Below are 72,089 nucleotides of genomic sequence, written 5' to 3'. Positions count from 1 at the left end.
AACTATTTTGTACTTCTAGGTTTTTTTAACTTTGTCATCTAGATTTATTTATTTTATAGCATTACAGCTCAAATATCATTATTTTTTTACTTTTCTGCAACCACTACATAAGTATTTAGTTTTTTAACATTTAATAACAGGACTGTCACAATCTCAGGCCACTTAGACTACTCAGAATTACTCACCTTAGTTTAAAAGTTGTGAAAATCTCAGGCTAACTCAGCAGGTTGGCCATTCTACCTGGAAACATAAAATAATCTGGAAAAACTTGATGATTGAAAATTTAGGCAAAAAGACAGGAATTTTTTAGAAGTTCTAGTATAACATCCTTTACTTTGTCTTTCTGGATAAGTGCGTACTTAAGGCGTGATGCGTACCAAAAAAAGTGCGTACTTAAGCGGTAGTATACTGTAATTTAAACAACAAGTTAATTAATACAAATACAATTTTTAGTAAGTTTTTAAATAGGAAGCAATCATGCTTCCTAGATAATCAGAATTTTAACCATAAACTAGTTTGTGCCTAACATGTATGTAGTTTAATCCTCTTTGTGCAATCCTTTTCGGTATTTAAAATAACGATTTTATATATAAAAAATAACTGTAACTTTAGGGGACAGGTCAAATATTCACGGAGAGACACTTTTTTTACACAAAGACACTTTTGCATGAAGGGTCATTTTTGCACAAGAGTAAAAAAAGATAAAATAAAAACATTATAAAAAAGCAGGAAAAAAAAACAACCGAGGGGTAACAGTGATAGTAAGAGTAATAATTAAAAAATTCTAATAAAAATTATTGTTAAAGAAAAATAAATATTTGAAAATTCTACAAAAAATAAGTTACCAACCGAGGGTTAGGGGTTACAGTGATAGAAAAAATAAAAATTAAAAAGTTTTAATTAATAAAAAGAAAATTAATAATTTAAATTAATTAAAAACAAAAATTTGACCCGTTCAAATGTGTCTTTGTGCAAAAGTCCCTTTGTACGTATTTGACTTCTACCCATAGTTTTAGTTTATAATTTTTAGATATTAACAAAAGTTTGACTAACGCAAATACTTCAATATGAAGTTAGTTTTGTTTTTTTTGTCAGTTTTTCTTAAAAATTTACTAAAAACTTAAAACAAAAGGGAAATTAATTTTTAATTTTACAAAAAAGCTATTGAATTAAAAAAATTTAAACTTTAATATTAGAATTATATAATATAAATGATCTGGTTATAGTAGTATAATTTGTAATACTATTTTGAAAAACTACTGCATATTGCGCAACAAGATAAGTGCTGAATTTTTAAATTAACTTCCTGTGTCAGCAGGTGAATATTCTTGTGACGTAATAATCAAATTTGAGTAAAAAATATAGATAGTTTCAATCACTTACTTTAAACAATTAAACACTTGTTCATTTGGAAAGATTAGTTTAATTTTTTTATTTTTTTGTACGGGTTGTAAAACTCGCTTTTTACTTTAAACTTACTAGTGTAAATAAGTTGCTGTTATAAAGAAAAAGTATTAAATAAATAGTTTTGTTTTAAAGCAAAACATAATTAATTTAGGTTTAGTAGTTTGAAATTAATCTTTAAGTTTTATTGTTATTAGTATAGTAAATATAATATTCAGAAGAATTATGTTTTTTAAACACTTTTACAAAGTATTTTGTTGTTAAAAGTAACAAATTTTTTATTTTATTTGTTTTACCTTATGTCGTTTAATTAAATTTCTTTTTTTTTTCAATTTTAAAATTCTAGTATACTAAATGTTTAATCTTAAGACTATGTTTGAAATAGATAAATGACATTTTTTATTTATAAGAGCAAGGTATCAAAAATTAGTAGCTTCCTGTAACGATAAAAAAAACAACTATTATAATTAATGTAGTAGTTTTTTTATTAATTTGTTAATTTGTATATTTGTTTTATTAAATTATTTGATGCTCATTGTTCTTCTTTGATTTTTTTTTGTTTTTCTGATCGTAGGTGCACTTACACTAAGGAAATAATAATCAGGTGTGAAAACATATCAATACTTTATTATTTAAAAATATTTTATGAAAAGTTTTGAAGTTGAGCAATTAGATGCTTGTGAAATGTATATATTTTTTATTGTTAAATGCTGAGCTATTTATAAAGCGAAAATACATACTTTTTAGTTATTTAATTATAAAAAATAAGATGTATTCTTATTTGAAAAACTTTTTATCGTGTTCTCAGTCATTTAATGTAAATTATTTATTTAAGAATATAAAACTTCCTTATTAAGATGTAATAGTACTTTTTATACTAGATAGTTTCAACTTCTTTATATTGTGTGTATTTCAGTTGTATTTTTTTAAATTTGTCAGAGTGCTTCTTTACGACTTTAGTTTTACAGAGCTAAATATATGTTAAATAAAACACAAATAATTTCGATTTTGTTAGCAAGTGTTTCAGTGCTACTTTCTAATTCAGAAAAACATGTTAAAATAACATCAACTGTAACTAGTTTTCATTTTCTTTATTATGCATACAAAATAATTTGTATTTTATAGTATGTGAATTCTGTTTAGTTTATTTAAATAAACTTACAGTCTAATAAAAGGTTTTTAGAAACTTAAAGGTAAAAATGGCTAAAGTTGTTTTTACAAACTTAGAAGACAGTTCAAGTTTTAATTTAATAAAATAAAAATAAAATGATTTGCATTGATGGTTCTTATCATAAGATAAGGTAAAACCAAAATTTCGAGTGATACATAAATTTCTATTTTCTTAGTTTCCTGCTATTGTTTAATTTATTTTAATGATAGTTTTTTATGTTTTTATTATAAAAGACACGATAAATTTTATATGGCTATATTGTGAGCTTATGCCAGAGATTATTTTAAGGAAAAATTAAAATCAAATACAAAAAGTTTTGATTATTGAATATTAAAATTCCAATCAAATAAAATTAATGAAAAAGCACTACAATATTATTTAACAAAACTAAAACTTTGTAATGTTAATTGTTACCAAACTATGGCAAAGGTTTGCAATTATAATTTATATGAGTACTTTAAATTTTATTTAAAGTCTTATTAAAATCTAAAAAAAGTAAAAAAAACTCAATAAGTTAAAAGATAAATTTACAGGTTTTAATTATATAATCTATTTATTTTAAGGTTAAGACACCAATATTTCATAGATTTTTGTATCGAAATACGCTGTAAATCAATTTACAAATATTTAATCAAAATATTTTGTGCTTTTAAATTTTTTTTCATCATCAATCACACAAACTGATACTTATTTTTAATTTTCTTCATGTTCAACAACAGTTTTATGTTTTGTGTTTAGTAAAAGTTAACTAAGTTAACAATTAGTATAGTTTTTTAACTTTTGCACACAGATGTTGACTTTAAAAAAATACTATTTTACTTTGTAAAGTGAACCATTGTTTTTTACTTCATATTACTAACATAAATTCGATCTAAAGTTTAACAAGTTGTGATAGTGTTTCGGCAACATTTTTATCAGCATGTGAGTATTATTGTGACGTAACAAGAAAAATGTAGAAAAATTTATTTGATAACTTAAAAATATTTTTTAAACAACAAATGACTGAGTGACAACAGATCACATGGTGATTGAACTAAATAATTTTTGTACGAGTTGTGACGCTCGCATCATAGTTTGTTTGAATTTCATCAAAAAAATTTATGATGTTTTTCTATTACAAGATATCTATTTATAAAAACTTTAAAGTTCCTAAACAATCTGTTGTTTGTCTTATACAACTACTTTAATTTTTTGTCATAAAATAACAAAAAAAAGACATTTTTTTTCGCATTATGAAACCTGCGTTATTAAAAAAAAATATAGGTTTACAACCTAAAATATAATTTTTAAACAGTTTTTGTTTACTTTGTGTACTTTTATAAAGTACGTCGTTTTTATTATCTTACATTACAAATAAATGAAAGCCAGCAGTTTGTGTGAACTTTTTATCAATTTTTACCAGCATTAAGAACCACAATCATTTTTACCACAAGTTGTGAAAATATTTCATCATTTTTGTTATCAGAATGTGAAAACTTTTGTGACGTAACAAGAAAAAAAACTATAATAAGTTCGTTTATTATCTATAAAGTACTAGTTTGAAAAAATTTAAAATTTTTATTTTAGAGAAACATAGTCTGTTTTTGTACGAGTTGTAGTGCTCGCAATGAAATTTTACATGAATATGAATATTGTAACCTATCTATAATCAGAAAAGGAAAGTATATCTTTTACTGAATGCAAATATAACTTTCCTCCAATGTTCAAAAATCTGACATTAAATTGACCCATCGGCACAACAATACATTCAACTACAAGATGTTTATTTATTTGTAATGTGAGATAAAACAAACGATCGATTTTATTGAAGTACACTTATTAAACAGAAAGCTATTTAAATGTTATTGTTTGTATTTAAAAAATTAAAGAACCTAAAATAATAGTTGTCTTTTTTGTCATTAAAAATTTGTTTCATACTGTTAAATGACTGTTGAAATTATTAAATGTTATTTGTTTATAATAGAGTTTGTTTTGTTAGATGATTATTACTATTCGTAGATTTTTTTAAAACTAGGGCGCTATTTGCATCCATTTGCAGAATAAACAGCCTTTCTTAAAAATGACTCTTTCATATTTAACTAAACTAACTATTTTGTGCACTAAAAGTGTTTTAACTTTTTAGATATAAAAACACAGGAAGTAACTAATAAAACTGTAAAAATTGTGTATTTTTATAAAACACATTGCTATTTTTTACCTCACATTACAAAAATACATTCGTGCTAAAATTAATAAAGTTGTGAAAGTATCTTATCAGTGTTTATATCAGCATGTGATTATTTTTGTGACGTAACAAAAAAGTATAGTTAAATTAATTTAATCTTCAAGGTATTTGTTTCAAGCAAATTACGAAGCAATCGAGAAACAACGTAGACCAGTTATGATTTTGTACGAGTTTTAACACTCGATATATATGCTAAATAAACTTAATAAATCTTTTTTATACTCATAACGATAATATCATGTTGAAATTAAGGTTAAACACTAATAATGTAAAAAATTCTTCATTAAACGTACACCCTTCCTCCATTAGATGCACTTGTTTTTCAGAACCTCTTAAACCAATAACCTCTTAAAGGACCAAGCATTCGCAGAAGGACCGAAACATTCTCTTTTATAATTAAATATCAATTTCAGCAATATGTTCAACAGCGTATAAAATAATTTTTTAATTAAAAAATAACGACTAAAACCCTGTGTTAATGGAGGCAGATATTTTTGAAGATTTTGAAAATCTCAGAAGATCTCAGAATCAGAGCTCAAAGCTCAACTCTTTTTTTCTTCTCTCACAATTAAACTCTCTCGTTTTTCGCACAGATGGGCTACGCCAACCCGGATCAGGTGGCGTCCGGGCTGCACCAGCGCTTGTACGCCAGGAGCTTCGTTGTTGCCGACGACAAGTCACGTGTCTGCTTCGTCACGGTTGACTGCGGAATGGCCAGCCAGATAGTCAAGCTGGAGGTTGTGAAGAAATTGAAGGAAAGATATGGAAATTTGTGAGTTTTTTGTGTCTTCTAAAAACTTTATAAACTTATTTTTGATTAATCAAAGTAAGCTTGAATAACGTTATAAAGACTTTTAAGTTTTTTTGTTTGTTATTTTCATTATAAATTGTATACTTGATGTGCCCTTATTTATGTTTTTAGTTATAAAAAATAAAATTAAATTAATTCAAATATTTTTTAAGTTATTTAAGAAGCTTAAGGAAAGATACGCAGATTTGTAAGTTTTATCCTGTTTGATTTCATGATAAGTACTTATCAAACTTTTGATCTTTAAGTAATTTTTGATGTTGTAAACTATTGTTTTTGAGGTAAACAAAACATCTGTGAATTTTATGATAGTTGTTTGTAGTTTTGCTTTTTATTTTTTGGAATAAGTTGTAGTGGTTTTGCAATCAAATCTTTTTGAGCCCTATTTTGTTTTTGTTAAAAAAAAAAGTTTAAATATATAATGAGCTGAAAGATCGGTAGTTTTTAGTTAACAGGCATTTGTTTTTTATGTTTAGTTGTAATTTTAATTTTTGTAATAAAAACTGTATTTATACTCGATGTGTTCTTTTTTTAGTATTGTTGTTTTGTAATTAAAATTAAAGTACTTAAGATAATTTGAAAAATATGTATAAGTAAATCAAAATTTGATTCAAAAGTTTATTAAATAAAAATCGAAAGTGTAGTTGTGAAGATATTATTATGGTTTTTAAAAAGTGTAGAAACACCACTCCAACACTTATTTATGATTTTAAATATAAAAATTAAAATTAGATGAGTTCCAACAATTTTTCAAGTATTTTAAAACTTATAAAACTTTGAACATCCCAAGTTTATATTTCAAACCTAATTATATTTGAAAATTAAAAAAATAATAATAAATTTAGTATCAAGTGATGGACATGATGATAATTATTTTATAAATCAGAAAAGCCACGGAAGCTTAAATTCAATTCTTAATATTCAATTAAATATTTTTTCAGATACACAGAGAAGAACGTGGTGATATCGGGAACGCACAGCCACTCTGGTCCGGCCGGTTTCTTTCAAACCGTCCTGCCCATGGTCACTTCGCTGGGCTTCATCAGGGAAACCACCGATTCCTTCGTCAACGGAATATTCGCCAGCATACAGCAGGGTAGTGTTTTTATTAATTAATGTGCTTTTTAAATGGTATAAATGGTAATTAATTATATTTTATATATTATAGTTTTGTGTAAAGTTTGGTTGAAATGTTTTTCCAATGCATACAGCAAGGTATTGTTTTTTTGTTAATTTTATTTAATGTGTTTTTTAAATAGTATAAACAGTAATTTTAGATTTTTTTTTGTTAATCTGGGAATATTTGCAAGCATATAACATGTAACATATTGCGAGCATACAGCAAGGTAGTGTTTTTGTTTATTTTAAATAATGTGCTTTTTAAATAGTATAAAGCTAGTTTGAGATTTTTTTTTTGTTAATCTTGGAATATTTGCCAGCATACAGCAAGGCAATTACAAGTTTTGTCTTAAGTTTGATTGGTTGTTTTTCTAATGCATTTAACACTGAAACAAAAGGTAATTTTTAATATGTTTGTTAATCTGGGAATATTTGCAAGCATATAACATGTAACATGTTGCGAGCATACAGCAAGGTAAATTGTATTTGTTTATTTTAATTAATGTGTTTTTTAAATGGTATAAACAGTAATTTTAGATTTTTTTTGTTAATCTGGGAATGTTTGCAAGCATATAACATGTATATTAATTTCTAAGCGGAATCGAAAAAATCATTACTACTTTTAGGAGTAACAGATTAGTTCTCTTTATTTTTCAAATGTACATCAAGGTACTTACTTTAGCTGTGTATGTTGTTTTTAATGTGTTTTTAATATCTTATACAGAATAAAAAAACAAGTACACAACAAGGTTAAATACGTTTTTAAGAATATATATTGTGAAACCTACGTAAAATATAATTCATTGCTAACACTATTTTAGAAGTTATTGATAAATTTGTAACATTTTTTTCATTAAAATTATGGATCGTTTAATACTTACAATAAATGTTTTACTTATAGTATAACTACTAAAAAAAGTAATACTTTTATCAACACAGCACATTCAACAATGCAACCCGGTAAGATTTCATTCAATCAAAAAAACTATACATTGTGGAAAAAATATATTTTATAAATAAATACCTTTTCTCAAATAGACACACTTCTTTCCCCATGTTTTAAAATAAAAAGATAATTCTTCAAAAAAGACAAATTAACATAATATTGATACTTCAATCAACTTGCAGCGCACTCAAGCATGAAACCGGGCAAGATATCGTTCAGTGTTGAGAAAGTGAATGAAGGCAACATCAACCGAAGCCCGTATGCTTATGATCACGACCCATTGAATGAGAGAAACACGTAAATATTATGATACTATTATTATTGTTGTTATTTATATTATTGTTATTATAATAATTAAAATTTATAACTTTTATTATTACTATTATGATCACGACCCATTGAATGAGAGAAACACGTAAATATTATAGTTATTGTTGTTGTAATTATTATATGTATTGTTGTTATTATAATCGCTATTATTTATAACTTTTATTATTACTATTATGATCATTATTATTTATAACTTTTATTATTACTATTACGATCATTATTATTTATAACTTTTATTATTACTATTATGATCACGACCCATTGACCGAAAGAAACATGTTTGTAAATATTATGATATTGTTTTTATTATATATATTGTTATGGACATTGTTATTACTATTAGTATTATTATTTGTATTGTTGTTGTTATAATCAGTATTGTTTTTACTTATAATTTTTTAAATACTACTATAGTTACGATCACGACCCATTAAACGAAAGAAACACTTTAATTGTCTGTTAACTAGCTAATGAATTTTATCTAGAAGTATATTTTAAGTTTCGAATTAATTTGGATACCAAAAGCAATATAGTTTATTTTTAAAAATGTTAGCTAGAAATACTTGCATAACATAATATTATCACGATGCATTATATGAAAGATACACGCTTTTGTTTTTAGTTAACGAATGTAAAATAAATATATACATATTTTTAAATTAAATAATTTAAAACTTTGGTACATTATATAAATTTTATAAAAAAAAAAAGCTTGAAGCACTTAGATTTCTATGATTAGGCTTTTTTTAATAAACATAAAGTATTTTATTTAGTAGTGTTATTGATAAGAAAACATGTGCATAAGTTAAAGATTGTTTCATTAATTTGTGTAAAAGATTAACTATAATAATTACACATAATCATGACTCACTTTTTATTTGAAATTTCAAACTTAGTTTTGTGTTTAAGAAAAGAAAATAGTTTAATCATATTATATATTAAAGCAACAATTTTCAGGTACACTCACAACACTGGGCAGGAATTGTCGCTTTTGAAGTTTACTTCTACCTCAGGTTTTATAATTATGAAAAAATAAACCTTAACCTTTTTTCAACGGGTATGAAAACATTTTTTTATGTATTTGTTAGAATTGTCTTCAAAATACAAAAATAAGTAAAAGTAGTTTTTACTCTAGTAAGTTAATAACCAACAAGTCGTATGAAAACATGCTTTAAAAAAAAAGCAAGTTATAACCACAGACTAAATAAATATTTTATTTTTAAGTCAACCAATCAACTTAAATTATTCACGCAGGCGAGCCAATAGGAATGTTCAACTGGTACCCGGTGCACGGAACTTCGATGAACGAAACTAACACGCTCATCAGCAGCGACAACAAGGGAAGGGCGAACGCTTTGTTCGAAAAATCGATGAGGAAGCAGTTCGAAAACGTCACTGGCCAAGTTGGTTGTTAACAATTTATTAAAGAAACTGTTTTGTTTTTGAAAAAAGAATTTAGAATGTTAAAGTCAAACATTAAAGTTTGTTGATTTTATGGTGTTTTAAGTTTGTTAAGTTATTAAAGAGTAAGATTTTAAATTAATAAAGTTAAGTAAAGTGCGTTTTTAAGTTTTTGTTGCTAGTATAGTTTTAACGCTTTAGTAATTGGAACCTAAAATATTTATTAATCAATATAAAAATAATTTAGATCATATTTATTCATATATATAAACTCATCTGAAAGTTCTTGTTGTATATGTTAACACATAATCTTAAATTTTTAAAATTTATTACTTAAGTTTTTATTAATTATCTGACAACGCTACTATTTACAGGAACTTATGTTTTAATATTTTGAATTTATCAAAAAATATACGCATAATTTTACTCTTTTTTATTCATACATATGAATTCATCTGAAAGTTCTTAATGTTACTGTTAGTAAATAACCTTAAGGTTTTAAAATTTATTACTGAAGTTTTGATTACTTATCTAATAATATTATTTACAGGAATCATTCGTAGGAGCTTTTGCATCAGCAAATTTAGGAGACGTTTCACCAAACACTAAAGGCGCTAAGTGCATTGATACAGGTAATAAATATATTATTGACTAAATTCTTTTATCTTTTTTTATTTAATTTATTAACCTATACTCATTTTTCAAATAGGTAAAATAAGAAACACATGAGGTAAATAGGTAATAAAGTAAAATACAAAAAGTAAAAATATGTATGTAATAAAATACTTGAATTAATTTCCTTTTTTCAACAGTTGTAAACTTTTATTTTCTTACCATCATTGAATATATTTAGTTAAAAATTTTCATCACTTTTAAAGTGTTTAGATAAAAAAAATTAGTATTTGGATACTGATTAATACATCTTCATGCAGAATTATCAATTTAGCTACCAAATATTAGTATATTTTTGTTGAACAATTGTTTTTAATTCACCGTTTGCTTTATTTTTTATTTAGTATAAGAACATTTAGCAAAGTTGATTTATGCAGAACTCTGAATAAAGAACGCTTGTAGATTTATAAGTATAAAGTTTGGTTTAAAATGTTTTAAAAATAGTAATTTAACATGGTTTTATTCTAATTTAATTGTTTAAATGCTATTTTCCATGACTGTCACATATCTTTTTAAGGTATATTTAAGCACTGACGAGGTCTTTGACCGAAACTTAGTTTGTAAAATAAATTTTTGAAAGAATAAATTCATAGTTTTAACCATATTAATATAGATAATGCAACCATAGGTAAAAATTGCTTAATGTAAGAAAAAAACAAGCATTATTGTGAAAAAGAAGTATGGTTATATATATATTTATATAGGAAAAAAACCGTGTTAATCTAACGAATTTATCATAAAAGTTTCACTGACAAAACAGTGTTTTAGTCTTCCATACTGATTAATAAACTTTCACATTAACACACTTTCACACGCAGGCAAAGATTATGTGTATGCGGCTTAAACATTAATATATATTTTTTTATTTTGTGAAGTTTTATTAACCACTTACTTAACTTCTAATAGAACATAAATTAATTTTTGTTGATATTTGAATAAAAAATATTTGCAGAATTAAGTACAGCATTTGGTTTCTAGGGTGAAAATATTTTACTTTCAAACTTTGTAATTATTGCAGGCAAGGATTGCGTGTATGCGACTTCCACATGCGGGAATCCCCCCAGAGTGCAAAAGTGCATAGCGTTTGGACCAGGGAGGGACATGTTTGAATCCACGGACATCATCGCCCACAAGCAGCTGGATGCAGCGTTGAAGGCTTTCAATAAGTTTGTATTATTTGAGTATCAATTAGTTTTTTTGTTCGTATAAGTTCTTTAAATGAGTTTGTTTTGTTTTATTGCGATTTACGGTTTTGTTTCTTCTTCATATTATAATGTGTATTAGTGTATTATCGTCGTATATAAAAATTCAAAATTTAGAAATACTATATTCAACATATAATTGTATCAGCTGTCTATTATTAAATAAGTTATTACTGTAGATACATATTGTGAATATGTGTATTGATAAAAAGTACTTTCTTAAATTTGTTACTGTCGAGTTAAGTTGTTTTAAATTTCAGTTTATGAGTAGTGAACTACTGTTGGTTAGTTTATTTTTTTAATATTACTTCTTTTTTTTCTTCTTTGTTTTGTTGGTATTTCATCAATCAATCGCTTCAACAAACTTTTTTGCGCAAACTTTAATATTTTTTCAGCGCCATAACGCAAGTAAATGTTACAATTTGTTTCGTGCTCTTTAAACTCTTTAGAAAAACAATGAATTACTCTTGTTATAAAATTTTAATAAACCAATAGCAATAAAGTATTAGTTCTATATTCTCTTATACTAACATTCAGCGCGAAAACTCAAGTAAATGGTTCGATTGGTTTCGTGCACCAATACGTAGACATGTCGAAACAACCAGTACAATTGGAAGATGGTGCCAATATAACCACTTGCAAACCTGGTATGGGATACAGGTATTTGTTGTTATGTAAAATAAGAGGATTTTTTATAAAGTTTTTTTTAACAGCTGTTTTTGTTTTTGAGTTCTTAGTTAGAAATTAACTTTTTATATTCATGTACTGTACACAAGTTTTTATTGCACATCAGATGTTACACATTATTATATAAAGTTCTTACACTTTATAAGTGTCCATTTTACCAGTTTTGCGGCGGGAACGACCGACGGACCGGGGGCTTTCGACTTCACGCAAGCGATGACGCGCGGAAAGATCACGTGGGACCTGGTGCGTGATGACGTCATAGTGCCGGTCGTGTGCAAGGAGAAACCGCCCCAGTCGTATTACGACTGCCACCACCCCAAACCCGTGCTACTTCCTACCGGATGTTTGTTTAAATAACAAACATTGTCTTTTTATTAATTTATCTGATTACATATAAATAAATAAGCAATATTTAAGTAAAATAATTTTATGAAATTTTGTTAAAAGTTGTTACAAACTCTATGTATCCTCCGTGTGTATTTGTTTATTACTGATAGTTTTTATGTAGTTTTATTTAGATTTAATTTAAGTACTATAATGTATGAGAACTATTAAATTTAAAACTAAAGTCGCTGTGGAAACTATAAAAATAGTTTGAATTTTTGCAAATTATTTTGTAATGCTCAGAAATAACAATTAATTATTAATATTTTTTACTAAAACAAACAGATATGGACAAAATATTAACTAAAAATAAGGTTTTAAACCATATTTATTAATTTTTAATTAACAAATGCTAACAGACATGGACAAACCGTACGCATGGCACCCCCACATAATAGACGTGCAAATACTGAAGCTTGGTCAGGTGTTCATGGTAGCCATACCTGGCGAGTTCACCACCATGTCGGGTAGGAGAATGAAGGAGGCTGTTAAGAAGGTCGCAGTCCAGAACGGTGTCAAGAACCCGCAGGTTTGTCTGAACGTGATGTGCTGGGGTGTATGTATTGTTTTTTTTTTCTATGGTCTTTTGTACTTTTTAAAACTCTTAAAACATTGTTAAGAGTCCACAGGCATTGTAATAGTATAATAAATAGTGTATTTTGCATATGTAATTACGTTAATAAAGTTTTACTTATTGTTTTTTAGGTTTGTTGTTTGAAGAAAGAAGATATGTTTAAAGGGTGTTAAGAATCCGTTTGTTGTGTTTTTGTGTTTGAGCTATTTTGGCAAAATATTTTATTTTAAAAACAATAACATTTTTTTCGGGAATTTGTTTGTTTGAATTTTTTGATTTAGTTTTGATGTTTTTCTGTGTATTTTAATTTTAAACTGATGTTTAAGTGAAAAAAATTGTTTTACTTTTTTTTGAACTTAACACATTTTTACATGTTTTTTTATTCAGTTTTAACTCTTCTTGTATCATTTATATCTGTTATTTATGTTCATATTATTTAAATTAGTTTTGATACTATTGAAAATTAAGCAGAAGTGCAAGTAAACTTAAATCATACTATTTCTAAAAATATGCAGTAACCCATCTTTAACAGAATAACTTGAGTTGTAAGTTTCAAAATCACTCTTTATTATTTACAAAACAATAGAGATTAGTTGTTACAAACAACTTGTTATTGTCTGTATAGAATGACCGAGTACAGTATGTCGTACAGAACAATAAGGAAGTATTGAAATAACACTATTTTTTACTACAAGTTTTTATTTAAAAAATATGCTTTATATGCAGTATACTTAAAGCTTGTTAGCAAACAAAACTTTCTTGCAGATAGTTTAGGTTAATGTTTTGGTAAAAAAAAATTATGTATTGTGAAAGATTTTAAATTAAAAACTAATAATTTAACAAAATGTGTTTTATACAAGTATACAAAAAAATTTACTTGTATTTTTTCAATTAGTAGCTTTTTTTACCTGTATTCTTCAAACTCTCTAAACAAACTTTTGTAATAACAATCTAATGTTATTAAAATGAATTATAATTAATACCACTTGATAGACAATTTGATTTTTTAGGTTTATACTAAAATACTGACATATAACAAGTAAGCTTATTTCTTTTAACTATAATTTTTTGCGTAGTCTTATATTGTTTGTTAATCTTTAGACATTAACGAATCAAATCTATCAAGAAAAACATGTTTTTATTTTGTATATATATATAATTGTAGTATTTTTGAAAGTTCGCACAGAAACTTCCTCAAAATACTTTATTAGAATTGTGTTCTATTCGTTTTTATAGATCCTTGAAACAGTGTTCTAACAAATTCAACTAAATTTTGAGTTTTAACAAAATAAAAGTTTATTCTATTGTGAACAACATTCAATAGCATGAAAAGCATTGACTTTAACTAATACTGTATAATTATCCTTGCTAGGCAGTACTAAAAGGATTATTAAATGTATACTATATAAACAATTAACAATAGTTAACAACGTAGTACTCATTGGATTATCAAATGTGTATACCAAATATACAATTAATGTTGTTCATGAAGCTATGCAAATTTTTAATTTAAATTAAATCCATTTCAAATTTTATTCATCACTTCTAGGTAGTACTCAGTGGATTATCAAACGTGTACACTCACTACATAACAACGCCGAGAAGTATGGGGCGCATTTTTATCATTTATTGACAATAAAATTTATAATAATATTCAGGTGGTCCTCTCAGGCCTCAGTAACGTGTACACCCACTACATAACAACGCCCGAGGAGTATGGGGCGCAGAGGTACGAGGGGGGAAGTACCATATTCGGGCCCCACACGTTCACCGCCTACCTGCAGAAATTCACGCAACTCACAAGCAGCTTGTTGAAGGGTGTGAAGGGTTGGTTTTGTAAATGTTTATTTAATTGGTTTAATTAAAAATCGTTTTAAACAATTAATCATACCAACACGTTTAATCATATTTATCAAGCTTAACTGTATTAATACATTTTTTAAAGTTTAGTTTAGTTTTTATTTAGCCAATTGTTTCAAGGTAGGTGATTGCAATTGCATTTTCTATAAAGTTATAATCTAAACATTAAAGCACAACACGTTTGAATACCTATAAAAGTTTTTATTACGCTAACATTGTTACTTCTCCATTATAAAAAAGATTAAGATGTATTTCAAAAATGTGTATGTAAAGCTGAGTTAAAAAATTAAAAACAGCTTTTGAGAAGTACTTTACAAAATTTACTAATTCGTTGTAGGCATCTCATATGAGTTGAAATGAGTCGAGCTTAGTTTTGAAAAGTATTATGATAGTTTTAAACGAAAATCATTTAATTTTATTTTTAAAATACTTTTATTCAGTGGTAAATTTACAGTAAGCATATCTTAAATCAGTCGTAATGATCTGTGTTTCAAAAAACTATGTTACTTTTAAACTGAACAACATTATAACATAGTACTAACAATACATACTTTTTTATATTTAATATTTTACTGAAACGTTTTAATTCAGTCGAAAGTGGTCCGCCACTTGACAGTATATTGTCTGAGCAAATACAAAAAAAATGTAAATTGTAAGTATACCTTATATGAATTGTAATTAGTTTAGCTGAGCAACGTCTCACATTTTAATTCATTTACTTGTATTTAATTTTAACTCTTCAGTCGAAAGCGGTCCGCAACCTGACAACATTTTGTCCGAGCAAATCCAGCTGATCCCACCACCGCTAGCTGACGCTGTTCCCGACGGTAAGAAGTTTGGTGACGTCATAACCGATGTCAACACGTCATACAAGCCGGGCGAGACGGTCACGGTGAAGTTCTACGGGGCCAACCCCAGGCATAACTTGAAGGTTGGTTTTAGTTTGAGTGATTTGAGAGTTAGAGTCTTAATTTTGACTGTATTCTAATTTAATTTCATTTTCTTAAAGCATTGCTTAACATTTGGTTGGGCTTTGAATAAAGAAAATGTTTTGAAAAATGTTATGTAACCTAAAATGTTTAAATTACATATTTTTCTGAAGTAAGTTGTACTTAATTTTGATATTATTCATAGGAGAAACTAAACGTAAACAAAAAAGATACAAAAAAGTAACTCACCTAATATAAAAATGTAAAGTTTGTATGTAAAAATTAGTTTTATATTAGAAAAGTTAGGCGAAATATTAGAATGTAAGAAAAAAATAAGCAGGTTTATATACAAGAAAGTAGTTTAGTTGTTTAATCTATAGCAAGGTATTATTTTTTTCTATAACATTTAATCTCAAAATTACTCATCTAATACACTGAGCTTTTAATAATACAAACTAAAAAAAATCCCAACTTTAAACAAGATATGAATTACCATTTTATATGATAAAAGTTGGACGGAACATACCTGAAAGTTCAGTACCTCCTCAACAACCAGACGTGGGTCGACGTTTACCATGACAACGACTGGACCACCAAGTTCAAGTGGGAGGAGAGGGTTGAGTTCGGAGGGGAAAGCACCGGAGTTAAGAAGAACAAGCTGATGAGTTTGTTCGAGTACGTTGCCATGACGACGGGGCGCAAGTTTGACGTCATGGGGGCGGTGGAGGGCAACATGGATCTGGGGGAGCACGGGAAACCCGATGAGGTGTTCTACAAACATCTGAACAATTCCAAAACATACCTTGAATCTAACAAGTGAGTTTTGTTGTTATATTTGTAAAATTTTGTTTATATGTTGATTTGAATTTTTGAGGATAATATTTTTAATTTAAGATGTTAATTGTGATGATTGTCAATAAATTTTATAAGCATCTTGACAATTCCAAAACATACCTCGAATCTAACAAGTGAGTTTCGTTGGTATTGTGTTTGTAAAATTTTGATTGTATATTGATTTGAATTTTTGATGAATAATATTTTAAATTTAAGATGTTAATTGTGATGATTGTCAATAAATTTTATAAGAATTTTAACAATTGTAAAACCTTGAGTCGAATTAGTGAGTTTTGTCGGTAGTTAAGTTTAAATTTTTTTCACTAACATTTTGATTAACAAAAAACTCTTAAGATATTTTTCTAAGCTAGTTTTATTAAGAATTCTAAAAAATACTATGAATCAAATAAGTGTGTTTTGTTTGAAAAAAATTCAATTTTTAAAGGTGATACTTTCAGTTGTTAAAAAAAACTCTTAAAGTATTTTTAATTCTGAATTATTTTTAAATTTGCCTTAATAAGAATATAATAAGTGAGCTTTGTTGGTGGAGAAAAGTTGTTAAAAAAAGTCTTTATTTAAAATTTAGTTTTGAGTTAACATAGTTATCTCATCATATTGATAAGGTACTTTCAATCAAAACCGTGGTCAGTAATTAGAACAATTACTCATAAAGTAACTGGAATAAAATCACCAAAAATAATTGACATGCCTAAAAGACGGTGTGAGAAGCTTGAATATTATGACATTGTAAATTTTCAATAGATGTAATAAGTGAACTATAGGTTTATTTAAAACAAAACTGTTGCAATAGATCCTTCCTACTAGAGTGTTGCAATTTATTTCCGCATTTGAATTGAATTGATAAAACTTTATTTCAAAAATACTTATATGTGATATATTAGATTACCAATAAATTTTTTGATATCAAATAAGTCTGTTTTTAAAAAACACAAAATGATACAAAAATCCTAAAATATAAAAACATTTTGCAATGCATGATAAGCTTTAGTATTTTTACAGCTGAAATTAAAGTAAATATTTAATTATTCCTTAAAACTTTTAATCTTTCAGAAATTTTTCAGATAATGTTTCTACTTTATTATGAATATGATAAAATTACATTTTTTCAGGCACAGCCTTAAATCTGAACCCGGATCGACATCGGAGAGTCACGTGACGATAGAATGGGGGATTCCCTCAGACGAGAAGGCGGGAAAGTACCGGATCGTGTACCAGGGTGACAAACTTGATCCCGAGTGGAAGAATGTCACCTCGTTCACTGGCATCAGTAGGGTTTTCGAAGTTACTAAACAATAAATAATAGTAACTGGTAATTGATTATTCTGCTTATAATATAACGACTAAAAATATTTTTAAGTTTTTACAAATGTTAATTATTGTTTAAAAAAAAAATAAAATTAAAAAACTTATACTAAAAACGGAATATTTCTATGAAAATACTAATTATAATTAATAAGATATCTAATTATAGTTTTAAAAATATATATTGCTTGTAGTATGTATGACTTTTTAAGCTTACTTTTTAAAACATCTTGTGCTTATAATTTTTCTTATGATATATAATAAATAGTTAATAATTAAAATTATGTTTAATAGTTCAAAGATTATTTAGCTTTTAATGTGTGTTACTAAACTGTTGTTAAAGTTTTTGGTTATTTCAAACTACGAATATTGTAATTATTTACTTATACTCTTAACATTTCAGCAATAGTTGTGCAGTTTTTTTGTTGAAATTTATTTGTTCAAATTTTTACTAAAATTTATTAACTGTAAAAAAATATGCAAGACCGACATCAGATTTTGTTCTAGTAAATAAAATTTTGCTCTACAGAGTGCAATACTAACGCTAAAAGAGCTAATATTTTTTTTGCAAAGTGTTTTTGTGCAATCATAATCAAATTTGTTTACATTAGTGATATTTTTGTTTGCCTTATTAATATTTTATTTGTTTATATTGACACGTTTAATAAACCTCTGATTAGTTTTGTGTTGATTTATTTAATAGTTTTTTTAACTTTTAAAATTTACTGATTTTGAATAAAGAATAATCCTTTTTTTAATTTTTATAAAACCCAACTTACCAAACTACGTTCTAAAACTATAGTAACTTTTCACAAACATTTAAAATAAAATTGCTTTTACTAACTTTGTATTATGAATTAAACGTTTATTGTTAGTCTAGTTTACATAAACAAATAGATTGAATTATTTTTTAAAGAAGCCTGTATATCTTTTAGAGCGTTTTTTAGCCAACCGAAACAAATTAGTTTGTAATTTGATCCATTTTAAGAATTTTTTAAAAATCTTTAGATTATTCTTATTCCATAGAGCTGTATAAATTATTTACTTCGGTTATTAAACTTTATTCATGACTTTATTTAACTTAATATATTCTCAATAAGTATTAGATGATATATCAACGTATTTAAGTTTCTTATTAGTTTTTGTTAAATATTAATATTCAATCTGCAAAAAAAAAGTTTATGCACAAAAATTATGCACTAATGCTTTTGATATATAGTAGTTTTTAGACATGTACGTTTTACGAAACAATAATTTAAAACACTTATAAACAAATAAGCCCCGATAATTTTATTTAAGTAATTTTAAATAACTCTTATTTCATCTAAATATCACATAAAAGCTAAACTGTATTTTAATTTTATGAGACTTAAGCAAAGTCAAAATAAGCTTTTAATGTAATAGCTGAAAGCTGTCTAGTTTAAATAACAATTTTTTAGCACTAGTAACGAATATAACTGTTTTATTACATTTAAAAAGCTATCAGCAGAATATACTTGAGTATCTAAAATTTAAAACGAGCAACTATAAACACTAACGAAGTTTTATATCAAACTTCGCTACTAAAACTGTATATTAGTTTTGAATAGATTAAAACATTCTAGTTGGTTTTTCTGGCTATTTTTCACCTCTACAGGATTGTATAAATGAAACATTTTTCATTGCATTGTATTTTGGCAAGCTTCCACTATTTTTTCCATACAAACTTATTCAAGGTTGTAACTACAGTGAAATTTTCTTCACTTTTTATTGTCACGCATATTGCTCAAAATAATAAATAGGGTGGTGCTAATTATTTTGAATAGACCGGTCACAACCTTTGTGTGGTGTACGACTCGATAACCGAAAGGTTCTTAGAACAAATGTTTTGAGCGCTTTATTTTATCGTTCAATAAAATTAGTATTTTTAGTTGGTTGAACTTGTGATGAGAATAATTTGAAATTCAAACGTTATTTTAATTTTTTGACTTTCATTCCGAAAGTTATACTTGCTATAAAACTTGTTTTGAACAAAAAAAGTCATTAAAAGCTTTGTCAAAATTGAATCAAAATAATGTCCTAGTTTTTATTAAAACCTAAATAGATAAAAATTAAATGTTTATCTATTTAGTTAATAAATGTTAATTTATTAAATGCTAAGATTACTACCCAAATATGATAATCAAAAACGTTATTATCAAACCTTTTATGCCTTTACGTACAAAAAACTTTTATGCGAGAATTTAATGTTTTAGGAATAAGAAAATAATAATTTTTTTAACAACTTATGATACCTTCCTAAGATAATTTAAACATGATTTACTACAAAAATTAATAAGTTTTAAAATTTTACTTACTTAAATCTTTTAAAAACTAGCTAGTTGGTAGTATTGTATAATTATTTTACACTTTATGTAAAAATATCACTGAAATTAAAGTAAGTCTTATATAAAACAAACTTAACTATTTTCCATTAAAAGTTGTAGGTAATGAGCTGTTTATATAGAAAAAAAACTAAGTATCCTTTATATTTAGTTTAGCTAAAAAGTTTGTATTATTTTTTTTTTTTTTTTTAAAAAATAACCGTTAAAAAAAACTTGTTTATAAAATTTTAATAGTGTTAAGTTTATAATATAAACTTTGATATAATCTAATATAAAATATTATTTTAAAAAAATACTTAATTCAGCACCGTTTTTATTGTCAGATGTTTTTATTGTCAGCTAAATTTATTAAGGCTAGTTATTATACAAAGAGTTCTTTAATTCTTATCATTAAGAGAAGTAAAAAATAAAAAAACGTAAAGTTTTAAGACTAATTTGACACAGATTTTTTTTTAACAGTGAGTAAAAACTCAAGTTATTTTATTACTACTAATTAGCTGTTAAACAGAACTACTTCAAATTCAAATAAATTATACTGTAAAAACTTCACTATGTTGACTTTTTAGTAATTTATTGTGTTAAGGATTTCAATAGAATTTTATACTATTTGTGTCAAGTCTTATACTTTACACCTTTTTAAGTAAATAAAAGTGGTTAAACAAAAAGTTTTACCCGTTTTTTATCATTGACGTCTTTAAAACTATCCAATTTAGATCAATAAATAACGTTTAAAATTTTCAATCATTTTTTATCCTTAGATTAGAATGATTAAAAATGCAAATCATTATTTTTAACCAATGTCAAACTAGTACTTGGTTAAAATATTAACAAGCTGTTATATAATGTTATACGAACATTTTAAAATAAATTAAAAGTCTAAAGGATATGGCTGTTATACTTTTTTTTAGTTTTTTAATTACTCCTTACACTACCTTAAAATAACTACCTGGGTAAAAGCAAGCAACTCAAAACATTTCAATTATTATTAAGTGTTTATAATTATCAACATGTTTAATCAACTTTAATATGTTTTGATACAATAGCATAAACAATGATAAATTAAATAGATAAAACTTTTTTCTTCTAAATAAAACTGAATTGATTTACTAAAAATATATAACAGAATGCATTTCATTTTGTTTAAATTTATTTAAGTACTTTCAAATAGGACTCGTCAGAAATTGTTTCCTACTGGATTGCAATGAATACAAATTGAAATAAAATTGTACTGCAGTTTAAAGTTTTAAGATATAAAATGACGTAATAAAATGTTTAAAATTAAATAAGTTCTAATGCTAAACAAATTTGGTATACTAATAAAACTCGGTAGAATTAAAACAATCTAAATAAAGAAGCGATAAAAATTTTAAATTAAAACTATGCTTAAAAATAAAGTTTAAGAAGAAACTAATTACTTTAAAATTACTAATATAAGGATTTAAAAAGTCTAGTTTGGTAAATGAACTTTTTCTGCTTACATAAACTGGGCCTTAAAGATTGAATACATAAGGATAAGGCTTCCAGAATATGCAATTAAAAAGAGTTCTCCGCTCTCACTAAGACTGAAAAATTGTTCTTTTTATAATTTTTAACACACTCAGGATTGTCCAACAAATGTTGCCCAATCGCCGAGAAGTATTTTTTAGTTAGTTTCTCAGAACGGCCATCAAACCACTTTTTCAAGACTTTCGGAACATGTTGATCGATTCTTACATGGAACCTTTGAGATGTTTTTCCCACGTAGTCACTACCACTTTTTCCCACGTAGTAAATTTATAGATGATGTTACTTTTTTCATGGGTAGGAGAAACATCTTTGTAAATTCCATTTAGAGGTCGATCAGTATACAAAACTGTTTTTAAATGAACAGAGCTGAAAACTTGGCTTATTTCCTCTGAAATTTTCTTAGAAAACCTCTCAGAAATATTTCCAAGGTAAGGAAGTTTTAAGTATACTGGACACTTCTGAGGGCCAATCATTTTTAAAGCTGTTGAACTTCTAGCTCTTGTTATAACTTTCGAAACTAAGTTACCTGGATAACCAAGCGAAAGGAAAGTGTAATTTTATTTCAATTTGTATTCATTGCAATCCAGTAGGAAACAATTTCTGACGAGTCCTATTTGAAAGTACTTAAATAAATTTAAACAAAATGAAATGCATTCTGTTATATATTTTTAGTAAGTTATGCACCGGAAAAAAGCTGTTCAAATATTTAAAAGTCCGGTATTCAAAGGAGCATCTTAATGAATTGATTTAATACAACTGTTCTATCAAGATATTTTTTCTATAAAAAAATTAAAATAAAAAAAACAATGTATTGAGTTCCTTCTAATAATTTATTAAAATTAAATGCTATTTACTTTCAAAGTAGAAATTAAATTAGTTGAATCAATTAATATTGAATTTAACACATCTTGTATAGAAATTTAATAAATATCAGCTTAATATGTTATTCTAACTTGCATTTAGTACTTCTTAATATCAGCAACAACAATCAAGTAGTTATAAATTTTACAGTATCACTAGAATACATACTAAAATTTAAGTACAAAAAAGTCCTAAGAAAAAAACAACAACAATAACATAAAACGAAACAACTGGTTGTTGTATAAGTTTAATCTATCTAAACTTTAAGGTTTTAATTCCAAAAATAGATAGTTTTACTTCTTTTTATACAATTTTTGAATAAAAATACGAAAATTTCACTTACAGTGTTTTTTAGTAGTTATAGTTTATTGAACGACAAAAAAAACACTCAAAGTGTTTGGTCCTAGGACCTAGGACCTAGTGCAAAAGGAACCTTTCAGTTATCGAGTAGCACATCAAGGATACCTTTTAACGTCTTGTCCAGGACTTGTAGTAATCTGAAATTAATGAGCTTATTTGCTGTTATTTAAGTTTAAAAGTATCTTTTTTAGTTTTTAAATATTTATTTTTGGACAATCGAATTAAAAATAAGCCCTTAGTTTATTCTATCATTTCATCTGCTGTACACATTTTTTTTTAAACAGCATAATAACAACATTATTTACCTATTTTTGATATATACACAGCCATTAATAATACTAAAACAATAGATAAAAATATTTATTGAAAATAAATCTAAAAAGATGTGTATTCTAAAATTGCACAGTTTTTTTCTTAAATTAGTTGTATCGTTTATCAATCTCATATACAAAAACAATTTATTGAATACAATTATTATTATTGTCTTTTCAGCTTAAAGCGAAAAATTACCTAAAAAAATGACAAGTTATCTCTATCTTTAAAAATACTTGACTATCTGTAATAGCCACAAAACTTTAGTGAGTTAAATAAATGTAGTTTTTTTTTTTTTATGGTATAAGGTTTTTATGTAATGTTAAGTTGATGTGCTTTATTCTTTAAGAAATTTATGAACTGTTAGCTCTTTTAACTTTGTTAAGTAATTTTACTTTAAAGAGACTTAATTAATTTAGAAATGTGCCAGCAGTATGTGATATTACTTTATAGAGAAGTAGTATCAGTAGATTAATTTTATTTGTTAGTTTAAATTTAACCATACTTACATACAACAAATTTTACATAATTTTTAAATAAATATGATTTTTACTACGAATAATGATAAAAAAGATAAAGAAAGTGTGTTTATATTTTGATTTGATACTGTTTTGCTTTAACAAACCTTCTTTTCTAATTCTCTAGTTCAGCTATCTAGCTAATTTCAGTTTATCTGCAACTTGAGTAAAATGGATGAGAACAAATCACCTGGGAACAGTTCATTAAGAAAGAGCAGCCGCAAATGTAAAAGTTATTCAGCTACTTATCAGTGCGAGTTTCCCGCTAAATGCAAATTCAAGCAAGGGGACGAAGTGTTTGTGGGTTCGGGAGAAACGACCAAAATGGGCTTGATCACCGCCTACCAGGACTGCCAACCGCCCAAGTACACTGTAAGCCTGTGCTCGGAAGATGACACGGAAGATAGCAGAGCGTACAATGAACGGCTTATAGCCAAGGTCGGTGACTTCAAGCTTGGAGAAGATGTTTTTGCTGAGTATAAGAAACGTATCAGCTGCGGGACGATTTCGGGCATCCGTAAGTACGAAGACGGGTTACGCTATTTGGTCAGCTTCTACCCGTACCCCAGTTCAGACAAGAGGCATTTTGACGAATGCGATCTCAAAAAGGTGACAAACAGCAAAGAAGAACTGCTTGATGCTTGGATAAACAACATTGACATGGAAGTTACTGGATTTTACCAGCTCAGATATGGTATGGCTACTATTAACGATTGGCCAGTTAAGAATCCTAACAAGTTAGCACTTCTTTTGCAGTTGATAAGTAATGATGGACAATTATAAGGATGTTTTTTATGATTACGTTTTATGATTTTTTTAGTTTGCGTTAGTTTATTGTATACCATATTTATTTATATGTAAAATAAAGGGATATAAAAATATCTCTATCTTTAACGGATATAAATAGGTATAGCAACTTAATTTAGTTATAAAATAAACAACAAAAACTATGTACAATTTATTACTTTCCCAAACGAACGATTCAAAATGGTGCGCGACGCTTAAGTTTTCTACACATTAATCTTATACGAACTTCAATATCGATAAAAGTGAAAAATACAATATTTATGAACGTAGAAATCCTATCAAAATTGTTTCATATCGTACCACAGCTTACGTCTTCGGCCTCGAAGTCTCACGTAAGCTGTTTTATATCGTTCTCTAGTTAACCTCTGCGGCCGCGCAGTCCCAAGCCAACTATTTTGTATCGTACTGCCATTCACGTCTCCGGCCTCGAAGTCTCACGTGAAAAGCTGCAACTACTTCCACGAAGGAAGAGTCGCCCCGTTGAAGCGGCCTAGGTCCGCTCCGTAGGGTAGTTGAGGTATAATAACCTACTTTGTAGATGTGCTTCATCGTTTATATACATTTTTACTTTCTCTTTTGCAGGTGGCTTGACATGTTGACAGTTGCAGGTGTCTTGACTTGTTGACAGTTGCAGGTGGCTTGACATGTTGACAATTGCAGGTGTCTCGTTGCATGTTGGAAGCTGCAAGTGTTTCGGCATGTTGGAATGTGCATGTTGGAATCTGCAGGTGTCTCAGCACGGTTCTAATAGCCAGCTTACATACTCACCTGTTTTTGCACACGGCAATTAATGAATACAAAATTGTATTTATTTTGCCTTTGTCAATCAAAAAATATCGAGTAGAATTTAAAATATAAATTAGAGAACTGTTGTTATTATTTATTTGAAACTTGTCTTATGAAAGAAATTTTTAATTAAAAAAATTTTAAAATTTATTCTAATGCATGCATCGACATATGGACAGTTGAAGTGAAATAAGTATAATTTCACATAAATGTCCAACATCGACTCTATTCTGAAAAAAAATTTCTTTTTTAAGTTTGCAAAAAAAAAGAAATAAAAATTTACACGTTGTAATAGAGTTTTGTTGCCATTGACAATTAAATAATAAAAACACCAAAATAACTTCAAACTCCAAAAACTTTATTTTTGTCTGCAATATTTACAAGCAATCACTAAAGAAACCAAAAACGAGAATCATCGATACAATTATCAAGAACTAAAAACGCAAAGGCATTGACGCAAAAAATAACATACATTTGTTTAAACAAACCACATAGTATTTTTTATCTTATTGTAAACAACTTGTTATTTAAGTGTTGATACAATAGGCTTATGAACTTGACATTGTTAAATTAGTTTTTATTTTGAAACATTTACTCTTAAAATACTTAACTTATGCAGTAAAAATTAAAAACTAACAACTTAATTTGTAAATTCAATATATATACTTAAGTCATATAAAATGTCTTAAGCAAAATAAAGAGTAAATATTTTTACAAGGATATTTCTATAGTTGAGAGAACTTTGTATCATATGCAAATTTTAACTATATACAACAAACGGTTTTTTTTTTAGATTTTTATGTTTAAACAATATTTACACAAATATACACATATAAAGATATATAGTTTTTATAGTTATTTATAAAGTTTAAACTTTGCTTTGTTTTACTGTAGATGTTAATGTTTGACTTTGGTTGATTTGCAGACTATTAATAAATGACTTGGTCGATTTCATTTTATAAGTGCTTTTACTTCTGTTCAAGATACATAGCTGTCATAGATTATTTAATGAAGTGTTTGAACAACAATCGCTTTTCTTCAGATACATATATTTTTTGTTGCCAAATCGAGTTTTTACCTTCCGGGTGGAATAAGTACGCATACATAAGCACTCTTTTTAACTGTTTTATTTCTTGTACTGGAGCACTTAAATCAAGAGTGATTTTCTTTGCTGCAAATTAAATGCCTTTATGTCTGTGCGGCTGATAAAAAGCGATTATATTTTTACGACAAAAACAAGTGCAATGGGAGTTAAAAGTGCTTTCTTTGCGGCTTACATGCGCTCATTGACGGCTTATATGCGATTAGCGACTTTTTAATAATAAAAGCTTTGCGTTAAAATTTTGTACACATTTAGCACGAAAAATAAAAATATAGATGACAAAAAAAAACTGCACATACATAAGGAAATTAAGCAATTCTTTATTTTTTTTGCTAGCAATTAAACCACTCGAGAAATAAACACTATCATTTTAATAAAACTCAGTAGACTTTTACCACACGCTTTTACCTTTAATTTTACACTCACTGTCACAAAAACCGGTGATTTACACTACCATCCTTACTAAAATCAAATAAGCGATCATCGCAAACTATAATTAAGTTCAGTTTTACACGTAGAAAAGCATTGAAGAAATTATTCCGAGTTGTAAGTCTAAAAAATAAATAAATTCTTTAAAAATAACTTAGTAAAATAAATTATTTTCTGATCGGTTTTAATTAAATCGTTACTTATGTTTGCCTTGTCTTCGAAAGGCTAGTTTTAAGAGCTGTTAGAGGACGCCATTATTGTATACCATATTTATTTATATGTAAAATAAAGGGATATAAAAATATCTCTATCTTTAACGGATATAAATAGGTATAGCAACTTAATTTAGTTATAAAATAAACAACAAAAACTATGTACAATTTATTACTTTCCCAAACGAACGATTCAAAATGGTGCGCGACGCTTAAGTTTTCTACACATTAATCTTATACGAACTTCAATATCGATAAAAGTGAAAAATACAATATTTATGAACGTAGAAATCCTATCAAAATTGTTTCATATCGTACCACAGCTTACGTCTTCGGCCTCGAAGTCTCACGTAAGCTGTTTTATATCGTTCTCTAGTTAACCTCTGCGGCCGCGCAGTCCCAAGCCAACTATTTTGTATCGTACTGCCATTCACGTCTCCGGCCTCGAAGTCTCACGTGAAAAGCTGCAACTACTTCCACGAAGGAAGAGTCGCCCCGTTGAAGTGGCCTAGGTCCGCTCCGTAGGGTAGTTGAGGTATAATAACCTACTTTGTAGATGTGCTTCATCGTTTATATACGTTTTTACTTTCTCTTTTGCAGGTGGCTTGACATGTTGACAGTTGCAGGTGTCTTGACTTGTTGACAGTTGCAGGTGGCTTGACATGTTGACAATTGCAGGTGTCTCGTTGCATGTTGGAAGCTGCAAGTGTTTCGGCATGTTGGAATGTGCATGTTGGAATCTGCAGGTGTCTCAGCACGGTTCTAATAGCCAGCTTACATACTCACCTGTTTTTGCACACGGCAATTAATGAATACAAAATTGTATTTATTTTGCCTTTGTCAATCAAAAAATATCGAGTAGAATTTAAAATATAAATTAGAGAACTGTTGTTATTATTTATTTGAAACTTGTCTTTTGAAAGAAATTTTTATTTAAAAAAATTTTAAAATTTATTCTAATGCATGCATCGACATATGGACAGTTGAAGTGAAATAAGTATAATTTCACATAAATGTCCAACAAGTTTACTTTCTTATAAGTTTTTTAATTAAGCAAAACTTCGTTAGATATTTAAAAGACGCAGAAAAAATAACTGACTTGTCTGAACTTTGGTCTAACTTTATGTAAATCTAAATTAGCATCAATAGATATTTATTTTAAAAGACAGATTAAGACTTATAAACCAAACGTAAAGTTTAACAGTACATGAAGCACTATTCAATTTATCTTAAATGTATTTTCTTGTGCTTAAAAATATTAAAACACAATTTATAACTACAATTATAAATTTTAAATATAAATGGTTTTTTACTCAAAAATAACTAACAGTGGTTGATTCTTTTATTATGTAAAAAGTAAATATTTGTTATTGATTATATTATATATTAAGTTAAATAGCAAATATTAGAATTTACTATGGCTAAATATTTAATATAATTTGCGCGAAGCATCTCAATTTTATTAATTACCGAAATAAAATTAAGTATTATATGAAAAATATTTTGCACTATAGTTTAAACAAAACGTTTAAAACATTATTTTTTTATGTAAAAGCTGTAGATTATATAAATTTCTGTTACTATTTTATTTAAAATAGTTTTTCTGTTAGCTATATTTTAATCATCCTTTTTTTTAGAAATATTAAACTATTAAAGCAGTATTCTACTTGATGAACATACTTTATCTTCTACTAAAAAAGCATTTGACATTATAATAAGTTCAAAGACTTAATGTAAATTTTTATAAAGAAAAAGCATTTATTATTGACTCATTTTTTTAATGATATTGCTAGTCAGATTTTTCTCTCGTAAGAATGGAGTTCAACTACTAAAAAATGCATTTTCGTATTTCATAGTGATTCGAAGTATTATGATGCCATCTAGTAAGAGTTGAAACTTTTTGATTACTATTATTGAAAAAAAAAGAAACTTTACTATTACTTTATCAGTATTAAGCAGTTAATATACACTTGTTGTGTGAATAAGTGAGAAAATTCATTACTATAGCAACCCTCAAGTGGTAGAAGTACATTTTATACATGTAAAGTTTAAATTCTTTCAAGAGTTTTTTTAACAAAAATGTTAATTTTTTCTGCAAGATTTTAAGTTTATATATTTTAGTGAATTTTTATGTCTATTCTAGATATTTAAAATTATTCTAACAAAAAGACTTGACAATAAAAGCATTTATAACAAACTTTGTTACTTTAACTGAATTTAAATAAAAAATTTATGTATATAATTTTAGTAAATAAAAAGAATTAAATTTCTTACAAAATAATCTTCTTTATTTTTTATATACTTTTCTTAAGTGAATCTGTGAAAGGTAATTAGTATTTATTTTGGTAAATTTTATCACAATTTTAAATAAAAAGCTCTAAACTTATTTAAAATCTAGATAGTTAAATGCTTTATAGTGTTTTGTTTATTTTTCTTGTCTTTGAATGTTTATAAATATCAATTATTTAGAAGGTTTTTTTTTGATTTAATGATTTTTATACTTTTTATGTTTTAAATTAATTGTTACTACAGGGTGGCCACTAGACCTGAAATCCTAGAAAAAGTTAAGAATTTGAAGAAAAAAAAACTTAAAAAACCTGGAATATTGAATAAAAACCAATAAAAATTTATACTTTCCAACAATTTTCACATGTTAACTAGTAAAATTTTTATTTGACACCAAAAATCTATCATATAGATAAAAAGTTTTTGGTATACTCAAAGTTTTTTAATCAAAAAACACATTTAAAGTAGTTTTACAGTATATTTTTAATGTTGTTATACTACTTGATGAAGGTTTTTACTTTAAATTAATTTTTAAACTAAAAAAACAAAAAATGTGTACTTTCCAAAACGTGGAAGAACTTTAGAAAACTTGGAAGAAAACTTCTATAAAGCAAGTTGCCACCCTATTACTACTAATTTGCTGAATTCTTATTGTTTAAAAAGTTAAAAAAGTTAGGTTGTATATTTAGATAATGGTTTTTGATATTAATGTTTTATACTAGTTTAGTTTTATATTAGTTTATAATCTTTTCATATTTAATTCTATAAGTATAAATGTGTTTCAGTAGTTTTAGAAAATATGCTATGTATTTAATGTTAACAAAGAAGTTATGGAGTTGAACTAAAATTTGTTTATAAAAATTGTCAAGTAGTATAAAAACGTATTTACAGCTATTTATTGTTGGTTCTCTTTCTTTTCTGTTGTGAACTATTTCAAGTTTTTATGTATTTAGAATTTGTTAGCTAGTAAAAACTTGCATGAGAGTTTGAGCTTCAGGGTCTTCTTGGTGTGTTTTATAATATTGAAGTTTTAATTATTACATTTTAGGCAGAACAAGAAATTGGAAGTTGTTTTTTTGATACTTTAGTATGAATAGATATCAAAAATTTTAAAAATAAGTTTTGTATGTTATCTAATAGAAGTTTGGAAAATGTTTATTGTAACAGAGTGATTTTGATGCTTTTTACTTTAATTAAGTTTTCAAGTTTTAGTTGTAGTACATCTTTTAATATTGAGTTGAAAATATTAGTTATACTGTTCTTTTTGTAAGAATCACAAATTTAAGCTACTGAATGAAATAAGTGTAGATATATATACCTTTCCCTTTGTTAATTTTTGTCAACTGAAAATGAAAATTTGTTTTTTTTAATAATGAACTAGTAATTAGTTATTTTATTATAACTTTCATACTAAAAAAAGTATAAGTTGTAAATGGAATAGTTAAAAAAGTTGTGGCTGTTTTTGTATGATTTTTCTGTAAGATTATAAGTATTAAGTGTTTAGTAAGTTCATCTCTGATTTTTGATAATTTTAAGCCGTATAGGATACTACATTTTTTCACAAAAATCGTTAATGGCCTTAACTTATTTCTGTATTTGGAAATATATTTTATAATATAGTTGGACAACATTTCTATTTATCCAAATTTACCTAAACAAAATTTTTTTAGTTGTGTAACTTTTTTTATAAAAAACTTAATAAATGCAAGTTTGTAAATAGTCTCCTTATACTAAAAACTAAATTAAGAGCATTTTTAAAAGTTAAATTTTTATATAAAAAAGCTTTATACAATTTGATTTGGAAAAGTTATTTTCAAGCTAAAAATTATTACAAGCTGGAAACTTTTGTTGTACGTTGCCCACCTTATGCTAAAAGCTATTTATTATCAAAGAATCCTAGCAATACCTAGAAATGTAATCATTTTCGTAAAAAATAGTATAATACAAACCTATAGATATAATTTTTCATGATAAGTTTCTCAAAACTAAACAAAATTAAATAGCTAATTGATCTCCTCATACATACTTCAATTTTAGGAAATGTCTTTTGATAAACTGCAAACAACTTGTAGAAAGCAGGTTCTAATTTTCTCTTTTCTTATAAATGAAAGTTAATAACTTTTTAGTATATTTCTAAATAAATAGATTTTACTTAGAATTTAAACATCTCTTTTCTACAACTTATTCCTGGTATTATTATAGATTAGACTAGGGGTGGGTAAGGTAAAATTCATGGGCTGGATCTGGCCTCCTGCAAAGTGAAAATGACTGCCCCCAAATCTTTTTCAAATAAAATACAACCTACAGACAAAAATGACCAGCCCGCTAAGTATTTTCAAAATTTATATAAACTCGGCCAGCCAGTAGAAATATTACAAAATTTGAACAAAACCTTTTTTTCATAATTTTCACAAAACAAAACCGTAAGACTTTGACCTAAAAGCGTTATTTTAAATGGCTTTTTATTTTTGTTTAGTGATAAAAACAACATTTTGTTCTAGTATTTTGTTCTGTTTCAAGTCAGTTGGAATTTTCCTTACTCAAATTATCCAAAATCAATTTGTTTACTTAACTGATGATCTTACCTACCATAATAAATTTCATAAACAATGGATGTGAAAAAATTGCTGTCTTACTCTTCTTAGATAAGTAGTGAGTTGATTTTATAAATATTAAGAAAAAATAATTGACAATTATTTCAAGTTGAACTGCTCAACTTTAAATTTTATTAAAATATTCAAAGCTGAGACAACAGTTTGCAATCTTTTATGCTAAAGATTTTTTTAAGGAATTGTTGTTAAATTATATGGTTATGTATAGTGATGACCATTTGATAAATATTTCAAAGTAATATCTCATTAACTTCAGTTATGAAAATTATACTTGATAATAGTTCAACAAGTACTTAAGAATTTTTTTTTGTTATAAATGTTAGCTTTAGTAATTTTTAGTAACTAAATTATTTATTAAGAGACTAACTGGTATTAATTTTGTCCAGAGTTATAATAAATATGGAATTATGAATACTTAATAAACATTAGTATTAAATTTCATACTTGAGAAACTTAGTAAATAATAAATGGATACATAACTCTGAAATACCCAATCCATTAGCATCCAGCCAGATACACTTCTTTTTTGAAATTAGTTTCTAGTTGGATCTTAAATTGGTACTTAGCGGGATCCAGATAATACTTTCAAGTTAGGATTGGGACCTAAATAAGGATCCAGCTAGATTTGTTATATCACTAACTCAAAATGCTCCAGGCTGCCAAGAACTAATTTTTCTGGATCCGGCCTGTTGATTGTTTACAGTGCCAACCCCTAGATTAGACTGAGAAAGTTTCAAAATCTATGAATAACATTCTTTTTTGCTTTTTATTTAGTTGTTAACTCCCTTTAAGAACCTATTGTACTCTTTAACTTTGTTTTTTTAGATCTCAAAAGTTAACTTAAATTTTAACAACAATAAAAACAACTGATAAGATAGTTTTTAATGTAAAAAATAAGACTCACTTTGAAAATATCCCACAGCCTAATAAAAATACTTTGCTTTGTTAACTTCTAACCACTTGGTTTTTAAATTCAAAAATTCATGCTAGTTTAAATTAAATAAAGTTAAAGTTTTAATTGAGCTAAAAAGTTCACAAAAAGTTTTGAAACATTCTAATTATAGCAACTTTTTTTACAAAAATAACTTTGGCTTTTATATGAAAGCTTTAAATACAAACTACTAGCCAGTTTTTATAGAATTTAAAAATATCATTTGACTTTTGAGATATTTTTTTGTAAAAAGTTTTTGATACAAATGTATGGACGGCAAATTTTTTGGGGTCAATTTTCTTGGAAATTTAAAAATTCACTAAATTCTATCTCCTCCTTCATTTTTCAAGCAATCTTCTTTAAATTTTTAGAAATGTTCCTTATATTAAAAGAAAAAATGTTACTTATGAATTTTAATAATTTAAAAAAATATAAATTTTATCAAAAAAATTAAAAAAAAAAGTGTTTTATTTTCAAAAAATTATTATTTTGACAATTTTTTTTTAAGTTCCTAAGTAAAGTTTTTTTGTTATTGTATAAAGATTGCTTGAAAAATATAGGAGGAGATAGATTTTAAATAAAAGTCTTTTTTTTTGCTGTTTTAGTTTTTCCTTCTTATTGGGAACCTATTATGTTGCCCAACATTAACTGGTCATATCTCAAAAAATATTGCTGCATGAGTTTGGTGCACCTCAAAATAAATGTTGTGCACACTTTGGTGCATGAGTGCAATGCACCCAGTGAAGACCACTGCATTAAACAGAAGTGCTACAAACCCAATCAAACTCCTGGTATTTTAAAGTTATAGAAAATCTTTGGGATACTTGGGATAACTCTGAATTTTTTGATTTTTTATTAAACTCAGGCTGACTCATGATAGTTTTGATTTTTTACAAAAGTCTCAGGATAGTTTTAAAACTTTTTCTAAACCTAGAGGCAAACTTTATTCTATATCCAGGATGAGATTAAGTTGATCAAGTCTCAGTATTTTGTTATTTTAAATACACAGTTTTGTTTAAAAACATGATTTTTTGATTTTGAAATGCTTATTTAAAGTTTTTAGCCTTGTGGCTAGTTCTTCATTATTCTTAGAAATTAAGTTGTAGTTTTTATAAATCTGAAATTAATATTTATCATGATTTCAGTTTATTTTTGCAAGTGAGTACTTTATGTGGTAAGATTAAAGAAAGTTAACTAAAATGGTAACTAATATAATGATAACAAAAAATCAAACTATTTTCTACTATTTATAAACATGGTTTCATGAAATTATCCAGAATTTTTATATTTTAATCTCAGTTGATTTTAAATTTCTAATGATAAATCTTCGAAAGCAGTGTTACTCATAAATTTAGTGAACATATAATGTAGAAGCATACACTACACTTACAACCCTTCATTTATTTATTAAGAAGAAAAACGAATATGAGGTATAAGTAGTAACTACTTAAAAGCAAAATTAAATTTAAGGATTTTTAAAAAACTCAAGGTTACTCAGGTTTATTTAGTTGTTTGAATTTGGAAATTTTGTTAAGTATATATTTTTGATTCATTTTATATTTCCTTTTAAAAGTTTAACTAAATATTTTAAAATATTATTTTTCAATTAAAGGTCTCTTACATAAAATTTTGATATGTTAATATATACAAAATATAGCTACAACAGGCTATGTTAATACAACTATGAAAAAACAAAGTGTTGTTATATTTTTTGCCTTTCTTTTGTACTTAAAACCAAATTTAATTACAAAACTTGTCATTAAAAAGACATTCTACAGAATCAAACTTAAGCTGTCTTGAATTAAAATTATTAAATAAGTTTTTGTTTTGTTTTTAAGTTGTTAATGTGTTTTTTCAGATATTTTTTTAAATTCAATAAAAGCTTGTGAATGAAGTAGCCTGATTGAATGTTTCTTCTGTGCTCCATGGTTTGTTGTTATTTTAACAAACTTTCCTTGTTATTTCAAGCCAGCTTACTGAAGAAAGAATTTACTACTAAAAGCAAATGGCCCAAGTAGCAGATTAGTGTCTTTTGAAAGTAAAATAAAGTTTTGCTGTGCTTGAATATTTTGTAGTTGTTAAAACCAATAGTGTTGTAATTGAAAGTAAGTTGTAGCTGATTGAAAATAAAAAACTTTGGTTTTTATCGAGTTCTTGTTACTAAAAAGTTGCTAGGTTTAATTTATTAAGATAATGAAAATAAAGTATCTTAGATGTTTTGTAAAATTAGTTTTGAAGATGTATAGTATATTTCGTATTATTTTTTGTCAGAGTTTCAATTCTAAATTATACTAATATCTTAACTTTTCGTGAGTATATAAACAAATACAAGTTCTGTTCGAATTGGTCAATTCAAGTATTTAAATCAAAGTACTGTAGACACAGGCCGAAAAAAAATAACAACTTGAAAAGTTTGAATAAACTGAGTGTTTCTTATTTAGATATATGTATTGAAATTTAAATAAAAAAAGATTAAAGACGATGTTCTATAAACTAAGTTTAGTTTAAAATTTAAAATCTAATTGACCCAAAATTCAAATGTTTTTATTTATGAGTGAGTACTTTATGAAGTTATAATATAGTTTGGTAAAAAGTGATCAATACAAAATCTACGTTTAGTACAGTATTTTGGTTTTGGAAAAATATAAAATTCGAAAACAAATTATGTAGCAGAGTTTTTTCCAAAAAAAAATATTTGTGTTCTGTTTAAATCAGTACATTTTATTTACATTGCGCTTTTTTCCCAACAAATACTAATTAATAGTTTTCAGAACATATAAGAACTTTTGGTTACTAACTGATAAATTTTTTGAACTTTAAAATATTTTCCAAATAGATTAAAATAAGAAATAAGTATTTTTTATTATATCAATATATAAGTAAATTGAAATTTGTTGCTTTTCTTAGTTAAAGCGAGTTTATAAAAATCATTTTATGATTTAAAGTAAGATAAAATGCCAATATGTTTTAATTGTACATTGAATCTATTGTGTATATTTATTATCAGCATTAAACGTATAAATAAAGTTTTGATGCTTAAAGTAAGAAAATCTACTGTTCACAGTGTTTTTTACATTTTTGATAATTGTTCTATTTTGATAGCTTTATGTTTGATTTAGTTATAGTGTCGGATAAAAGTTATGTTAAAGACTTGTAATCTTTGTAAAGTATCTCGTGTATTAGTTTTTGATCATATCGTATTTGTTTTACTTATCTTTCGGGTCTTATACTTTCACTTGTTTTAATCTGCAAAAACAAAAACAGTTTTAACTTTATTTGGTTTATTTAAAATCTTACTTAAGTAACATTATGCTTGATTTATTCACGCTTTATCGAAATTTAATTTGTTATAATTAAAATAATTAAATTTTCTGTAAACGAAGGCGTGTGTACAAAAATAGATATTGTATTCTTCATGCTGTATTTTTATTAAATTTAAATATTTTTTTCTTTGCTTTCTAGTTGTGTTTGGCGTTTTAGGTGGGTCTTTGAATGGACTAGGTAAGCAAATGTTTTAAAAACTTACTTTTAAGATTGTATGCTTGAATAAAAGGTTTCAAACTTATACAGAAAAATAAAAAATTATACTGAAATAAAAAATTTAAATTAAGACGTTTTAGTCTGCTGTTCGCAACGTTTTTCAAGCTTTTGGTTTTCTATAAAATATTTCTGTTTTTGTAGCTGAATGTTTGACTTAATTATTGTTTTTATGTTGACCAAAATTTATCAAAAAAAGTTGTAGTCTTTATATAGTTTTTCATCTTTTAGTTTTTACTTATACTTATTTTTTAGTTTATTACCTTTATCTTTGACTCTCACTTGTTTAATCTGCTGACATAAAAAATATTATAGTATTTACTTGTTTTTTGACAAATCTGTTATGTTTTAATTCCTCGACGCTTTATCGAAATTTAATTTGTTATTATTAAAATAATTAAACTTTCTGTAAACAAAGGCGTGTGAACAAAAATAGATACTGTATTCTTGATACTGTATTCTTATGTGATTAAAATATTTGTTTTCTTTGCTTTCTAGTTGTGTTTGGCGTTTTAGGTGGGTCTTTAAATGGTTTAGGCAAGCAAGTGTTTTTAAAACCTACCTTAAAGTTTTTTAGTTTAGATAAGAAATTTCAAAAGACATATAAAACTTAATAGTTGTTAAAGCAATTTTAATTATAGTTTTGTAGAACATTTTATATGTTTACTAATCTGTTATGTGAAAACAAAATTGTGCCTTTAAAAATTTTTAAACTAATAAAACCAGTAGTAAACATTGTTGCTGAAAATTATTGGAAAATAGTACTGAAAATTATTTATTTGCAAAAACAAAGCTTGAATATACTTAATGTCTGAAAACCTCCTTTAAATAAGTCTGAGCGTAAATCATTCAATTTTGTAAACAAAAATTTATTTTTCCATTATGACGTATCCCAAAAACTAGTAACTCAACTTTTCTGTATGATTTTCGCTGTTATCAATTATAAAGTATCACTAAAAGACACAATTCACACTAAAGTCATTAAAGAATATGGTAAAAAGCAACGGATTTTTACCGGACGTTCACTGTAAGTTACTGTATATTCATTTACTAAAGTAGACGATTTATTTGTGCTTGAAGAATTGCTTATTTTAAACTTAAAGTCAATAATTTCTATTTGAACTTATTGTTTAAAGTTTGCAAGTCTTTCAGTTGTAGAATTTGTGAAAAAAAATCTTTAAAGTTTTTAAGTCTTTTAGTTAAGAATTTGTGAAAAAAAGTTTGATAATGAACCGAATACAAATGGTTTTTATGCACAAGCTTATAGTTATAAACTTTTTGATTTTTATTTTGCAGTTTTATAATACACTTGAACATACTTCAAGTATTTATTTAGTTTTTTTGTTCCTACAAAGTTGTAAAAAAATAAAACAGCTTTTAAGGTTTCTTTTATTTCGAATTGAATTATTTATACAAACTTTTTATTTGAAAAATGATTTAAATTTTAGCCAGTAAATATTCTAAGCTTATAGATAAATTATTAATATAGATCTTTTCTCATTTACATAAAATTTCACGTGTTTTATTTGAATTTTTGTCAGAAAAGTTCTTTAAAGTATATGATTTGTTCTTTTTTTGTATTTTTGATCAACTTTGTAAGTTTTAGCGCTCTATAAAAAATTAAAAAATGTTACAGTTTATTAGTGATTTATACGAAATACTTTTTTTTTTCAATCATACATTTTTTTAAATTTATTTTATAATCGTGTTTTGTAAGTAAGAAAAATTTGTTTATAAGTTAACTTAAAACGGACCATCTGAAGTATTTTCAAGAAAGGAGGTGAGCTTTTATTTATTTACAGATTTTATTTGCATATACTGTTTTAATAAAAAAAAAAGCGAAAGTGCTTTAAACTTAATAAGTATTTAACTATATTAGATTTTTTAGTTGTTTAAGTTACACAAAAGTTAACTTGAAGGTGTTTTTAGTTATTCTAAAGGTAAAGCAAATGTAAAAAATACTAATGGTTATGTTTATGTAAAGCTTACTTATCAAAAACTTTTAAATAGTTCTCAAAGAACTTGAAACTTTTTTTTGCTATATTTTAGAATTTTTTATAAACTTAATAATGAACTTTCGTTTGGAAAACTTGAAAATGAAATAATATGTTTTAAATAATAAACATATGTTTTAAAAACAAATTGAGACTCTATTTCTATAACAAACACTAAAATTTCAAATGTTTTAATTTCAAACGTTTAAACACATTTATCATAACCAATAAAGTCAGCGAATTTAGGTTAAAATGTTGTGGAATAAATTATTTATGAAAGCGGCATATTCTTTATAGTTCAAGTTCGGATCGATATTTTTTGTAAACCCTACGTTGAAATTTATTTTTTTTTTGTTGTTTATTTTATTAAAAACTACTTAATTTCCATGTTACATAAAGTTTATTTATATTTTTAATATTTTCAACAATCAGGAACCGTTTAAAACAAAATCTTAATAAAACTTTCGTGAAAATAAACATTAATTGTTTTTTTAAGCTTTATTTTTTTGATCAATGTTTTATTTTTATAAAACATTTTGTTTTTTTAAACAATTTAAAGTTTTTCAGTATACTTTAAAGAAATCATGTATATTTAAGGTTTAGTTATTGGAACTTTATGTCTTGTTCTATTTCAAGTTGTTAGGAAATGAGAGGAAGTTTATTATTTCAAACTTTGTTAGTTTTTGCATTAAATTAGTAAAATGAATTTCTTATCTGACTAGTATAAATGGTAAGACTACCATAACCGGTAAAGCTTTTGTATACTCTTTAATTATTTATCTCCAATAAGTGTTTCTAAATTAACTCACAACAAATGTTTTGTTAATTCTATTTCATAGTTCGTTAATTTGTACTTTTACCGCCAATGTACTATATCCGTGTTTTCGTTTGTACAATAGTTTGATGTCCTGGATACATGTTTAAACAAAGTCTTTTCTGCGCAAGCTTCTTATAATAATTATTATCACCGAAGTTTTACTTTCAATAGTTCAAAAATTATTTTCATGGATTAATTTTGGGTTTAGTTAAACATTTTTGTTTTGATTATAATCTGAAGTCAATGATAGGTACTTGAAATGTATGAATTTTCTGTGTTTTTAAGCTTTATGGTTACGTACAAATTTTTAAAGGTGCTTTAGGTGTCAAGGTTTATTTTAAAAGTTTAAAGTATATAAAAAACATTTTTAGGTTTTTATGACTTTTAGCAACTTTTCTTCTTATTCTAACGTGTGAACTTTATCTATCCCATGTAACAACTTTATATAAAAATTTATGAATTGAAATCATAGTGGTAAAAAGCATAAAATATTTACACTAATTTATTTGTTCTTGGAACAAAAATAGAAGTTGCACCTCAAATTTTCAAGTAGCTATTTCACACGGTTTGGAGCTGTTGATCTTTATATAATTTCCTAAAATAATTCGATAGATTGTCTGTTGTGTGTTAAAATAAAATTGTTTGCTTATGTTAAGAGTTTAAGAATGTTTAGAACACATTGAATGTTAACAAAACAAATGACAATGACTTTATCAGGACCATTTACTTTTGTACTTGTTGATCACCTTTTTTTTAAACTGATAGTTTAGTTTTTGTCGTAATTTAAAGCTTGTTGTTTGCAGTTGTGTAAATTTTCATGTAATCTTCACAAGGGCAGACAAAAAATTATAAGTTGCGGCCTACAAGCGCTACTTACCAAAAAATTATAAAGTATCTTGGCTCTCAAATATTGCACAAACTATTTTTTGTTTACGTCTAGCCTTTTCTATTAGTTTGTTTCTTTGAAGTTCTTATTCGGAAGGTTATGTTCGATTTTATTGTATCTAGTTTCAGTGTTGTTCTACTTATTTAATTGTTTAACCTAACTTTTATTTTGTTGATTAAAAACTTGGCATTTTACTTTTATTTTTTCAACAAATGAATTTTGATGCTTCTAATTTTTTTAGATCCACAGAGAGTTTTAATTTTTAAAAACTAATGTAAAAAGCTGATTAAAAGTTTGTCAATTTAAATAAATATTTAAACAATGCTAAATTAAAAACTTTAAGTTAAGTTAATTAAGTGGTGATTTTTAATGTTTTTATATATCTTTAACAAAGTCTTTTAGTTATTTTGAAAAATTTAATGCCGAATAATCAATGATCTAATAAAACCTAAATGATCATAAAATTTAAAATAAGTTATTATATTTTATAGTTCTAATCATGCCTATAATTTTATTTCGTCGTGCTTTTAATACAAGTGTATCTAACTCTTTTTCTGGTTTAATTATCTGTTATTTCTTTTTTAACTTTGTATAGTTGGATCGCTTTTTTATTTTTCAAAGTCATATCATAATCAAAAAAACAGACTTTTCTTCACACACCAATGTAAACATAAGTCTGTTTTGACTACAATGGTGTTTGTTTTAACAACTTATAGATTTTACTACTATTTATTTGTTTAATTATAAAACTTAATATGCTGTAAAAACCTTAAAAAAGTTCACAAATAAATCATTTTAAGTATCTAACAAAAAAAAAGCTTTGAATGATTAGTTTTATAATTTTTAGCATTTATAAACACATATGTCAAAAAATGTTACAAATAGTTTTGAACGAAACAATTAATATTTTCATAAACTAAAAGTGTCAGTATGTAGGTTTTGTTTTATTTAATATTATTAATATAGCTAATAAGAGTATTAAAATTTTTTATAAAAAATAAAATATATCATTTAAAGAAAAGTATAGTTGTACTGTTATTAAGTTTAAAACTTGAGTATAGATATTAGTGTTAATGTTACAATATTTTGATACATAATCGTTTTACTCATGCTAGAATGCTTATATGTTTATTTTTACAAGCTAAATTCTTCATAGTTACTAAAAATTCAATATTAATATTCTTTTAAATGACCTTATCACTATTATAACTAATCAAAACAACTCTACAAACTGTTTTACATAGCGACTTAAAAAGTATCTAAATGTAAAACTAAAAATTAATGGAAAAGTTGAAATATATTTAGTTTTAAATATAAACAGACGAGTTAGAGATGTGTAGAAATTTTCAGAATTAAAATAGATAAGATAGATATTTATTTTTTTACTGAACGTTAATTTTTTTGTTTAATCAGCTCTTAATTTTCATTACAAAGTTGTAGTTTTTAAACTTGAATTTTGATTTAAGTAGACGATTTGTAAAGTTTATGTTAAACTTTTGAATTCTAGCTAAACTTCAGCAAGATACAAGTCAGTTATTTTTAATAGTTTTATTTATCTTTAACATTCAACAATGAAGTTCTTAAATATTGTTTCTTTGTTTTATAGAAATCATAAAAAACTATAAACTTAAAACTTAAATTTACTCTCAAATTACTTTGTTCACTTTTTTATATTTTGTGTTTTTTTGTAACATTTTTTTAATTTTAAAGTGTAGTACCGAACCATTAAAAAAACTTCATTTTTTTCAAACTATAACCTATTTGTATGTTATTCTAATTAATTTACTAAGTAAATCATTTCAAATTTTTATAAAAAACTGTAACTTAAAGTCATCAGTATATGTTTTTGTGGTCATATTGGTGTAAAAAGGGTATATTGTTCAATGTTTTACGTATATCTTGACATTGTTAATCAAGTTATAATTACATTATACGTTGTTGCACTCTAAAACAATTGTGAGTAGAAAATTGTTTGAATATTCATAAAAAAAATTCAAATTTTTGCAACAAGCCTTAACATAAAAAAAAAAGTATCAAGTGTTCTTTTTAAATTCTTTATGTTGTGAGTAGAAAGTTTTTTTTGTGTGGTTGAGTAATACTGAGGATTTTAAAATTTAAGGTCCTTTTGGTATTTCTTAACCCACGCAAAATTTAATTTCGTAGAAAATAGAACTGAAATAAACCGGACAAAGTTCTGCTTAACATATTATACAGATAAAAAGAAAATAGTATTAACGCAACAAAGCAGTGCTTGATCTAGAAACTCAAGTTTTCTGTAGCAACATAAATATGTACTAAGCACTAAGATAATAACTGAAACATGATTGAAGTCATGAATGTTTAGTTTGTTTTCTTTGATGTTGAATAATTCTTTGATATTATTTTTAGTTTAAAAACATGTATTAATGGTATTTTTTCTGTGCTTTTATAACTAAAAGGTATAATTTTTTATGTTTTGGAACACGTTTAAACTACATTGGAAATATTGTTTTCACTATGTAATGGTGAATATGAAACTATAAAACCTTTAATTAATTACAAAAAATAATTTAATAAAGTATATGTTACCTTTGGTTTTATTACAACTTAGTAATTACTTAATAAGTCACTGCAGACAATTTTTATACAAAATTAATGCTCATTCAAATGCTTTACAGCTTGAACCAGCTTTAAAGTTACAACTATATCTGCAGTAAAACTAAGCGGTAATAAAAACAAAGTCTAAATGATTTTTTCCAGCCCTAGACAAATTATAAGTGGACAAAATACAAGGCATGCACATTTTCATACAATTTTTGCGAGCGCAATTTTCGTTTCTACGGTAACTAAGGACGTAACAATTCGATTTGCGATAAAAAATTCCACATCTAACTTTTTTAATATAATTTCGCAAAACCAAAATCGTAAAGTAAGTTAGAATCGAATCTGATCAACGAAACCGAATGAAAAAGCCGAATTTAATTCTACCCGACGTCCACTGTGAGTTTATTTGTTGTGTTTTGTTATGTCCGCGACGTTTTAAGCAATAAAAGCGCATCAAACCTCGTATAATTGACTGGCGCTACAAAGCAAAGCGGAGCAAAATATTTTGTTAGGGATTAGGCTAACCTCAAGCAACAATACTCAAACATGCAATTGAAACGATTACAGCTCTAAGTCTTAGGTGGCTTGAAAAAGCGCAAGATATGATTTTTTTAAGTTTAAAGTTTGTTTTAGCTGTTAAAAAAGTTCGTAAAATGTTTCTTTGTTGTGAAAATGTTGAGTTTAAATTTTATTGTTAAAGAAATAGTTGTTTAAGTAACAAGTGCAACATTAAAACACTGTTTTGTTTGCAAATGGTGTTGCTTGATTTGAAAGCTTTTGTTCTAACTTTTTTAGTTGATTTAGTGGGATGTAAACTTTTTAAAACGTTTTTTAAAAGTTTATATTTAATATTAGCTGTTTCTTTCTTTGTTTTTTTTATTTAAATGACTCTTTTTGTTAGCTTGAACATTTCTTGTGCGAATAATATCTAAACCAGTATTTATATTTTGCTGTTAAGTTTATTTGGCTGCATATACATTTTATTGTTAGCTTTAATTATTTTTGACTTATAAAATAAACTTAAAGCATTGATTTTAAACTTAGTATGTGTTATCTTCTATAGATATATATAAATATTTTAACTTATCGTATCTAAGTTTAGTAATTTAAGGTATTTGAATAAAATCGAAACAGTCTTTGTTACAAGTATTGCATTTATTTGACTTATTTATATTCTTGACACAAAAACTTGTATTTAGTTAAATTTTGTAGATGAACTTTTAGCAATTGTTTAAAAAATTAACTAATATTTTAATCTTAATCTAACTTTTTTTTAAATAATTTTGCTTAAAATTTTTTTGGTAAGGTCAAGTATAGTTGAAAAACTATTGATTATTTTTAGAAAAATAAAACGTATTTTAAAGTTTAAGTATCACAAATGACAGTAAAAGTTTGTCATTTTGCACGTTTTCCATTTTATGAAATTAAATAACCACTTAATCAAGTCTAAGAGCTCTCGAGCTATTATGAAAATATTGACAATCTGCCTGCTTTAAAGTACTTTTGTTGCACCATGCTAAATTGTTAAGCAATACTTTATTTGAACTCTGTTTTATTGTTATGTAAAATAATTTTTATTCAAGTTTGCAGTTTAAGACTGTTTTAGTACCAAACAATTAGGTTTTTTTCTTTCTGAAAAAATACTAAACTTATATCTTAAATTATAATCATCTGCTATTTTTATTTCATGTTTTTGTAGTCTAGTACCTACTCTAAATAATTAATTTGACTGTTTTGCTTGTAAGAAAAAAGTTCGAAAACTTTCAATTAAAAAACTCATTCTTTACAGGTTTTATAATTTAAATAGATAAACAATTATTAAAATAGTGGTAGATAATTAAAAATGGACTCTGTAACTGCCACCCTCAGAATAATTTTCAACCTCGCCCTCTGCTAGTTCTCTCATTCATATTTTTCTATTCATAAACAGCCAAGGAGAGTGACCGTCAGATAGAAGAGCGCCTCAAAGGGCAAACCCCTAAAAGAGGAGGAAAAAGAAGAAACCAGAGGGGCCAGACAGCCAACTCCCACGGCGACAACAACCCCCTTTTCGCGCTAAAGAACCGGGTTGCCAAGCGACCGCCGCCCCAACAACCCAGCTCCAACAGCAAGCCCACCCTCTTGCCTGCAATCGTCCCCAAGGAGAAACCCAAAGGGGACCTGCACCTGGTACAGCCGCTAAAAGTAGTCGAGAAAAAAGCCCCCAAACCCGATCAATCCAGGGGACTGTCGAAGTCGACGAAACTGCTGCAGCAGACTATTGAGCTGTCGCAGCCCGTCAAGCTCACCGCGAGGCGACACATCCCCGAACCCTGCTCCATCCTCCAGCAGGACCCCAACTGGAAGCCCACGGTGCACCTGAAGTCGAGCAGGAAGGGCAAGAAGCAGGACAGCCCGCCAGAACCCAAGCTGCTCGCCCAGAAACCCCCGCACCCGTCGAGGCTCAAGAGCAAGGAAGAAGAGGCGGACATGAACAGGATCTCCCGCGACGCGCACATGCAGGGCATCCTGGACGAGAAGATCCTGGTGGAATTATTATCGAACGCTCAGAGCCGGCAGCAGGCGCTCCACTACATCGACAAGAACGTGACGAGGAACAGCAACATGCTGGCCCTGCTGGACAGGTCCGTGCTGTTCGAACAGTTCCACAGGGTGCTGGCCGATTACAGGTAACTTTGATGTATTTTCATGATTGTTGACGTGAATGCATATTTCTTGAGTTACTTTAAATTTTTTTTAGTTTTATACTTACTTATTACATATATGAAATGTTAGAGCACATGCATTTTGCATTCTGGTTTATATTTAAAAAGTCTGCTTAATAAATATGTGCTTTTATAAATTTAAATATTTTTAATGAGATTTTATGCTAATTTTACCAAAACACGCAGGTCGACTCCCCACCAGATCCAGTGCACGATGCTCGTCAGCAAGCTCATACCGCTGCTGAAGCAAAACGAGGTGGACCCGTGCATGAAGAAGATCATGACCAGGGTGGTGTGCAACATCGGGAGCAACCAGCACAAATTGCAAAGGGAGTCCATACAGACGGTGCACCAGTACATGAAGAGGACGCAGGACTTCAAGTACGTCGTGCAGTCCTTGGCCTACGACGGGTTGCGCCACAAGGACAAGAAGACCAGGCACCAGGTGAGAGAGAATTAATTATTGTAGTATATTTGTATATAAATCATCTATGGTTAATAGAAAAGTAATAATCCATTGCAGCAGCTTGTATTGTTTTAAATGCTTTGCTATTGTATTTTAATTTTTTCAATATTTAAAAACATATTATGATAACTAATTTATTTTATTAACAATATGACACCTTAATTGTTTTCTTTTGTGGCAACACATTAAAAGTTTCAAAAAAAGTATTTTTACTATTTATTTTTTATTAATGATAATTAGTCTTGAAATACTCTGATATAAAAACAAGCATTTTTCTTCAACCAGGTCCTGGTCAGCTTCCCGTCGCTGCTCTTCCCCGAGTTCAAGCACCAGGACTTTTTCGACGTCGTGCACACCCTGGTGCTCGGTTTCGACGAGGAGGAGGGCTCGGAGGACGGCTCGACGCTCAGGAAGGTGTGGAAGATCGTCGGCGACTACCTGGGAGCGGCGCAGTTCAGCAAGTGCATCGAGAGGCTGCCGCAACCGCTGCAGGCCTTCCTCGCCAAGCGCAGGATCATCCCCTCCAGCGAGAGCAGGGAAATTTTGGGCGTCGACAGCGACACGGACATCAGCATCGCGCCCAGCAAGAGCATCGCCTGGTCGCCGGAGACGGTGCCGCCGCCCAAGCCGCGGAACAACTCGGTGAGTTTGGACGAGTGGAGCCCGACGGGAGGGGAGGGGAAGAAGTCGCAGAGGAGGCACCTGCGGGAGAGGGATATGGAGCAGGTGGAGAACACTTTCGGCATTCCCTTCCTCACCAAGCAGAACTTGATTGAACTAGCCAGCCCCATAAGCACCATCAGGTTGGTTGCTTTTTTAAACTTCATTAATTTGACTTGAGTATTTTATAAACTATTTCTGTGCGACAGTTTAATGTGGATGTCAAAATGATAAGATATTGAATTTCTTTGTGGAGGACAATTAGTTGTTTCTCTATTCTTTTAATATTTCTGTTAAAAGATATTGTTAGCAAATTTGCACTTCTTAAAACAGAAATTTTTAATTTGAACAAGTACGAACAAAATTTACGTTTAAAATTAGGCTGAAGGCGGTGGAGCAAGTGAAGAGGATACTGGAGTCTCCGGAGATGAACGCGGACAAGCTGACTAACTGCACGTTCACACTAGTGAGCATCCTGCAGTCCACAGTGAGGGACAAGAACCTGCAGATAGTTTCCACTTCGTTGAGCTGCTTGCAGGTGAGATTTCTTAATCAAAATTTGATAAAAAATAAGAATAATATGACAGTTAGTTTGTGTCATCTTCTTATCCACGTCAAGGCGTTTTTAAATATATACAGCTTGTTCTAAGATGCTATTAGTACTTACATTATGATTTATTTTACAAACTAAGTTACTAATATTTTCTTGTAACTTTAGCCCGAATGAATATCAGTCCTTTAAAGTTGTTTTCATAATTTTAGTTTATATTTTCACATTTTCACAGGTCATCCTCCGCAAAGTGAGCTTCAAGATGACTCCTCACCTGGAGTTGTTCGCGGCGACGGTGATTACCCAGATGGGCAACTCCAACGTCAGCATCAGGACCCAGATCGCCAAAATACTCTTCCAAATGTGCGACCTGTGCGGACCCCAACAGGTGCGTGTTCTATTGTCCTGTTTCTTAACTTATAAAAGTTTAATGAAAATACATAGTTATGAACTACTTGAACTTCAGAGGTCACTTAAATAAGTTAGATTGAATAAAAATGTGAGATTACAACTTAAAGTTACAGTGTATACTAAAGTTTTTTATTTGAAGCTTTTTAGAATACAATTTGCACAACTGTTTGATATATAATACGAGAAACTACTTTCAGTTCATTTATTTATTAGAGTCCTGTGCCAGTGGGTACAAATACCCTTCCAGATTTTAAAACCCGGGAAGTTATTTGCATCCACTCTCAGAATAATTAAATCAACCAACACACTCATTAAAACTAAAAAATCCCCTTAATTGAAACAGGTAGTGGAGCAGATGTGGAGGAAGCACAACATGGACGGATGGATGGACCTGAGAAGTGAGGTGGTGGACTTCATCACTTCTGTATTGTTGAAGTACCCTCAGTACAACAGAAAGCCTCCATTGGACATCAGCAGAATGTGCTTGAGGTACAATATGATTTTCGTGTATAATTTCCGAGGTTTTTTAAATACAAACTTAAGTAGTAAATATGTTAGATTATCAAGTAGAAAAAACTGAAAAAGAATGCTGAAATGAAAGTAATTTTCACATTTTACTATAATTTATAAAACTCATACAGATTAAAACCCTATGTATGTTTAAAATTTGGAAATATGTTTGCATCTGTTTGGCAGAAAGCGTGATAACAAGACTCTTATAATCAAAAAATCCCCAAAACTAAAACAAACAACACCACAGGTTGGCGCGCTCACTCATGGACAACAACGTGTCGACCCGTCTCGCCTGCATGGAATGCTTCGCGGTGATTGGCTGGCACATCGCCACGTCACACATGAGCAACTCCATCATCGCGCAGGCGGTCAATCAGATCGAAGTTTTGCACGACGAAGCCGAGGGGTTGATGGGAGCCGTGAACGCCAGACTGGTCAGAAAACAGATGCCCAAGTTAGTTTATTGTTATTTTATTAAAATTTGATGGGAGTTAGTGAGTTGATGAAAAGTTTAACTTTGAAAAAAAAAAATAGTTCTTTAACGCCCTGTGCCAATGGATACAAACATCTTCCCAGATTATAAAACTCTAGGAAGATGTTTGTATCCATTGGTAGAAGGATTAAAAAAACAAAGCTCAAATTTTTCAGAAGACAGTTAGTTTGATTTAACTGTTATTTTATTTACGATTATATGGAAACCAAGAATTAAAGCGAGACCTGTCGGTAAATCAAGCACTTTTATTCAGTATTTAAAATTTTGGTTTTTCATTTGTGATATTTGTAATAAAAATATTTATAGTTTTCTATGAAACCTGCCTAACAAATTGCACTTCAATGTTGTTAAGCTGCCAAGCAAATGCTTGGTTTTTAGATTGTTTCATTCGTAAACATAATTCACTGATAAGTATTTTCTTTTAGTTGCATTTTTTTTAAAGCTAAAACTAGTGTAGGCAGAAGTGTCTATACTATATGTTCTAAAAAAATGTTTATATTCATTATACATCCTTGTTTACTACAAACAACTTTTATACTTAGGTTCAATCGGACCACCCTGCTGATGGAGTATTCGAAGCAGCCATCGTACGCCACCGCGGACGTTATATGGGTTCAACAGCCCAACAACCCAATCAGTCAGCACACGAGCCAGTTCTCTTGTGAGTTGTATACTTTTGTAGTTTTGTTATTGATTGTTTGTTATTTTATCATTAGAACCTGATTTTCTTGTAGAATAAAAACTGAAATACAACTTTTTTTGAAAAATGTTTAGTTTATATTTAGTGAAAAGAAATAAAAAATTAGGCAGTTTTTAAAAATATATTAACAATTATCTGCATGCCAATTCTCTTGTGAGTATTTAGAATATATCTTAGATTATACTTTATGTTGTTATATATGATTGGTTGTTGTTATCTGTAAAATTTTTGAACATGGCTATAATAAAATTTAATTACTAAATTTTTTTTAATTGTTTTTACGTAGTTTAAAGAGCACTATTTCAAGCTGTATTTAACTAGAAATATACAGTTATCTGCAAATTTATTTTTTTTAAATAAACTAAACCTGGACATATTTTATTAAAGTTGTAATAATTGGAAACCTAATTTATTGTGATATCCTTTGGTGTAAACATTTTATACTTAACACAAAACTTGATATTGTATTCTGACCTGTTATATATTTTCAGCTCAAGAAGGTGTTTTCATGCCGAGGGACAACTCGTACAGCTCACGCGAAAGTAACGGTGTCAGCAGAAACAGCAGTTTCAACAAAACAGACTCCGCCAGAGAAAAAGTCCTCCAGGGACCTGGTCAGTTGAATGTTAAAAAATATTTTTATTTATTTTGATTTAAATATTTACACCTGATGCTTACTTACAATGATGATTTTCTTTATGATACTAAACTAAACAACTTGTATCATTATAAATTATTTCTTTTTTTTGTATAAATCTAAATAAGTATCATGTATCGTTTTTAAATATAAGTCCTCACAAAATAACAATGATTAAACATAAAAGTTCACTTTCAAAGGTTCGCCGTTCAAAAATTCCTTCAACGAAGGGAAACCGCCTCTGCAGGGAAATTCCCCGCAATCGAGAAAGTCGGCGGACCTGCTGAGGAAGCAACTGTCGAACAAGATGTTCCCGTGGACGTCGAGCAACAACCACCAGGACTTCAGTGAGGCGATGAGTTCCAACAACTCCTCACAGTACGCTCCACAGGTTTGATTTTTAATTTTTTTGAAAATTAAAATAAACTAGTTTTAATAAATGGGCTTTTATATTGAAAAATGGCTGGAGCTAACTCTCTTTAATTTGATATTGGTTTTTGATATTGGTTCCAACAACTCCTCACAGCACGCTCCACAGGTTTGATTGTTTTGTTAAAAATAAAGATAAAAACTTTTATAAATGGGTTTTAATATTAAATATTGGTTTGAGCTAACTATCTTAAATGTTTTTACTTCAATTAATTCTTCACAACATGCCCCACAGGTATAATATATTTCAACAACATTGAAAATAAATCGTAGAAGTATACTTTTTGAAAAAAAAAAGGTTTTTCAACTTTCTTCAATGTTTTTATTTCAACTAATCTTTTTTTTATTATAATCTTAGCTAGGTTTGATTTTGTTTTTTTTTATAATTGATTTTGTTTTTTATATTTTATTTTTTTTTAACTTTCAAAAGTTTCTTTTATAACAATTCTTGTTAACAGCATGTTTTTTTTAAGTTTACATTGCTTTGAAACGTTTAAGAAAACAAAGCTTTTTGAGCCTAACTTTAAATTTAGCTTGTATCTTCTTTATTCTCTCTTGCCTTGCTTTGTATTTTATAAAATACCTCTAAAGCAATTTTAAAGTTGTTATTGTATGAAAGTCTAACCTGCTTGTGTAGAAGGCACGTAGATTGACAAATGTTTTTGGATGTATTTGTTTGTTTAGTACAGGGGTCGGCAGGTCAAAAAGGAACGTTTTTTTATGTGCTTTAAAAAAAATATTTTAAGACAATTTTATGAACAAAAAAAAATTTAGGCGATAGATTATCCTTTAAATATAATACTAAAATTTTATTTTAGTGTTTTCGAAAATAATAGTATATTAAACTTTATGAATAAAACTTTTAATGTGGCCCGCGGGCCGCAGTTTGCCGACCCCTGGTTTAGTAGTATAACTTTTTCAGTAGAAATATTTCGTTTAATTTATCTTAATAAATTTTTCAAGATTGTTTACTTAAAACTTTTTTCAAAAATACTTAATTAAACAGCAACCAACTGTTCAAATATTATTGTACGAAGTTTTTAAAAATTTATAAAACTAATACAACTACTTGTTGTAATATCAAGTGGTTGCTCGGTGTTTGAGACGTAAAAGTCGTTTTATTTTTGTTTGTTCAGTCGAAACTTCAATAAATCAATTCGTTACTTGAACAAACATTAATTTCTTTCTCAAAAATTAAGCTCGTTATATAACGTTTCACAAGTGTTTAAAATTTAATTGCTTTATTGCATACTTTTTACGACACACTTTTTAATATGCGGGTCCGCAGAACCGAAGCTGTTTTTAATGAGAGAGGAGCAAATGAAGTTTGCTTTTGATGTCATTGTTATGAAAAGTTGCGTCATAATAGACACACCGATAAACAGGAAATTTATCTCCAAATTAAAGGCTTGTTTCCACTCTAAAAATTCAAGTGGTCATCTTGAAGTTCTGGTAAATTTACTTTATCGTCCGGTTTATTTGCTCTCTTGTACATGAGATTACCAGCAAATATAAGATTAATTTGTCATCATATTAAGTTGTGATGTTTAGTTAAAGGTAGGGTTGAAAATTTTCAGTTAAATGGTCAAGTTCGGCTGTTTCTGGGTTCGCGGAAAACTGAAGACTTTAGGGGAAGGCAGAGCGAAGGTGTTTTTATTTTAAATAGTAGTTTGTTGTAAATTAAAACAAAATGTGTTTTTCTAATTGTTTATAAATTTTTAATTACATTGTGTTTTTTTATAGTATTTTTTTTTTATCTGCCTTTTCTTTGCATTCATTAGTTTTTGATAGTGTAGACATTTTATTTTACTGCCTATTTAAAATGAGAAAAATTATGAATGTTTATAGGTTTAGGTTTGTTGTTATTTTAATATTACTTTCATTTTGATTTTAATTCTTAGTTATCGTTTGACTTGTGTTTTGAAAAAAATCTTTAAAAGATATTAAAATTTAATTAAGTTTTTCATAGATAACTTGGTGGCATTTTTTATTATAACAAAAACTGTATTGTTTTAGAAATTACCAACACTTTTTATGATTTCATAAAACTTTAAGTAAAACACACTTCATAAAAAGCTGTTTTACTCACAACACTTTTCCTTAGAGATCGTTGTAGTCATTGTTACACGTGAAAATTAAAACGACATTTTTATTTACCAACACATAAACGTTTCTTTTGAAGTCACAAATTTTAAACTTGCACTTGTGGGTGAAGTTTGCGCAGCTTCAGGGCGAAACAACAACAAACAGCAGTAACAGTTTACACAGAACTGCACTTGAATTTCAGTTTCGAGTAGCTGACAGTTTACAAAAGAATTTTGATTTGTTTGTTTAACATCGTCTATCGTTCAAAAAAACTTCATGTACATTGATGTGCGTGTTTTGTATGTAGACCTCCTGGCTTAATTGAGAAATTATTATAAACCTGACTTGTATGTACACACACAATGTAAGTACTAGCTTACATAAACTGTTTATTCAACCTCATTGTAACTGAGCAATTACTTTTAATAAAGTTCAAAAAGAGTATTAATAAAAAAAATACTTTTTTTCCTACAATGAACGCGCTTTTTTTTATAAATTTTGAAAATCTTATAAAACAAGCGTTCCATTGGCAGAAGGCATTGAAACCGCACAAACTTGTAACAAATTTTAATTTAAAGATCCGGTCGAGTCACCAGTCACCGTCGTTGAGGAGACAGCACCACAACAACAACAACTCGGATGCCAACTCGACATGGGCCACTGACCTGGTTGGTAGCAAGGAATTCGGCCAGTACAAGTCCAGTACTCAAGGTAATATTTTTATAGTTGATCTATTTAACACATAGCAAATTTTTACTCAAATTGTTTTAAGTACCCACATGGTTCACTAAGTTTGTATACTTAAAAGATTAATCAATTTTATATCAGTTTAATGTTTATTTTCAAAAAGTTTATTTTCAAAAATTTAAAGTAAATTGATATTTTTATAAATTTTAATAATATACTAGGTTTCTTTAAGCATAGTTTTAACAACCAAAGTTATTTAGTACAAATATGTTCAAAAATATGTATATTTTCAAACATATCTCCATTTAATAAAGATTTGGAATCCACATTGGAGTACAGAGAAATGAAACGTAATATATTACGTAACAGTAGCAACCAATTACTATTGAGTGGAGCAGCAACTCCCACTAATAAACAAGGTATTTTGAACTTATATCGTTAGATTCTTTTTTATAAACATGTCTTCTATTGTTTAAATAATATGTCCAAAAACAGTTATACTATTTCATACCTCATAATTGCAAACTACTGATAAACTTAGTTGAACTGGTGCATTATTCTGCCCATTTAGAAAGAATTATTTAGAAAAATTAACTTGTTGAGTATTAAAAATAAATGAAGTATATTTTATTTCCAACAAGTTTGCAAGATTTTGTAAGAAATATTAAACCCACCATTTATTTCCACAGGAAGGAACTCCTACATGCCCTCCTTCGCCGCCCACGACTCGTCGAGCAAAATTGCCGACTCAGCGTCTTCCATACACGAGGCGGGCAGCAAGTTCGCCGACTCGGCGCCCTCCGCCTTCTTCGACTCCTCCAAGCCTTTGAGGAGCTCCTCCATCAACCGCATGTCCTCCATAAACACTCAGATCTCCCAGCAGGTCTCAAACCTCTCCTCTAAAGTCGCCTCCGGTTAGTTGTTTTGATTTTTCGATAAATTAAAATTATAGTCGTTGTGAAACTTTTTTTTCATATTCATGTAATAAATGGTTGATAGTGTTTTTTGTTGGTATTTAAAACTTTTGTTTAAAGTAAGTTTAGTTTTGGGATTGCTTATAAGTTTAGCAGAGTTAGTTAAAAGGTTGGAGGTTACAATACAGATTAAAGTATATGAGTTAGTTCATCTTTAAGTACAGAACAGTGAGAATAAAAGTTTAGTAGGGTAGTAAACAATACAACTCAAACTGTACATATAGTCACACATGTTTCTCACAGTCGTGATAGAAGAACAGTTACCAGCTAGTTCAGTTCAGAGCACGCCCAGAGGCAGTATGACGTCACAGAGAGACAGTGTTACGTCACAGAGAGACAGTTTTACGTCACAGAGAGACAGCGTTGCGTCAGTGGTGAGTTCGAGAGCAGTCAGCAGCAGACAGAGCAGGTGCAGCAGCAGATCCAGGTCGGAGAGTTTAGTTTCTCCCAAGGACTCGGAAAAGTCTATGAGCGGTCAGTGTTTATAGTTGTAGCGTTTTTTGAATTAAAATATGTTCATACCAAAAAGTCAAGTTAATTTATGATGAAATTATGTTTTTAGTTCAATAAGTCAGCTTTTTGTTTTACACTTGTTTAAGGTTTTTATAGCAACTCTTTATTTATTTATAGTATAAATATGCTACAAATAAATATAATGTTAAGACCATATTCTATATTTCATCTTTGAGCGACGTAAACAAAAGTTTAAATAAGTATTCTTCCACTAAACACTGTTATAATTGCTAATTTTTATATATATTTTATACTTACAGAAACTCTAAAAAGTGTCTCAAGTAATATTTTCTCAATATAGAAATATATATATTTATAGAAGCGGAGTCGCGCATGATAATGACGAAACCAGCTCTCGCCAGAAGCGCGTCCAAACACCGCAAGAAACCTCAGGAAATTATAAGTTCCGAAAGCATCAACAGCAACGGGTCCCAGAGACCAAGGAATCTAGTTTGTTGTTTATTTAATTTATCAATTTTTAAATTAAAAGTAGTCTGGTTAAATTAAACACTGAAAAGCATCCCTGAAAAGATTTAGAATTTACATGAAATTTTTTTTAAAAACTAGTTAATGTTTTTATATATTATTTTATATTAATTTAATTATATTTTTTAAAGTTAATGATAGCCTTATTTTTTTTTAAGTAAACATATAATTTTTTCATATAATCGTTGATTTTCATTATAGATACTAACAAAAAGGTTTGTATATTTTTCACGAAATATTTTTTTAATGACATCACAGAACACAATGACGTCAGCGGAGAAATTCACTTCCGCACTGACGTCGCCGACAGCCTCTTCGAAGCGGGGAAGCACCTCGAAGCTGCTCGACGACGACGCTTCCATGACGACGTCCGGCTACCACTCCCTGGCAACGAGGAACAACAGGGCGCGTGACGACAAGGTGACGTCATCGCAGTCTTCGTACACGCCATCCGCCGTCCTGATGAAGAAATCGAATTCTTTGAACTCCATCGCAGGCCTCACATCGCAAGCGTCGAGTTTGATTTTGTTGTTTTAGTTAAAATTTAATTTTAATACTATTTAGCTTTTAGCTAAGGTTTTTTTTATTTATTTTTAATAGTTTTTTATCTAGTTCTTAGTCTCAGACCTCCACTGCCTCAAGTTTAATGATTTAGTTTTTAATTTTGAGTTAAAACCATTTATTAGATTTTTGTTAGCAACTTAAAAATTTATCTTTTGTTTTTTCAAACCTTTTTCTGCATTATACACATTTTACGAAATAAAACAAACACTTATAAACAGTTGAATCGGCAATTGAAGCGCAATCTTCGAGGATGTCGAAGCACGCGCCTTCTCCTAGCGACACTTCTCCGCTGCAGAGAAATGTCACCAGCAAGCCCGTCACCGTGAAAAGCAACATGATGTCACAATCGCAGCAGCCGTCGTTCTTCGACAGCGAAATGCCGCATAATGTTCGTTTGAATATAATTTGTTTTGTCATGTTATCCGCAGTTATTGTGTCGTGTTAGTAAAATTCTTAACTACAGCGATTGAAAATCTAGTTTACTCAACTGTGAAATTGTCGTTTATTTTATACGGTTTAGGGTACTTTTTGATTATTTTTCATAAAAATGCTTTCGTCATCATCAAGTTTTCCCCTAAACTTTTTACGAAAATTCAACAAATATTATTGATATTTGTTAGTGAGAAAATAAAGTATTCAAAATATCATTACAACTTTTTTATCCTAATTTAGGCATCGATGGCTTCAATTAGGAGATCGGCGCAGGACAAGCGAGCCAGGATGCTGAGAAGCCAGCCGACAAGCAACGATATCAGCAACGGAGTTCCGAGCACCAGGAACAAAACACACTCTGCGCAATCTTCTTTCAGGTATTTTGTTGTTGAATATTGAAAAGTTAGCAGATTTTTAGTAATAGCCAACAAGTTTTGCTAAACGGTCAGTGAAGTTTGTTACTTGATCTGGTACTACTCTTTTATTTATAACTAGTAGTTAATACTTTTTTTTTTACTTTTCAAGCTATGTATATTTTTTATAATATTTTTTTTATGAGTAACTATATTGTGTTTATGCATAACCTATTTCTAGTAGTTTAAATAATATTCTATAATTAAATTTTTTATATCACTCCAAGTTTTATTTTTGAATTCTCATACTTAAATTTAACTTTGTCAAAACAATTTTCACTCTACTTATTCTTTGTCATTTTTAGTATAACTTTTTGTGTATCACATAAGGTTACTTGTCGGAAGTGATAGATTTAATCTTTAAATTTCATTTGTTCTCGTTTTTACAAAAAAAGATCTTTCCCTTTCAAGTGGATTATTTGAATTAGGTCTAGACTCGAGTGTGTTAATATCAAAACTTTCTCACACCATAAGGGGAGATAAATAAGAATAAAAGTTTCATTTTGCACTTAACAAAACCACTTTAATGTTTGGAACAGTATCAATCGAACATGTAAATAAACATTTTATATTTAAACAGATCACCCACAAACAGTGAAAAGCAATCATCGAGCCACAATCTGATCGAAACAAACAACAATTACCATCGCAAAATAGACCAGTCCCCAACACAACCTATCATAAATGTAAGTTTTGATGTCGTTTAAGTTAAACTTCTTCATTTAATTGTATGTTGTATGTTTGTTTGGTTACTTAATTTATTAGAACAGTCACTAATTTATTAGAACATCAGTATATTTTTTGTTTTTACAAAACCAGTGAAATTTTAAACTTTTACAAGTCTTTAAAGTTGTAACTATAAAAATTAATTAAAGACATATTGCGCTCTACAACTAATAAGTTGATTTTATTTTATCTTAAAAGTTGTATCAACAATAAAATTATAAAAAATAAAAACTTTCCCTTAAAAAAAACAGCATTTACTAACTTTGCACTTTTTGATACTTGTCAAGAAAATATTAAGAAAGTTCGGCACATATGAACACTTGCCTACTATTGTCACTATTGTTACGTCATAATAATAACCACTTGTGTCCGCTCGCGTCACAGAGAGCAATAAGCATCAACACTCGTTTCAATTTGTTTTTTGTTAAAAGTTTTTGTAGGTCATCTTTGTTAAATTTTTAGTGCAATTAAAACACAATTTTTGTGTTAGTTTTCTTAAAACATTATTATGTGTTTGGTAAAATTCGATTACTATTTTAATGCAAGAGCCTTGATAAGTTTACTGTGAGTACAAATTTGATAGAGAGTTATAGGAAAAAAATAAGTTACCTTAAAGTTTTTTCACAATATTTCGAATCTAAAATGATTTCATATTTAAAAACTGTTATATAAGTTTATTTTCGTTAAAAATGTAAAAGTTTTTTTTTTACAAAACAGCAACCCACAAAAATTTCTATTCGAATATTAACATTATTTAGCTGAAAATTAAAAGTTTAGAAACAAACCAACTAATTTTACTAACAATTAGTTTTATTATACCTATAACAAAGTACTTAATTAATTTAAACAATTTACAGAACCGCCCACCCATGCACAAGCGCAACAGTAGGGAGGAATTGTCAATTTCGCCCAAAACTTCTAGGAGCAGGCAGTTTACAACCACGGTTGCTAATGACAACATGAAACTTGTGGGGGTCGGCATCAACAACGATGACTCTCCCGAACCCCAAATCATCAACGTGAAAGGACGAGGTTTGTATTAATTAATTATTAAGTAAACATTGAAGGCTAATTCTTGGGCAGTTTGTTATATAAAAATTTATCCCTTTATAATAACTTAATAACTCTATTAATATTCAAGTAAGGAAAAAAATTATTAACTCTAGATTTTATTCTCTTTTTTTTTGGATGCAAACTATTTATAATCTAAGTTGGTTTTTGAACAGTATTATAGTAATTAACATATAATAAAGTTTATTAATTTTAATAACAAACACATTTGTAGGTGTGCAGTACAGCAATCAATTTTCGCCATCCAACAGCAAACACAGAATGAGAAATCAAAATTCGGACGAATTAATGAACACTTGGTCACCAAGCACCAACAAGAACTTCAATAAAAGAGGTTGTTTGTTAATTAAATTGATCTAGTTTTATTTGTAGTATTTCTTTAGACATTAGTTTTCAATTTTTGTTCCTTAATTTTTAGGTTGCAGTAATAAAATATTTTTTTTTTTTTAACACATAAAACGTTTAACTTTTTGTAGTTGATAATATAACTATTACTTTTTTTATATATTAAACTTTCCACTGTATAATTTTTTTATTAAACAAATAAATGTTCTTACAGCTAACAGAAGGTCAACACTTAACAAGACTGATTCATTTAAAAATTCAATGAGTGTATCTGGAAACAACATGTTAGATTCCAATGCTTCGTTCAGTGGTTAGTTTGTATACATTTATAGAAAACAAGCGATAAAAATTTCAACTACTTAATAGAAATTCAAACTAAAGTTTTGGTTTAAAATTTATAAGTAAAGACTTAAAAGTTATAGACCTTTTTGAAATTTTAAAATTTGCTGAAACAGGTTATATGTAATATATTAATAAATAATTTTTATTTCAAAACTTTTATAACTATTTTCACAAACAAAAAAAAAATTTGAACTAAAGTAATTGTTATTTCTCAACAGACAAGGACCTGCAACAAGCGTTGACACAGATGGAAACTACAGACAACGAGCTGTGGAAACAGATAGCATCAAGCATGAAGCAAGTGCAGAGTATATGCGAGAACAACTCCCCCGTCGTCGTCAACAGATATTCCAATGTTGTCAGGCTACTCAGCAAACAGGTTGGCGTTTTATAATTTGAATGCTGTAAAATAATAATTCTAATTAGTTTAAAAGTTTTAATTTTTTTTAATGTTTCTGAATAATTAAAAAAAATTTTAAGGCTACTCCGTAAACAAGATGTATTTTCATTGGTTTTTTGCCAATGATTTTTTCTAATTCTTTTTTGCACTATTATTATATAAATCACAAGTTTAAAGATTGAGTTTTGGTTTAGCTGCTTTTTGCTTATAACTGATAAATAGTTAAGCATTTGATCAATAACAAAAATATTTGAATAGGAGTAAGAGTGATAAATGTTTCTTAATTTTGTAATCTTGAGTTTCTAAATATTTAAAGCTGCTTTAGTACTTGTCATAGACGTTTTATGCAATTATGAAGAGTCATACATCTGCTATTACAAATCTAAATAAATATTAAATTTTATGATATAAGGTATCAAACCTGAGATCTCAGGTATCAAGAGTAGCGGTGTCCACACTTTGCAGTTTGTACACCAATATCAGCAAGCCCACTTCAGATATCGACCTTGAAGTTTGTTATTGTTTTTAATTGTAGTTTTCGATTATTAGAATTTAAAAGTAAAATTTATGCACAATTTATTTTAAAAAGTTATTTTTTAACATATATATAAAGAGTATAATAATCAGGGCTTTTGTAATTCAATTTTTTTTTCTTAATGTTGTTTTTTTCTACTTAACTAACTTTTTTCTATACTTAGTGTCTGGCAATATATAAAAATACAGTTGGTTTTAAAAGTTAAGATTATCTTAAACTTGACTAATGTTTTTTTTTTCAGTTTCCCCTCAAAGCCCTGGTTATTGAATATGGCAAGACAAACGTATTCATGAGAGAGGAAATAGACAAAACATTAGAAGCAATGTTGTACAGTTGCTCAAACAGAAAAATATTCAACACTCTCCTAGATATAGGGGCCAAGTCAGTTAAAAATTAAGTAGCTTTTTGAATTTTAGAAGTATTTTTTGAAGCGTTTATTTAAAAAAAAGTATAAAATTATCAAAATAATACGAGTTAACTAGCAAAAATCAAATAAATCTATTAAGGTTAAAATTATAATAAAATAATTGCAGCCACAAATGCTATTAAATGTTTTAAGCACAATTATAAATATTTATTATTTTTAGACACAAAAACAAGGACATTAGAAGCGCATGTTCCAACTATGTGAGCAAACTTGTTTGTGAAAAAATAAAGAATGTTGATAGAATCTACACCAAGGACTTTCAACAGAGGCTTTTTGAATGCGTGAGTTATAAATGTATTACTTAAATACAGGGTAAATTTATTTTTACACGCTTTTTTTTAGTTTATTTTATTCAAGACACTACAATAATTAATTACATACGTATAAGTTGTATACCAAGTTTAAAATTTATTTAAGAAATACCAGGCTAGTTTATTTTACATTTACTATTTATAGAAAGTTTACTACACACCTCAATCCAAATAATAAAAATTACATATAGACTGTAAACAATATCATACTATAAAATTAATCTATTTGAAATTAAGCTAAAATCAACATCAAAAAATTTAACATTTTATCAACATCTTTTTTAAACTTAAAGGTAGAATATTTTATATTTTTATTGCTTTTGTAAAAGCCTCGTATAATAAACAAGCTAACATCAACACCCAAACAGACATCGCAGTTCATAGTGGACAGCCACCAGGACGTGAGGTACCACGGGAGGTGCATAGTCAACCAGCTGATCGGCACCGAGGACGGGTTGGTCAAGTTCAGGAGGGCTTGCGACAACCTGCTCGATACCAACCAGCAGTCGGCCATGAACAAGTGCGCCCACCAGATCAAAGAGAGGGTTCGTTTTTATATGTGATAAAAACTTTGTGATTGTCAAAAATGCTAATTTTTAAAGCTGTTTCAACCAAAAAGTTTTATGAAGCAATAAACTCTGATAAATTAAAAAGTTCTTGATATTATTTTCAGACATGACTACAATTGAATATAAAGTTTTAGGCACTATAACAAATAAATTTATATATTTTTATAACAATAAAAATGGTACATTTTTTTGAGCAAGAGCGCCCATCAGATTAAAGAGAGGATTTGTTGTTTTTAAATGATTAAAAAATTTGTGGTATTCAAAAATGTTAATTTTTAAGCTATTTCAGCCAAAAATTTTTATCAAGCAATAAATTTTAATGAATGTAAAATAGTAAACAAGTTAATTGTTTTCATTCAAATTTTTAGTAAAATCTTTTTTTTTAGATATTAATGTTATTAATACTTATTTGATAAACTTACCTTAAAGTTTCACAGTCTTGTTTACTCGTATGGTTTAAATTAAAATAAAACTTAATTCTTTTGTAATTTTGTTCTAAAAATATGTTCAGGGACTTAAAAGCTTATGGTTTTTATTAAAAAGTATTTACACTTAATTCTTGTGTGTTACTAATCTATATACATGTTCAGTTTACTAACGTTTAAGTTTCACAATCATATTTACTCGTATAGTGTTAATTAAAAAAACTTAATTCTTTTTTTAATAATAGTCTATATGCATGTACAGGGACTAAAGAGCGCGCACATCGGAGGCAAGAGAGCCAGCATGCGGGAAAGTAGAAACAATAGTTCAAGGAGGAACAGCAGCGGCCGAATGAGCTACATCAATCAGCAGGTTTGTTTGCTATATAATAAATATTTCAGTTGTCTTGAAATTACAACATTCGCTGTTTTTAAATGAGCATTATGTTATAAAACGTTCAGATAATAAATAATTTTGATTTAGAAGTTATAAATTTGAACTAGCATTTTAGAATTTTTAACTTTAAGTGTTGATGTATCAGTTTACAATGTAAAAGTTCAAATTTATTTGTGAGATCAAGTTGTAAGTTTGATTGTGGTAATTTCAACAATTGCATCCACAGAGCACTGAAGACTTGAAAGATATTTTGTCTCGCGTGAACAAGGGTGACTTCCAGAGCAAAAAGGAGGCATTCAACGACCTTCTGACCAAATTTCAGAAAAATATCAACAGCTTCAACGAGGATTCGTTCAAAAAAGTTTGTATTTTTAAAAGTTTTAATTGTTAAAAGTAAAGTTTTATTTAACGTTATCATAACCACTTTAACTTATTTAATGTTTTATAACATTTTAATTTTGGCTGAAATTAACACAAATCCAATATTATACAAGTTTTATTAGCATTATTTTTTTTTGTACTAATTTATTACTATATGTATATAAGTATGTCGATGTATTCTTTACATTGTATGTTTTAAATATTTTTTTATAAAACTCATTTCAAAATAAGTTGTATTTGACTATTTACACTCACAACGATTTAACATAAAATATTTCACATATGTTAAGCTTCTGTAAACATTTTTAACAAATTGAAAACAACCTACAGGTATTGGAAGTTTTCTCCACGCTGCTGACAACTAGCAACAGCAAGGCGAACCTGCTGGCGCTGGAGAACTTCAACGTGCTGATGCAAGCTCACACCAGTGTGTGGAAGGAAACCAGCATCAACAACATAATTCCCCCTCTTCTGAAACTCACCGTCAGCAAGTACCACAACCTCGCCAAGCAGGTCGTCGAAAACATCTGCAGTAAAATTGGTCGGTTTTTGTGCTATATAAATAAATAAAAGTATTTTTTAAGTTTTATTTTTCCTCACCGTGTATAATAAAATAAAACTTCACTTTTTTTGAAATTCTAAGTGTCTTACTTAAAATAGAACTTAAAAGAAAAATGTGTTTTTAGCGGATCGTTTGACTATCAGTCGTTATTCAGTTTAATTTGAGAACTACTAATCTTTTATACGTTTATAATAATTAATTTATTCTTTTATTTCAGATGCAAACATATTGCTTGGACCTTTCTGCAATCAAGCCAAATTCGCGCAAGGCAAAGCGAGAAAATACGCTTTTGAGAAACTCACTGGTCAGTTACAAAAATATATACAACTTAGTTTTTTTAAGCAAACAAAAATATTTTTAAACCAGTAAAACTTTTTTTAATTTTCTAAAACTTTTATACAGTCTCAGGACTATTTTTTTCAATTAGCTGTTAATTAATTTTACTAAATTTTATTTAATTCCACAACAGCAATGCTTTTTTCCACTTTATCATATTTAAAAGATGATGCTTTTTACAATTCCTAAACTAGTTGGTTTATTAATTAATATCAATATTATTAAAAGTTAATTTATTAATATTCATTATTAAATATTAATTTTTATCAATCAACAGCACTGCTGCCACGCATCACGTCACAATCGATGCTCGAGCGTCACGTGTTCAAAGTGCTCTTCGACGTAATGATGACGTCATCGAGCAACCTGATCGTCAGCAAGGAGGCGGGAAGGTTGGCGTGCCAGCTGGTGCGCGTCGGCGGGGAATCCCTCAAGTCGAAACTGGTGAGCGAGGCGGAAACGAGGAATGTGCTGAGCGCGCTGAAGAAGTTCCTCGCCAACAGCTCGTGACTGTGACGTCACAAACACTTTTCATCATTTTTAAATAGGAAATTTCGATGGAACTGTCGGCGGCAGATTGGATAAAAGCAAAAAAAAACAGATAATTAATTTTGGTAATTTGGAAATACTTGATTAATCACAACTCGAACATTTTATTTTAATTGAAGACTGAAGACCGCTTTTTTTTTTGATGAAATTTCATATTTTTTATACAAACCCCGTTTGATCTCCGCTCCAAATATTTTCGTATCGAAGAAAAATTTTTACTTTCTTCAAATTTATTACTGTTTCAAGGACTCGCAATTTCATATATTTTGTTTATTTATTGTCGTTTTCAAGCTTTTTTCACCCGCTAAATCAGGTTAATAAAAAAAAGAAAAAAAATGTTTGTTTGTTATTTAACTTTAAGTGTACAATGATTAGATTATAAATAGTTTCTTAAAAACTCGTTTAATTCTGCTATTGAAATAAAGTTAACTTAATCTTTTTTTTTCAAGCATATTTTAACAGTTTTGTTAGTAAATAAGCAATAATATAAAAACTATTCTTAGAAAAATTAGTGCACCACAAAATAAAATAGATAAGATTCAAACAAGCATAAAAAACACAATTTTATTCAAAATTATAAAAAGTTATAACAAGTTGGTTTTGTTTACAAAGCTTAAGCTTAATATTCTTGATCGCTTTAAGTTTATTTGACTCTTTAAGAAAACTTTTAATAACTCCAATTTTTTTAATATTTTACAGTTATATTTGTAATTAGAATGCTTAGTTTTCAATGCCTTTCTGATTGCGTTTTTAAATTCAGACTTAAACTATAAATTGTTTGGTTTATAGCATTTACAACATCATAATTAACTTTATTTTTATAATAAAGTTGTTCAAGTGGCGGAAAAGAATAAAACTTAAGATTACTCGGAAAGTAATAAACTATTTCCTAGAATACTGCCTTTGTAATCTGTTTTCGCATCCTTAAGTTAAATTCAAAAAAATGAAGTAGTTTGTTAGTGATAAAAGCTTTCATATTATAAAAGTCTATTAGCTAAAATGAATTTTATAAACCTTTCTCATAAAAATTGTACGATAGATATTTAATTTTTTATGGTATTCATTTTGTGCATACTTTCTTTTTTGATACACGAATTATTAAAATCTTGTTGTAATAAATATTTCTTAGATAATTTTCCAAATTAAGAACAGCATAAAGGTTCTTCAGACTTGAATGGCAACCCTTGAATTTATACATGTTTTTAGTAAAATTTTGTCTACCAGCTCTATAAGCAATATTTTATTTTTTCTTTAAAATATAATTTACATTCAAACAAATAGGTAGCTAATTTAAAACTCAGAGTTTATAGACATGAAAGATTTATGTCTAAGTATGCATATTTGAGTTACAACATAATACATAGAAAAACCAACAAACCTCAAGTTTGTTCTCATTTCATTTATAGCGAACTAAGTATTGTTAAACAAGAAACCAAGTAATTACAGACAAACCTAAAACTACTAAAATTTAATTTGTAAATAAAACTTTCGACCTTATGCCCAAGATTTCCTTATCAAAATTTTCTAATCACTGTTTATACTTTTAAAAGTTATACAAGTGCATACTTTGTTGGATTATTAACATCCCAATTATCAACATCTGCTATACCATGTCTTAGCTGGCTGACACTAGTAACTTCAATGCCAATGCTTTTCCTCCGGGCGTCAAGCAACTCTTTAAATTGTTACAATTCAAATCACTTTTAGTTTTCATTAAAAAATAAAATACAGAAATATACTTAGAGTTAACCACTTATGAATATTAAATTGTAAAAAGAACTAAACATAATCAGTTTCTTATAAATAACCTTTAATTGGGTAAGTACACACTGTACTACTTTCTTGTTACCTAGTAGTACTTCTTGTGAAAAGTCTAGCTTTGGAAAAAATTTATTCTTTTTACAAGAAAACTTACTAACTTTTTACAACTTACTAACAACTTTTTTCGAGTAAATTAATTTTTGAAAACTAAAAACAATGAACAATTTTAGTTTTATAGCATAAAGTTTTAGTGGTTAAGACTAGCAAAAAATACAAGTACAGTACACTACCGCTTAAGTACGCAAATTGAACCCGACCAAAAAGTATAATATGAACTCAAGTTGTTTGTTTTCTTTCTTACAACTAGCCATTAAATAATTAAACCAAATAAACAAGTCTTTTTATTTTAAATAACATTTAATACATAATTCTAATCTGCAAAACTTTTTATTAGATTTTAAAATGATTTATTTTGTCTATAAAACGTTTCTACATAATTAATACATACCATTAAAATAGAAAGTCAATGTCAGTCAATGGTATAGAAAAGAATATTAAGCCATATTTTGTTTTGTTATAGGTAAAGTACCAAACTACATTATGTTTACCAAACATTTTGAAAACATCAATGTGTGTACATCTAAATTAAGTTATGATTTAACTATGTTGTATTTGTAGGTTTTTAGTTTTGTCATGTAGATTTATTTATTTGTTAGCATTACAGCTCAAATATCATTATTCTTTTCACTTTTCTGCAACCACTACATAAGTATTTAGTTTATTAACATTTAATAATAGGACTGTCACAATTTCATGCCACTTAGACTACTAAGGATTACTCACCCTAGTTTAAAATTTGTGAAAGTCTTAGGCTAACTCAGCAGGTTGGACATTCTACCTTTCTTGATAAGTGCGTACTTAAGGCGTGATGCGTACCAAAAAAAGTGCGTACTTAAGCGGTAGTCTACTGTAGTTATATATGATATTGTCTTTTAACTTTAAGTAAGAAATTGACGATAAACTTTTTAGCAAAAAAAAAAGAAATAGACGAAGTCTTACATGATTAAGAACTAAATATATATAAATTTGATTAGTAATACATTTTATATATAGTATTTAATTATTAATTCCGAAACTTAAGTAGGTTAAAGGTTAGTATTACCAATTAAATTATACAAATCATCGCTCGGAATACTTTTATTTTACTTTACAAATTTGTTTTATGAAAAACTTTTAAATTGTAATCTTTTAAGGATTTTTATTTTTAATAACTGGTGTTATAGATTTTAGACTAGTTGTAGGTAAGATACAACAAACTGTGCAGAAAATTTTTACCCAACTACTTAACTTAAATTTGAAAAGAAATTGTGGAAAAGAAGCGTAATAAATTTGAATTAAGCCACTTGAATTTTTCTATGGTTTAGGTAAACCTGTTTTCTTTTTCATTGTTTGGTTTTTATAAACACATGCATAACTTATTACAAAAGGGTTTAGATAAAGGGTATAAACATAGTTTTTTTTCTAAATTAATTGTTTGATGAGTAAGGATTTTTATTTTTAGAATTACAAAACTATAAGCATAGAAACTTAAAAGATAAACCATATTTATATATTTTAAAATAAAGTTTTTTTTCTTATATTTAAGATAGTAAAATTTATAAATTTTTAAACTTTTACGTTATATACTTTTAGTGTTAAGGGCAGTTAAACTTGACAAAAAATAGTCGGAAAGTAAACTTTACTTACTAAAAAAACAAACATGTTTTGTTTTATACTAAAAATTCTTTTGACTGCAATCAAAATGCTTAGAAAAATTTTAATGTAATTATCTTAACAATTTAACCCACAAAATCAAAAGTAAACAATATGTTTCCCACGTTATTTCCAATATTATAACCATTCTGATAAGGACTCATCATGAACCAGAAGGACAAGTGAACCACCGTCAGTTAAAAATGACCAGATAAGTATGGAAGAATAATGACCCAACGTTTTTAACCTCCTAACCAATGGTTGGACAGGAACCAGGGTTAAGGGTCCTTATCTCCTCCATGCTGATCAAGGTTTACGTTGTGTATGCAGTTACGCTGTTCAATATGTTTATATTCCAAATTTTACCAACAACTATGATCCGAGTTCAAATGTTGCAAATAATAGGTATGAGACTTTTTCAGATAATTAGCTTTGTTAGTTAAAAATAAAATAGTTACATTTAACTATAAGAAAAGCAGCAACTTTAGCTATTTTATTCTAATATTAATTTTAGTTAATACAATGTTTGGCGTATCAGAAAATTAATCAAGTTACATTTTAAATTAAAAAAAATATATATAAATAAATTTCAGCCTTAATTGATATATGTATTTTTTCAATGGTTCTAAGTTAAATTGATGTGCAAAAAATAAAGTTTTAAGTAATGGTATAATACTAGATTAACTATTTACAGATTGTAGCGCTGGTTTTTCTTTTTACATGAACTTTTTATGAGTGTCTATCACCTATCACTCTGTTACGCCCCCAGCGGCCAAGTTGACACAAAAACGTTTACATGTGGACTGACCACCAGTAGCTGAGCACTCAAACGTTTGTATGTGTATTAAATCGTAAGTATGCTGAAAATTGTTATAATGATCAGTTTAATGGTTTTCTTCGGTGTTCTGACATTATTAGTCTCCACTCAATCTCTTTTATCAGCGTTAAATTCTTTTTGAAGTTTGTTATTTATGTTTTTATATTCGTTGAATTTTTCGGTCAAGTTTCGTTGTTATTTCTTCTGTTTTTTGCACTGTCAACTTAAACGGTAACAAGGCACTACTTTATCGGTAAATTAATTGTACATTTTTAAGAACATTGTTATGTTTTCCGACTGTTATAAATTCCTATTAATGTTGAAGCTTTGGAAAAACTTCTGTATAACATCCTAACGAATATTTCTGTTTTGTTGGAACACACTTTGAAAAAACATACCTATTGTGAAACACTACGTAGAACACATGGTAAAACAAAACAAAAACCTGATAAAAGGTTAATGTTTATTAGTAAAATTTTAATTTAAAAAAACGTGGTAAAGTTGAAACTCCGTTAGAAACCTTAATTTTCAGCTAAGTAAATAAGTTAGTTTATTGTTATTTATTTAATCTTAAACATATTTAATAAAACTACTCTTAAAATTAGTTGACCCGAAAATTAAGTTAAGCACCATAGGGAAATAATCTAATTTTATAATTTTTTACGTTTTTAAAAGTTATATCATTCTTTTAAACTTTAGATTTAACATGTAAAGCTACTTCTTTTTATTTATTTCGTTTGTAATAAAGAAAATAACCATAAATTAGCAACGTATGACAGTTAGACAAATAAAGTATTTTAGGTTCCATTTCCATACCAATCTCTCTTTTAACTTTAGTTAAATTTTATTATTATTTTTTATGCTAATAAACCACTAAATACACTATAAACTGATTTAATAGAGAAATCAATACATAAGAAAAAAATACTTAAACTTATGTTAAACAGGTCAACTTAAACAGTATTTTAAGATACAAAAAAAAACCTTAAAAAAAAAATTTTCAACACAAATGTTTTGAACAAAATTCTATCGACAACAGAGTATATAATAACATTAAAAAGCCTTTAATAGTCTGTATAAACGATATCTAAGAAAAAATAACTTTAAGTTAATGATTATAAGTATATATTTTTATTATAAAATGCTAGATTTATACTTGTAAGTTGTATGATTTTTTTCGTGATATTTTCATACGAAATTTTTTATAAAAAAATACTACTAGATTGATGATCATGTACTTGATAATACATGTTTTCTTATTGTTTTATATTTCTAATTTTTGATTTTTTAACTTTGATAATTTAGTTTACTTGATTTAAACTCCGCGCTACTAATTTAATATTGATTGGTAGCACTGAGGTTAAAGGTCAAAAAAGTCTAAATTAAGTTTTCATTGTGAAGAAATAATACCTGCTTCTCAATATGTGCACCAAAAAATTTTCTAATCACTTTCTCTCTCTCTCTTAGCAAAATGGCTGTCTCACCACCAATAGTTAGTTTAACTAATACTGTTTTAATTATTTTCAGTTAATGAGTTTTGTTATATATTATAGTAAATATTATTCTCAACAATGGTTTTAGTAGAAAATCAGTTTTAATTTTAAAGTCCTTAAAACTAGTTAATTATTTCAATTTGTAATAAGTTAACTTCAGTTCTTTTTTTTTAAAAAAATTAAAAATAATTTTTTTACCTGTATATTAGATGAAGAAATTTCCAAATAATTCATGAAACTTAGATTTGGTCACAACTAAAGTCAAATAGTATTGAATGTTGTTAGTCAATAAAAAATGAAAACTCAAGTAATCTTATATAAATTAAAATTGACTTTAAATGGTTTAGATTTATCAGAAGTACTAGGTTAAATTTTGTCTGATAAGAAAGCGTTGCTACTTAGGCTTTTTATAAAGATTTTGTTTATGGTTAACTTTAGGTGAGCACCAATACCTTACTTAAAATATAATACATTTCATGTCTTATTTAACCATAATTTTAGGCTAAAAAATGATAGTTTGTTTTAAACAAGCTATATAAATACATAGTAAGAACTAAATTATTATATTATAAAGTAAATATTTAATTAATATTATTTTACAATATCATAATCAACATGAATTATAGTATTAATATAATCACTTTGTATTGTAAAATAAAAGCAATTAAATATTTAATCTGAAAAGTTTATGTTATATAAATTAGATTTTGTTCATGTATTTATAAAAGATAAATTTTTAGCTCAAAATTATGATTAAATACAGGGTTGCCACTTTACCTGGAAACCTGGAAAAACCTGGAATTTTGAACAAAAAACCTGGAAAAACCTAGAATTATTAACAATTGAACATTTTTTTTTTAACAATTCAGTAGTAAAATTTCAGTTTGATACAAAAAATCTATCATATTAATAAGATTTTTTGTCATCACCTAAAAACTTTTCTATTAAAAACACATTTAAAGTACCTTACAGTATCTTTTCTATGTTTTTATACTATTTAACACAGTTTCTTACATTAAACTCAACTTTAAACTAAAAATAGACACAAAATGTGTACTTTTAAAAACCTGGAAGAAATTTAGAAAAACTTGAAAAAAAATTTGAAAAAATGAGTGGCAACCCTGTAAATAATGACATCAAATGTATTATAATTGGAGCTTGATATTGGTGCTAACCTAAAGTTAACCATAACCAAGTTTTTTAAAACTCAAACAATTTAAAAATAAAATTTTCATTGTCAAGTTCAAAAGTTATTTGTATAATAATTTTAGGTATTTAAGCTTGGCAGATAGTATACTATACAAAATTTTGGCTTATAATAAGGTCTAATTCAACTATAAAGTTAAGTCAACTCATGCTAGTTTTTGCTCAATCAGGTTGGATTTTTTGCCTTAAAGAGTGGTAATTCTGATGATATTAAATTTATTCATTTTCAGTTATAGGGAGCACTTTACTTATTACTTATTTTTTTTAACAAAATGTGTCTACCTGCACTTTTATTTACTAACCTTAGAATTTTAGAATTACATTTTGTAGAACTGTTTTAATAATTCAATATGGGATTTTTAAATTTTAAAACAAGTATGAACAAGAAGTTACTACAAAATTCGAAATTAAAAATTTCGAAACTTCAGTGCACTGGTCTTCTAACATTTTAACATACTAAACCTTAACTTAGAACTTTGAAACTTTTTATTTGTGTATTACTAGGTCTTGTCCCCAAAAGGTGTCAATAAAATTGGTCATTTGACCATTTTTGTACAAATGGTTAAGTACCCAAAAATTACTATAAAATATAGCGTCTAACCAAAAACGTAACGCTGTTCTTTTGACCTATACTATCATTATACCTATTACATATACTACTATTTTAACTAATACAAAGCATTTAATATATAACTCTTTGACATAAAATTTTTAAATTTTTGTTTGTTTAGTTTTATGATAGTTTTTTATTTCATTGCTTTTTACAGTAATGTCAATTTTTATAACATTAACAAACAATATCACATTTAACGGTTTATTCTTCAATTTCATTTGGCGCTATACAGTCACAAAAACTACAAAAGTATTCTCTGTTTTCTAGCCGATTGTATTCTTCCTCTGTCATGTCCAGGCAACATATGTGATACCACTTATTGCAGTTATGACATCCTAACTGAAAATCAATGACTTTAATTAGTTAACTGTCTACTTAAATTATTAGTTTAACTTTATTTAGTACTAGTCTTTGGAATATTAACATACATTTGATACAATCAATTAATCTAACCCATTTAACTTTTTTGTTCTTTCCAATTTTTTCAGCTTGCCTTCTAACAGGGTGAAAATACTTGCAAATGCTGCAAGCATTCGTATTTACAACTGTAGAGAAAGTTTTAGTTATATTTGAAAACTATTTTCTT

General features: G+C 27.6%; 2 protein-coding genes across 2 annotated transcripts in view; both read left to right on the top strand.

Moving 5' to 3' along the window:
* LOC145841075 (putative neutral ceramidase C) overlaps positions 1-18,481 on the top strand; it is a 21,832-nt gene extending 3,351 nt beyond the window's left edge. Inside the window, exons 5-18 of the mRNA XM_082948443.1 lie at positions 5,393-5,571; positions 6,549-6,703; positions 7,855-7,969; positions 8,960-9,015; positions 9,257-9,405; positions 9,954-10,035; positions 11,094-11,241; positions 11,815-11,937; positions 12,126-12,307; positions 12,708-12,877; positions 14,581-14,749; positions 15,526-15,713; positions 16,223-16,527; positions 17,676-18,481. Coding sequence (XP_082804569.1) covers positions 5,393-5,571; positions 6,549-6,703; positions 7,855-7,969; positions 8,960-9,015; positions 9,257-9,405; positions 9,954-10,035; positions 11,094-11,241; positions 11,815-11,937; positions 12,126-12,307; positions 12,708-12,877; positions 14,581-14,749; positions 15,526-15,713; positions 16,223-16,527; positions 17,676-17,862 — 2,208 coding nt within the window. The 3' untranslated portion in view covers positions 17,863-18,481. The remainder of the gene's footprint in view (positions 1-5,392; positions 5,572-6,548; positions 6,704-7,854; positions 7,970-8,959; positions 9,016-9,256; positions 9,406-9,953; positions 10,036-11,093; positions 11,242-11,814; positions 11,938-12,125; positions 12,308-12,707; positions 12,878-14,580; positions 14,750-15,525; positions 15,714-16,222; positions 16,528-17,675) is intronic.
* Positions 18,482-44,594: 26,113 nt separating this feature from the next.
* LOC145840193 (uncharacterized) lies at positions 44,595-64,169 on the top strand. The gene is made up of 31 exons (XM_082947362.1): positions 44,595-45,439; positions 45,662-45,920; positions 46,227-46,744; positions 46,983-47,139; positions 47,387-47,539; positions 47,906-48,051; positions 48,323-48,529; positions 49,111-49,229; positions 49,760-49,882; positions 50,106-50,296; positions 52,998-53,130; positions 53,421-53,525; positions 53,796-54,020; positions 54,913-55,043; positions 55,338-55,596; positions 55,862-56,031; positions 56,316-56,452; positions 57,069-57,174; positions 58,072-58,246; positions 58,500-58,619; positions 58,845-58,940; positions 59,191-59,351; positions 59,785-59,883; positions 60,149-60,288; positions 60,495-60,615; positions 61,014-61,190; positions 61,902-62,009; positions 62,260-62,394; positions 62,745-62,955; positions 63,194-63,280; positions 63,590-64,169. The coding sequence occupies exons 1-31, from the start codon at positions 45,240-45,242 to the stop codon at positions 63,820-63,822; spliced, it is 5,202 nt and encodes a 1,733-aa protein (XP_082803488.1). The 5' UTR covers positions 44,595-45,239; the 3' UTR covers positions 63,823-64,169.
* Positions 64,170-72,089: the final 7,920 nt, after the last annotated feature.

This window comes from Thalia democratica, chromosome 7 (assembly GCF_965202585.1).
Source record: "Thalia democratica chromosome 7, ktThaDemo2.hap1.1, whole genome shotgun sequence".
Lineage (NCBI taxonomy): Eukaryota > Metazoa > Chordata > Thaliacea > Salpida > Salpidae > Thalia > Thalia democratica.
This window is presented reverse-complemented; position numbering and strand designations above follow the sequence as displayed.

What these genes read in the sequence shown, in the direction of transcription:
- LOC145840193 (XM_082947362.1), top strand. Translation starts at nt 45,240, where the DNA reads ATGAACAGGATCTCCCGCGACGCGCACATGCAGGGCATCCTGGACGAG. An exon ending in GCACACGAGCCAGTTCTCTT is followed by an intron (nt 49,230 to 49,759) that starts GTGAGTTGTATA and finishes ATATATTTTCAG; the next exon opens with CTCAAGAAGGTGTTTTCATG. An exon ending in AAACATCTGCAGTAAAATTG is followed by an intron (nt 62,956 to 63,193) that starts GTCGGTTTTTGT and finishes CTTTTATTTCAG; the next exon opens with ATGCAAACATATTGCTTGGA.